This window comes from Aedes aegypti, chromosome 1, assembly GCF_002204515.2.
Source record: "Aedes aegypti strain LVP_AGWG chromosome 1, AaegL5.0 Primary Assembly, whole genome shotgun sequence".
NCBI classification, from domain to species: Eukaryota; Metazoa; Arthropoda; class Insecta; order Diptera; family Culicidae; genus Aedes; species Aedes aegypti.
In genome coordinates, this window is record NC_035107.1 from 67,426,658 (window position 1) to 67,498,746 (window position 72,089).

Consider the following 72,089-nt stretch of genomic DNA (forward strand, 5'->3'; position numbering starts at 1 on the left):
CTGTGGCCCTTTTTTCATGTTTGTCAGGAAAGTTCGAAGGTGCACAACAAAAGGAAACTACCGATTTTCTCGAAGCCTGCCTTGATTGTTGTTGGCAAGCTGGAGTTATCTTGCAGTTCAAAATAACGTTATCTTATATTTCGTGTGTAGTATCGGTGCCTCCCTCCCAGATTTTGGCTATTCTATCAATCTATGAACTTTTTATAGTCAAATTCAGATCAGCACAATTGTTATTGTTATTTCCATTTTAAATTGTTCCAGTCATACCTTTTTGAAAAATTTTGGACCCGTATTTTTTATTTCGTCATTAGGGTGCTCTTTCGTGGAATAGGGTGACCCAAAAATTCAGAAATAATTTTGTTTTTTTATGTGCATTGAAATTAAAAAAAAATCCTTTAATTACATATGATTAATACATATGATTTTTTATAAATGGATCGAAAACAATGTACGAGGTATGAAAATACTTCACATTCTCTCTAAGATTCAAAGCATTAGGTGATGATGACGTTTATTGCTATAATTCAAGAACTAGTCTACGTCATAGAAAAATGGGTAAACATACATGTGTGAAAACTTATTGTCTCAACCAAACCATCTTGGTTTTGCTATGTTTGATTATATCCTCAAAAATTATATAAGATTTTTTTCTCAAAAATAATTTATGGAATGAAAATCAAAATTGAAAATAATTATAAACCTTCGAATTGTTTAGTGGAATACTTGTTACATATATTTCAGCTATTTGAAAAATTACATGAAACAATAAAATTATTTTTTTTTCGAATGTGTTCTATTATTTGGAAATTATCTGATTTGAAAATAAAGAAACTGACAATGCTTCTAATAAGACAATCCATAAATCAGCTGCGATCAGCAGGCTTTTTGGTTTGCCATGAATTTTTAAAGTTGCGCAATCGGTGTGACCGTTAGATTACAAAGGAAAATGTAAAGCTCTGAGGGACGATTCAAATATGACGTCCATTGTTTTTGGGATTTCTAGACCCCCCTCCCTCATCTGTCACCTTTTTTTCAATACCTAATACATGCACTGTCATACTTTACCCCCCCCCCTCCTCTAAATGATGAACGTAATTTTTTAATGACCCCTGACCATACTTGTAAGTTTTGTTTTCCTTTTCGTTTCGATTCCCACGAATCAACGGACTAGCATGGAACACCAAATGGCACAGTTCCTGACAAAAAAAAAAAAGAGTTGAAGCGGGAATTTAGCCCACACTTCTTTGATCCATGCAGCTAGTTACTTTGCAACACTATACGCACGGCAATGAAGTCCAGATTTTGTTGTTGTTGGAATTCGATTAAGTCCAAATTTTAATTTTTAATTGTGATTTTATGGCTTTCTCAGTCTAGGGAAATCAAATCAGTTTTGTTTTGCCCAACGTTTCGGCACTCTGTATTTGGCATATATCAGTCTCAGCCATAATCTAGGCTCCAGAACTTCATATATTGCTTTATAGTTTAGTTGAGTATTTCATAGTACTGCAAAAGTTTAAAGTTTCCCAGTTTAAAACGCATTTCGTAGATCAACAGAATAAACAATATTTTTGCAAGTAATACCAGCATGGGCTGCATACATCAATAGTACGCCATTTAAAAGACTCTGCAGTTCAGAAGCAAATAGTAAGTAAAGGTTTTAAGCTCCAGTTGTCCAACTTCTTAAATACTATAGCAGATATTGAACCAGCATGAATTGTAGAACACCAAAATGGATTAGGGAAGGTGTACCGGTATTCGCCATGTACCAGTTATTCGCCACCCCGGATTATATACCATTTTACGACATATATGGTTACCAATTGTTTAGTGTTCGCTAAATTGCTTTAAGATGATACGGAAACATTCTTGGAAACCGCAAAATAAATAGAAGAAAATAATAGAAAAAAATGATTTTCTTTAAACTTTTTACTCCTTTGTACCTATTTTTCGCCACCTGTTCCTGATTCGCCACCCTCCATAAGAAATCAACGTAAGTGGCGAATTCAGGAACCGAAATTAAAATCGTGGCGAATACTGGTGCAAGAGGTCCAGTATTCGCCACCACCATTTTTAATACAAAAACAAAGTTTCTGATTATTTTTTATATTTTCCCTGCTGAGCATGAATTGAAAGCTTTCGTTTGATGTATTGACAGTAACCAAAGGTCTTTTGATTTATGTATAAACAATATTTTTCCTTAGGGTGGCCAAAACTGGCACACCTACCCTATCTATTCAAAATGGTATTGACAGATTATCAAATCAAGGGGACATTCAAATATTACGTCCATTGTTTTTAAGTCTATTTAAATCCTTCTTATGCTCACTATCACGCTTTTTCCCAAGCCCCTAGTACATGCACTGTCACACTTTCGTACACCCCCACTCCTCTAAATGATTGACGTAATTTTTGAACGTTCCCCAATAATTTTACAGCTTCTTAAACTTTGCTATAGGTGATTTAAGACAATAAATGTGATTCCCAATCTATTTCAAATATGGACTTATAAAAAAAGAGTTTTAAACCAAAGCTATGGTTTTCTGTTACATAGCTTTTGTACGGTACATAATTTTTATTATTCGTATGTAATCACTCATTCATGTTCCAATACAATATTATGCACTATTGTGGATATTAGAACCAGATTCAACCATTTAACTTGATCAAAATACTGAAAATGGAAATTTTTAGTCCACAACGAACATCGACCGGGTAAAGGCCGGCACCAGCACAATTGTGCTGGTCCCGCTATGTCTCTCCAGAAATCTTTGCTGTGCGAATCAATTCACATTTGGTCTTCACCATTTCAAAGAATGACTCTTTCACTCTCGATTAGTATCTGTGCATACCTAGAAAAAACGAATAGTTGAAAAGTTGCGACAGATAAAACTTTTTCAATTCTTACGATGTTTGTTTACATTCTGTTTACCCTGAGCTGGTGTTTCCCAAGCACGATGTAAACAAAAGTTTTTGTGCTTAATTACAAGTATCAATAATCGAAATCAAAAAAGTTTGGTAAAACAATGATTTATTGGCTTAAAGAATCATTCAATGTTATGGGTACCGAACAGCACAATTGTGCTGGTTCGTCCCGAAAGGGATATGTGTAGTCAGTCTAAGCTAGGCTAAGCTAAGCTAAGAAAATAAAATGTATCAATATTCTTTTTTGCATTGCGTTCCCATTGGCACAGATCATACTTCTGAGGTTATTGTTGTCAAGAGCAGTAACGCAGTTATTAACTGAGAGCTTTCTTTGCCATATTTGTCATTTTCTATTCGTATATCGTAAGTTTCGATGATACGTTATGTCCAAGGAAGTAAATGAAATATTCATTAGAGTAAAGTGGGGCAAAAGTTCAAGTGGGGTAAGAGTTTCTTTTTAAGATTTCTAGCTCAATTCAAAACAAATCTTATAAATGTAATTGTGGTTCGAATGTTATTCAAGTAAGAGACTTTTACTCCAAATATCATAAAAATCGATTGAGAATTGTAAAAGTTATGGCTATTTGTTGTTTTTCGACGTGAATATTGTAATTTTTGGTCAAACTTTCGTTGCATGGAACCAATTGAAGATAAAATCGTTTTCAATATTTTATGTAAGGGCGTTTCTAGACCTATCATAAGGTTGCTTTGAAGTGTATTAGATTTTGCATTAATGCTTGTAAACAATTTTTGGCCCATAGTGGGGCAAAAGTTCGAATCAGCGGGGCAAAGTTCGACCCATGTATAAAATCACGGAAAAATTTGCAAATTGCCTAAAATCCACATATTTTCAAATTTAGTTATATTTGTGTGATCGTGTGAAAACTGCCACCAAAATTTTACATTTGAACTTAGTTTTGCGAAAAACTCCTATTTTTGAGTATTTTACAATTAGCCCGGTTTTGGGCAATTTTTTGATGAAAATTTAGTGTGTATTTTTCGGCAAACTTAAGTTTACGGCTGGTGTAAAGTATGCCTGTTATAAAAGGATCGATATTTTGGGTTTTAGCCATTGAACTGTTGCCCCACACTAGATTCGAACTCTTGCCCCACGAGTGAAATAATAAAAATAAAACGCAAAAAAACAATTTTTGATGGGCCACCCTACATAAATTCTCTAAAAAGGTCAATTTTTGAGTTAGAAAAAAGAATTTTTTTTTTATTAAATCTGATTAAAATTTTCCGATCTTCAACTTTGTAGAAGAAACTGTATCAATATTCCTTAAAATAAAAAAAAATTGATGGTTATCTTTATTACAAAGGGGCACCCTAATTTTCGTTCCGACCAAAAAAATTGTTTTTGTAATAGGCACAACTTTGTAGAACATCATTTTTACGTAAAATCGCAATTGAAGGCGGAGTTCCATCATCTATCCTCCTAAAACCCCAATCCGTCCCACTGTGCATTGCTGAAAAAATTGCAAACGACTGAGATGTGCACCATCAAAGTTGCACTTCCGACTTTTGTGGACCCTTGCTTGGTAGTTGGCATAAGTATTCATCTCCTTGGAAGAAGAAAAGTTAACATGTATTAATATAGATTTTCGACACAACCCTGTTTACGGTACTTAATTCATGTATCCCAAAAAAAATCTTATTGGATGTATCATTGTAGAAATTCCAGCCGGATAGGATTTCGGACTGCTTAGCGAATTCAAATCCCATCTCTACCAATTGTCACAACGGTTTTATTATCCATAGAAATTGTCTTACCCTAATCCGATTATCGGAACCGGCGCCATCTCACGTCAACGCTTGCGACTTGCGGAACATCTCGGACTGCCGTGTCTGCCGCAGGAACTCGGAAGGTCGCAGATTACTCGAGTACTCCACCCCGGGAACGATGTCCTCCTCCGGTTTGGGCGGTTTCGGTATCAGCACCGGGTGGATGCTCTCCCGGGACTGCTGCCGGTCCGGTTTGATCCTCGGTAAGGATTTGGTGAGGTAATCCGCGGGAGGTAGTGGAGGTGGGGCCGGTGCTTCACTTTTCTGCGCCAGAAGTCGGGGCCGGGAGACGTAACCGGGTTCGGATTTTACCGTGGCCGATGGATTGGCCGTCCTCCGGATCAAACTTGGCGCCGGGGATTGGCTGTCGGACGGAGTCATGGAGGGTTGCCGGGTGGGGAGGGGTTTCGGTTGCGGAGTGGGCGGTTTCTGCTGACGTTCTTGACTGTATTCTTCGTAGTACTGATGACGGGAGAGAAGGGGCGGATTGTAGCGGATTGGCTGACTGTCTATGGCACGTTCCTGCGGGTAGTCTTCTGGCTCGGGGAGGTACCGTGATTGACGGTAGTCTGATTGTCGTTCGGGGCGATAGCTGTATTGCTGGGATTCTGGCGATTCGCGAGCTTGATATTGGTAGTGCTGCTGTCTTGAATGAATGTAGTTGCGTTCGTGTTGACGCTGAAGTTGCTCTTGTAGGAAGGGATCTTCTCGTTCCTCCACTACGGGAGATTGAGCGCGGTCAACCATGGTTCGCCGGTTGTGTCTGGTTTCGGAAAAATCGTTGTAAGGACTGTGTCTATCACCAGTGCTGTCATCACTTCGCTCATTGTACCGTGTGGCCAGATGGCCATTTCTGGTGCTCAAACGGTTTTCTTCCTGTTCGGGATGTTCGGAGGTCACACTTTCGGCGAAAGTTCGCGCCGTGGCCGTGTGTTGAGTCACTGGGACCATCATTCTGCTAAACGCGAAATACGATGTCATCCTGTTTAGGTCAGAATTGATTTCGGCAAGCGATTTCTTAAAGGTGTTCGGCATGTGCCAAAGAACGATCACTTGCAAGAGCACGCTAAGAACGATCATCGAAATATAGTGCGCCGAAACAACTTCATCGCCATTTTCACCTACTCCGAGTAATGTATTATCCTTCATTGCGAAGTATTGCATCAAAGCGATCCCAATCAGCTCTACAATTGAACCTACCGCCAAAAACGATTCGTTAAAGTTCAATGGCGATAACTCTAAGATATTGATCGCTGGTGTGACCAACGATGCTCCGATGAATGTATAAAACACCAAGAGCGATATTGCCATGATTTTGAATCTACTCTCTATATCCGAATGATAGAATGATATTGCAAGGATCAATCCAACGGTATGCAACAACGAAGAGACCATATAAACTATCTTAGTACTCAACACAATCATCGCCAAACATCCCAGCAAAGCTCCCGCTGTCATGAACCAGAACACAGCATAGCCATACAGTGTACCGAACAAGTTTTCACTCACCAGAAGCATAGCATGGTAAACGAATATCCAGTAGAATGCGATGAACCCCTGCAATTTTGTGAAGATCATGTAAAGCACCCACAGCTTGTGATAGTTCTTTCTACTGCCAACGCCTCTCATAATGATGTGCTCGGTTGATGAAGTCCACTGATTCGCGCCAGTCCCGTTTGCCGGAACGGAGGTCGTCGTAAAATTGTTATACAAATTCCTTCCCTCGCCCTGGCCCATCAGCTTCCCGCTCTCGTGGGCAATGTCCGTATCGAAGTCCAACGGCTTCTTGTAGTCCACAATTCCCTCTCGCTGCAGCATTTCGTTGATCGCCACCAGCAGGATCGTGAATATGGCCGCAGTCATGACGCAAATCGAATAGTCGGTGTGCACCGTTTCGGTAATGGTGATTTCGATTGAAATGTTGTGCAGGAAAATGGTCGACGTGGCCGCAAGTCCCGCCAGGAACCAGAAATAGCACAAACCCATGTACAATGGGCGCCAGCGTCCGGGAGCGCGGATGTGGCACAGGCTGAGACCTGGTATCAGCGTCAAGCCAAGACCGCACGCACCCAAATAGATGGCGGGAACGACATCTGGAAGATAAAGAACAGAAAACAAGAAACGGATAAGTTTGCGTTCATTTGATTATTTCAAAATGTATATAGGGAAGGCGTACCAGTTATCGCCATAGCACCAGTTATGGCTATATTGACAAAAAAATGTAAAAAAATAGCATTACCATCAATTATAACGATTGTACGACATTTTCCAGAAACCCATTCCCCAGAATAACGTTCCCCAGAACGCCATTCCCCAGAATAGGACATTCCCCAGAAAAGAAATTATAGGACATTTTTGGGCTGTTTAAATCCAGGTGGATAATAAATTGTGAACACAAATAACTGGAAATTTAAGTTTTCATAGCTAAAATTTTTGTTTCTTTTTTTTAACGACAAAACTTCCTGTTTGTTGCAGTCTTTTATTAACTAAATGAAGAATCTTTAAATTAATAAATCAATAAATTCCAGTTCATCACAGCGCCACCTATGGTCGGAAATGTTATTAATGTTTCCGTTTGGTTTCATATATTTGGATGACTTTTCTCCTTACAAACTTTAAGCTCGTAAAAACCCCTCCTCAGAGTTGATGGATGCTGCTCCGCATCCATCCTCTAATTGATTAAAGTAGTTTGTAAAAAGGAATTATCAAAAACAAAGGAAATTTTCTAGTGTATTTATGTTTCATTATTCTCCATAATTACGAAGACAATAAACCTAGGGAGAACAGCCAATGTTCAAAAGAAGGGAGAATATGCTATGAAAGCAAAAAAAAAACACAAATTCCTTCAATTTATTTCGTGAATATAAAGAATATTACAGTAATACAAATCACCTAAAATACAATTAGAAAGAACAGCCAATTTTAAAAGAAGGCAGAATAACTATGAATACAAATCAAACAATTTTTGAATAGCTCGGGTAAAGTTTCATCATGAATCATAGTATGGCATATGTATCTTGAACACTTTTGCTACTTTTCCAAGAATGTCGGTTCCCCGAATGTCATTTCCCCCGAACGCCAGTTCCCCAAATACTCCGTTTTCCCGAATAGCTCAATTCCCCAAAAAGTTTTTAGCTCTCATAATTGTCATAACTTTTTATGTTTCAAGGTGATGAACAAACCGGTCATCTGATATGCACCATTCTTTACTTGATTGGTGATTCTTCCGAATTTAACCGATCTTGGCATTTTTGGCAATGATTTTATAATCTATCAAATCTCCTTCTTTGTTTTGCTTATCATTCTTGCTAGTTCAGAACCCAGTCCCTAAAGTCTATTCTTGTACCTGTTTCAACTGCATCGCTTCTCGAGGCAACGGGTCATTCTGGGAAATGGCTTTCGGTGAAATGGGTCATTCTGAGAGCTGGCATTCGGGGAAAAGTAACACAATCATGTTAAACAGCTTTTAATTCTTTGATTCTTATGATTAGAATTCAAATGTATACTCTTATATGCGCTGGTATTAAGTAAGGCATTCCGCATGGATTTCACGTTTTTTTTCCTTTAATTACTATGCGAATAGATATTTCAACAATGTCAGGAATCGTCCGTTGTTTACATAAAGGATTATGTTTATGGGGATGGGGAAAAAGGGTTCGAGAAACCGACAAAAAATCTAACGTGAACAGTCCTTTAGTATAATGTTTTCACTAGTGATTGTTATATTTGAAGCATCGTCTTCATCTTCTTGTAGATTTGAACTTTTAGTTCAATCTTGTGACATGATTTAGCAAGCTAAACATTTCTTTTTTCATAGTATTGAACGAATTATGGTGCATAGGGTAAGTTAGTCATATTGATAAGGATAACCAATTTATAGCAATTGAAATGGTTCTGTAGGTAGGAGTATGACATATTCACTGAAATTTTTACATTTTCATTTTTTTATAGTTTTTTTTAAAGCATTATTAGTTATAACGTGATAGGAGTTTTCTGGATGAATAATGTTCGAATGTTTCATTATCCAGTGCTTTAAGGCTAAGTAGCCAGTCAGTCGTTTTGGCATGCCATAGCTGCTCGTGATTTCAAAGTGATAAATCTATGTCCTCATGGATCATATTGATCCGGAAAAATATCGCTACATGCGCCGACATGCAGAAAGTATACTGTTATTTTTTTCAGATGCATCAGTGCAATGATTTTCTGTAATTCGAAATTATGACATGTTTGAGCAACAATCTTCAACGACACGTAAAAATTTCAATGACGGCCAACTTCGCCTTAACCATCATCTTTTTGCTAAGCTACATGAATTTGATACCGTTTGATTCATATTACCGACACTTAAGGCCTTAGTGAAGTATAACTTAGTAGAGAGCATACAAAATAAATCATTCTGTATGATTTATATGTAAGCGTTATCGAGCTTACCATTAGCTTTCGAATGGTGGGTAAAGAATACACTTCCGCAAGTTGAATAATTTTAAATAAATCGAAATGTGTGGCCTTTTCATGATTCTTATTCCGGACGCTTCCTCACTTTTGCCTCATAATCCGGACACTTTGATTCAAGTTCCGGACAGCTCATAAAAATCATTAATTGAAAAGTCAAACCATCAGTAGAAGTCGTCAAGCCACTAAAGAGACATCTAAGGCAGTTAGACATTATGAGTTTGCATAGATTTTTATGGAATAAGCTTATTGAAACGAGTCTTGAAAGTGAGAACTTTTTAACAGCAAAAATTTAAACATTTCGTGTGAAATGTTTCCCATACAAAGTAGTGTCCGGAATTTGAAGCTGTCCGTAATATGACTCAAAACGGTACTAGTGAAATTTCTCTCCATCAATGCCCCTGCGACAATCCTTCCCACGGCGTGTCTGGTAGAACAATATTATCACAAAAAAAGGCATCGCTAAATCTTTCACCATTCGAAAATATTGGTTTTTAGCTTTCATTTGACGTGTTCCCCAAAAAAATCCACCGAGGGATCCTGAACATTTTTTTTTATTTTAAATTTTAATCATGGTAAAAGGCAGTTGGGTTGTAAAATGGTGAGTCGACAACCAGGAAGGAGCGTCCAACATAGCTCTGGTCCTCGCAAGTCCCTACCTCACGCTTCCTCGGGTCTAACGATGACAAAGACCGCCAGCTAAGGGTTGCGTACTTAGCTGGTAGTGCAACCTGGGCACTGTTGTCCTTCTGACATCAGCTAGAGTGAGGGGGTGCGTCCCGAGCGTCTGTTCACCAGGAGGTGCGGCTCAAACAGCGTCTGTTCTGGTATCCAGCGGCTGAATATGAAATGTTGTATCACGTCAACTAACCTAAGGTGGCAGCCCCATCAACGTGATGTAGGTAGCGCAACCCCGGTAAGGTAGCATACCGAATTTCTCACCTACCACGAAAAATGGAGAAAGAAGAAATAACGAACGATATTTTCGGCAACCGACCTGGCAACGAAATAAGGACTATGAATGGAAACTTGGTACCTGGAATGTCAGGACGTTAAATGAACCCGGACGAGCGAGCCTTTTGGCTCGTGAACTGCAGAAGGTTGGAGTGGGCGTGGCCGCCATTCAAGAAGTGCGGTGGCCTAGATCTGGAGAACGTGAATTCCGGGCGGTTGATCCCATCGCCAACACTACGTTCAAATATAACATCTACCACAGCGGCGGCGATAAGGCAGAACATGGAGTCGGTTTCATAGTGATCGGGAAGCAGATGAAACGCGTTATAAAGTGGAAACCGATTAGCGAACGAATCTGTGTACTGAGGATACGGGGCAAATTCTTCAACTACAGCCTGATCAACATCTATGCACCGACGAACGACAAACCTGATGACGTGAAGGACGCGTTCTATGAAGGCCTTGATAAGGCCTATGGAGAGTGCCCAAAACACGACGTGAAAATCGTTATCGGAGATGCGAACGCGCAGGTCGGAAGAGAGGACTTTTTCCGTCCGATCATCGGTAAGGAGAGTCTTCACTCCGTTACCAATGACAACGGCCTACGACTAGTGACTTTCGCTGCTGCCAGGGGGATGGCCATCTGCAGCACCTACTTTGCACGCAAGGATATTCGGAAGCACACCTGGAGGCATCCAAATGGTGATATTTGCAACCAGATAGACCATATTCTGGTGGATGGCCGACATTTCTCAGATGTCATCGATGTTAGGAGTTTCAGGGGTCCTAACATTGACCCGGATCACTACCTTGTTGTCAGTAAAATTCGAGCGCGGTTATCAACTGTAGCGAATTCAAGACCACAGCGAACAATGCGATTCAATATCCAGCGCTTCTCAGCAGACGGTGTTACAGCTGAATACCACCAAAAGCTGGACGAGCGGATAAGTGAGGTCAATGTGAGCGAAAACCTCAACAATCTATGGGATGCAATCCATGGAGTGGTGAGTGAAACAGCGCGAGAAGTGATAGGTACTGCTCGAAGACGCCCCAGAAGCGGATGGTTCGACGAGGAGTGCCAGAGGGTGATGGATGAGAAGAACGTGGCCAGACGTCGGATGTTAGTGTCTGGTACCAGGCTGAACAGAGAGCGGTACAGGGAAGCAAGATCAGCCGAAAAGCGAATCCATCGCAGGAAGAAAAAAGAGTTTGATGAGAACGTGATAGCCGAGGCGCAAAACTGTATGGAACAGAACGATATGCGACGATTCTATGAAACTGTCAATGGCGTGCGGAGAAAGTCAGCGCCGTCTCCCGTCATGTGCAACGACCGTGAAGGTAATTTGCTGACAGATAAAACGATGGTGGCTGCCAGGTGGAAAAAGCACTTCGAAACGTTACTGAATGGAGGGAACGATAGAGCATCGGAGAACAGAATGAACATCGACAACGACGGTCAAGCTATGGAGCCTCCATCTCTAGATGAGGTTAAGAAGGCGATTAAAGAGCTGAAGAACAACAAGGCTGCTGGGAAGGATGAGCTCCCGGCCGAACTTCTCAAGCACGGTAGTGAGCAGCTGCATAGGATAATTCACCATATACTACTAAGGATATGGGAGGAAGAAGAACTGCCTGCTAGCTGGATGGATGGCCTCATTTGCCCTCTCTTCAAAAAAGGGCATAGATTGGAGTGCGCCAATTACCGAGGAATAACACTCCTCAATTCGGCGTACAAAATAATGTCACGTATTCTGTTCAACAGATTGAGACCGCTTGAAGAGTCCTTCGTCGGCGAATACCAAGCTGGTTTTCGTGAGGGCCGATCGACGTCGGATCAAATGTTTACCCTGCGACAGATCCTCGATAAATTCCGGGAGTACAACTTGCAGACTCATCATCTGTTCATTGATTTCAAGGCGGCGTACGATTCAGTTAAAAGAAACGAGTTGTGGGAAATAATGATGGAACATGGCTTTCCGACGAAGCTGATTAGACTGATTCGTGCAACGTTGGAAGGATCGAAATCAAGTATACGTGTTGCGGATGAGATTTCCAGATTCCTTCGTAACCTTAGACGGATTGAAGCAGGGCGATGCACTTTCAAACCTATTGTTCAACATAGCGTTAGAAGGAGCAATAAGGAGAGCTTGCGTGCATAGGAATGGCACTATTATCACACGTTCGTATATGCTCCTTGGTTTTGCGGACGATATCGACATAATCGGGATTGATCGCCGAGCCGTGGAAGAGGCATACGTGCCTTTTAAAAGGGAGACAACGCGAATTGGGCTCATTATCAATACCACGAAGACAAAGTACAAGGTCGCTGGTAGACATCGTGGGCCCATAGGTGATGTTGGTAGTGAGGTGGTGATAGGTGGTGATATATTTGAAGTAGTTGAAGAATTTGTGTACCTTGGAACTCTAGTGACTTGCGATAATGATGTTACCCGCGAGGTTAAAAGGCGTATTGCAGCTGCGAATCGGGCTTTTTACGGACTTCGTAACCAGCTAAAGTCCCGCAGCTTACAGACGAAGACCAAACTCGCGTTGTACAAGACTCTAATTCTTCCGGTAGCTCTGTACGGCCACGAATCTTGGACGTTGAAAGAGGTCGACCGGAGAGCTTTTGGGGTCTTTGAACGTAAAGTGCTGCGAACAATACTCGGTGGTAAATTGGACAATGGCATCTGGCGGCGTCGCATGAATCACGAGTTATACCAAGTTTATAATGAAATGGATATTGTTAAGCGTATAAAACACGGCAGGTTGCGGTGGGCTGGGCATGTAGCTCGCATGTCGGAGGAACGTCAAGCTAAACAAATATTCAGCAGGGAACCAGGGAGAGGCCGTCGCCTCCGTGGAAGGCCGCGCACCAGATGGCTTTTTGCAGTTGAGGAGGATTTAAGGTCGCTTAACGTTCAGGGCGACTGGAAGCGATTGGCCCAGGACCGGGTCCAATGGAGAAGGCTTCTTCATTCGGCGTAGATTCAACGCAATAGCAAGGAATTGTTGCCCATCAAGTATCAAGTAAGTAAAAGGCAGTTTTTTTTCCTCTCAATCTCGATGGTAACCTAAATTTCAAATGAAAATCGATAAAACAAAGATATAGAAGGTTACGTGTTGTAATGGACAAAACTGTCCTATGTGATTTTGTGGGTTTAATAAGCCATAGGACACTTATTCGTACAGTGAAGGACACAGTTGAGCTCAAATAATTTTCATTCTTTTACCGAGATCCGTATAGTCAAGCGGTCAGCAAATTAATTTTATGTGATATGTTAGCAAAAAATCAAGTTTATTTAAAGCAACACCTTTGGGTGTCGCTGACATCAAACGTCACTTTTACTGAGATGAAAACAAACGACCTTTAATCGAGATTTGCACAGCTGAGATCGGCATTCTGATTTAAGCGTGTATTTGATTCTAGTGTATAGCTGTTTCGTTTCATGGTTAGAATACATGAATTTTCTTTTTCTTCTGTCTGGAATTACACCCCTATTGAGACAAAGCCAGCTTCTTGGCTTAGAGTTCCTCCGTTACTCATTATCAGAGAATTTTCTTCACCAATCGTTCATTAATGTTTTTTTAGTATTGTGCGTTTGAAAAATATTCCCGACCGATGAGATCCAACCAACCATCCTGAAAAATATTACGTAAATCATAACAATTTCAGGTAGCCGTAACAAATCCAAGCTGAAAACGATTGATACGAAATAGAGCTCTTTTAAACTATTCTTACACATCAATAAAACTTGCTGCTGTGTTAATATATCCATTTTCTTCACTATCAATATCATATACAAAGATTCTTGATTTGATACTTTGGTAGTGAAAAAATAAGGGAGAGGATAAATCCTTCAGTCTGTTGAAAACTGTGTTTTTTTTATTTTGTATAATGGTTAACTGCCGTTCTGCGCATATTTGTCCCGCGGTCTATAAGGTTTACATAAAACATTAGACAAATAACTGAAGAAGTGTAGTTAATGTGTTAGTAGATGATTGAACGGGGCAAGTGGAGCATATAAGTGATGCAGTAAATTTACCAACAAAATTTTCAATTCCAAATACTTTTAATATCTAATGGATCAGTCACCTTGTGGTAGCATATAGAGTGCGCCATCTTTTATATCGGTGTGTGAACATTGAATAACTTTGACATTTATTAACCGATTGATTCGGTTTGACATGTTTGAAAACATCAATTCAGCACTTTTTTAACCGTGGATAACTTTACACCGAAACAACATAAAAAAAAGGGATTCTTTGAATTAAAAATAGTCTTGCAGTTGTTTTGACTCAACTTTTATATCCTTGCAAATATCGTAGTCAACAAGCACCATATGGCTTTAAAGCAAAACTGCTCCATTTGAGGAACATAAATCTATTCGAGTTTGGACCAGCATTAGCGCCAAAAAAAAATTGAGTTCATTTTTTTCAACAGTCGATGGAATTCGATATCTTTGCAAGTTTGTTCATAATGTCTGCCCGGAAATTCGTGAGAAAGGTCGTGGCTATTACGGCGCTCTATGTCTCACTGCAAATCAAATGTTTCAGTTTCTGCAACGGAAATTCAATGGAAATTTGATATCAAAAAGTATGGACATATGATTTGATTTTAAAAATCCTATTTTGATCCCTCCTGATTAAAGTGTATGGAGTTAATTGAAAAGCAAAGTGAATGCTAGAAAATTTTGGACTTCTGACGAGTTCAAGATAGACCCTTGTGCCGATATCATCGCAAAACCCCCCAAAACGCTCCAAAAGGTAATGGAAAATGCAGCAAAAAGAGCTCATTTGGCTATCAATAAATAAAGCCACTTGATTAATGTTGTTTTCATGAAATAGCCCAAATAAATTGAAAAGGTTTGAATTAAATTAAAAAAAGTCTCGTATATATACATTGATTGATTGTTTACCAAGTTATTCAATTTTTACATTCCGACGTAAAAAATGACACACCCTGTATTTGTCGAATGAAAAAATATCTTTTGAGATATTGAAACCCTTAGAAGAAAGTCTTGAAAATCTACTGTAAAATTCGGTTACTCTACTCTGCGGAGCAAATGAGACACATGAAATTTAACTTGTAATCTACCTCATAGTACTTATCGTTGCCAATAATCACATAATTGACCATATTTCATGTTGAAAACATATATTATTTGAATATGGTATCAATCTTAAAGGAGTATGAAATGGTAAAACTTTGTTGTTTTTAAGCTGCATATGTTTTTTTAATTACCGCAGCAATTGTGAATATTGTGTTATTGTTGTTAGCGTCAGAAGAGCACTTTCACGGTGGAATTATTTTTTAAGGTATGATTGAACAGGAAATATCTTCCACTATTTTCTTGTTAAATTTTGAATTTCTATGTTAAAAACATCAAAATAATTTCAACACTATTAAAATGTCGGTGGATTGTCATTTACTCCGGGGTGCCTCAATAATGTGTTTATTGAGGATTTTTGAAGTTTTTTTTTCCAAGGCTTGGAGTATAGGGCGTTTATGCATATCTCGTTTCCTTTAGCAGGCTGTTGTAATGTTGACCGATTCTACTTTTTATGAATGTTATAATAAACCAATACGTACAGTAATTTATGGAATTACGTTTGATTGGCAAAGTTACAATCAAATTACTAAGTGCTCAACGAACTCTAAGCTGAGAAGCAGGCCCAGCAGAAGTGTAATGACAAATAGAAGAAGAAGAAATTTAATGTATTCTTACCATAAAAGGAAACAGTGCTCGGATCGAATATGTGTCCAAAAGTCGAAATTACAACATATATAATCGAATAAGTGTCCTATGGTTCATTAAATTCTCAAAACCACATAGGACAGCTTTGTTTTTCACAAAATGAAACCTAATATCTATTTTTGTATATTTATTTTATGAATTTTTACATGAGATTGAACCTTTCATCGAGCTTAAGACCAACGAAACTGTCTTTAACAATGATTACAATTAAAAATAATGTACTCTAAATAACAAAAATTAAAAATAAAAAAAATGTTCAGGATCCCTCGGTGGATTTTTTTGGGGAACACGTCAAATGAAAGCTAAAAACCTATATTTTCGAATGGTGAAAGATTTAGCGATGCCTATTTTTTTGCTATAAACCTTTCCCATATACACGCCGTGTTCCGACTGCACTACCGTTTGACAATTTACGAAAAAAAAAAAATAACAACCATATGGGTTGATCAAATAGCATGGTCATTAATGTTTGTGATTCATCTGAGTTATTCTCTAAGTTTAACAGCAATGTGAATTCGACAAATTTCATCCGTCGCTGTGTAATTCTTGCCGCATAGAGTGTGCGAATCTTTTGTGTGACTTTAGGCCCTAGTGTCACTTTAGGCACTAGTGGATTTTTACGGCCGTTTTGCTAAAAATCATTGCAAAATTTATATTCCGAATATCCCTAAATTCGGGATTTCTGGAATTCCCGGGATTCTGAGATTAAACTAAATTGAGCATGAGCATAGATGACCGTACAGTTGCTACTCCGTGATTGACAAGAGCAATCAAAGCAATTGCACAGAGATTCAATGAACGGAGCTTGGGATTAGCTTACCATTGGGCACGAATCGAGAGCTCAAAATTTAAAAGCCAATAACGACGCCGGCCAGGTCCTTACAGTCATCGGGGAAGGAAAGGAATGTTAGTTAGACAACCATTGTTACTAGAGACCGAAGAATCTTCTCCATCTCCACAGTTGTCATGGGGAGGATATTGGGTTAGTGGGATGAGGGGACCTACCTTTGGTTGGTGATGCAATCCATGATACATTTACACCTAACCGGATTCGCGATATTATTCGATAAACACATTGTGCGCCGAACAAGTGTTCGCTCGCCCTCGCAAGAGTAAGCGACACGGCCAAAGGATCAAAACCACTGAGATATAACCAAATTTTATTTAAACTAGTGTTTTAATGAATTTATGATAATAAAGATTAATATATGCGATGAAGTTCAAAGTAAATACTCTTTTTGACAATATGTTTGTTGAAATTGAAATTTATTTATAAGATTTATCCATAAAAGGATCCATTTCTGATATTTTAAACGAAATTTTATAATATGGATTTTCGACGTTTGCTATATTTTACTAATTTTGATTAACTGAAATAGTGTTGTACAGTGAACTCAATTTAAATGTGGTCAAACCAATGGGAGTATCCGGCACATTTTATTATTGACGGATTTCACGCCAACTCGACACGCGATTGGCATCACCCCTTCAGAATTCAATGAAACTTTCTGGATGTCAAAAGTATGTGAAACTAAGATACTTTGCATACTTTGTTTTTTTCAAAATCGATCTAGACTAACATTTGGAAAGGGTCAAAGTTTTTTTTTACTTTTTTTATAAACCCGTATAACTCAAAAACGGTAAGACCTACAAAAAAGTGTTGTATGGGACCACTGTCGTGAAATTTCCTGACGTTTTAGAGAAAAATATTAAAAAAATAAAAACACATTTTCTACACTGAAAAAAAAAATATTCAAAACTTTAAAGTCGATTTAAAAAAAACGAACAGATTTTGATCATCCTTAAGCAAAAAGTTTCGTAATTAAATTTACTAAAAGTCGCCCATACATTGCAAATTGGGCATATTTTAGAGAAAAAAGTTTTTCTAACATCGAATTTTTTAAGTCCCAAAGTTTTTTTTTTTACTTTTTTTTAAAAACTCGTATAACTCGAAAATGGCAAGACCTACAAAAAAGTGTTGTATGGGGGACTGTCGTGAAATTTCCTGAAATTTGAGAAAAAAATATTGAGAAAATAAAAACACATTTTCTACACTGAAAAAAAAATATTCAAAACTTTAAAGTCGATTTAAAAAAAGAGCCATTTCAGATTTTGATTATCCTTAAGCAAAAAGTTTCGTAAATAAATTTACTAAAAGTCGTCCATACATTGCAAATTGGGCAAATTTTAGGGAAAAAAGTTTTTCTAACTTCGAATTTTTTAAGTTCAAAACTGAAATTTTTTTTCAAAGATTTTGTTTTAAACCGTCAAATATGATCGTGTTTTCAAGTGATAAATGAGTTTGAATCAGAAAATAGATTGTATTTTTTATTGAGAATAGTTAAAAAACGGAATTATACAGTGATTATGTTTTTTAAATGAAGGCAATCAATGGACTTCGCCTCTGCATATGAGGAAATCAACTCCGTCTAACAATCCGACGGATTTTTATGGTTCTAAAGGTATCACAACAGTATTGCAAACATTGAAAAGTTACAACCTTATCCATATCCCATTAAATTCTCTTCAAGAAAAAGTTTTGTGAAAAATAACTTACTAAACGGCGTTAAACGCCAGATGAATAAGAAATAATGAATATGTTTGTATTGTTATCTACCTAAAAAAAGTTGATAAGCTCATAACTCATGATTTCATTTGCAAATAACAGTCTTCTTTTTCACGAAACAAAAAAGACTCCTTAAAACAAGGTTAAATACTGGTAATTAGCGACTTTTCTGAAAATTATAACGCTGCTCAACGATATCACTGGAATAATTCCCAATTCTAAATTTATCATAAAAAACATAATAAAATGGAAAATGTTAGTTTTATTATAATATCAGACCCATGACACAGTAGCAGTTCAGCTATTTATTTCAAAATTGATAAATTTTGTTAAACAAATCAAAAGTTATTTTTAAGTCAGATGGAGCTGCAGCTCATTATAAAAATAGAAAAAAAAAATTGCCAGCTTATGTAATTTCAAGAAAATACATGGATTGGAAGCAGAGTGGCACTTTTTTGCCACATCCCACGGCAAAGGCCCCTGTGACGCTATTGGTGGCACTCTCAAGCGAATGGCAAAAAAAGCAAGTCTTGCAAAATACTATGGAAACACAATCGCAACTCCGCGAGAACTATTCGACTGGGCAGTGAAACAAACTGATACATGTATCACCAAATTAAATTTCTGTTATATATCTAATGAACAATATGTTAAAATGTCAGAGGAATTGGTGGAATTGTTTGATAAGGTTAAAACTGTCCCTGGTACCCAAAAATATCATTGTTTTATGCCTACTAGTGATACACAAATTGCAGCCAAACGGTATACCAATTCAGAGGATGAACCAAAAATATTCAATTTATTCAGTAAAGCCCAAAAATAATGTAAATATTCATGTGCATACAGATATTTGAACAGTTTTGTAAATGAAACCACACAAGAGGGTCCATAATAGGCATTTCCAGGTGGGTCCATAATAGGCACGTCGGCAGTGAGCCGGATTACATGGAAATCGATGGTAGGTCATTTGGCATAAAGTCGTTTGGCATAAAGCCGTTTGGCATAAAGTCGTTTGGCATAATGGTCATTTGGCATAATGAGTCTGAAACCAAGAAATTCTTAAGATGACATTCGTTTTTACGTTTCTATTGAATCTATCTGATGACATCAGGCTTGTTCCGAATTCTGAAAAAAATTACCCTTCTTTCAAATTTTAGTTCTACTCTTGAGTTTCACTATTGGAATACATATTTTCACTGAAGATTTTGATATATTTAACACAAATTTATTCATCTTTCAACGTTCTATTTATTTTCCTCATATGATGTAACCATAACTATAGGTATAAAAACTGTTAATTTAAATTTAACCTTCTTTCATACATAGGCTGTTCTTTGGAGCTATATTTTTAAAATATTTTATTATTTTCACCTGACAAAAAAGCGGCATTGATCTACTCAAGTTATCAACGAAAAGAGAAATCGATTACTGCAGTAACTTCGATGGGTTGTGCTACTTTTCCCTGAATGTCGGTTCCCCGAATGTCGTTTCCCCGAACGCCAGTTCCCCGAATGCCAGTTCCCCTAATATCCCGTTTTCCTGTTAGCACTGTAATTGTAGTAACTTTATACATTTTAGAGTGGTGAACGAACTGGCCATCTGATATGCACCCTTCTTTATTTAATTGGCGGTTCTTTCGAGTTTTACCGTCCTCAGCATGTTTGCCAACATGTGTATAACCGAGAGTGACAGAATACCTCCTTCTTTTGATTGCCTATCGTTCTGGCATTCGGGGGACAAACATTCGGAGAAATTTTGAGAAAAAGTAGCACAATCACTTTGATGATTCTGAACGCAAGTGTTGATGTCTTTTCGTTTTATTATGCCGCAATATTTTTTGGCGCCCAATCTTATATTGAATTAATCATAAATTTTGCCTTCTTTTAAAAATAGGCTGTTCTTTATATTTATTCTGTTTTAAATTTTATATTTTGGTAAACCTTAATGCCAACTACTTTTATATTTAACTGTTTTATCAATTCTTGCAAGACGTGCTGTTCTTCTTCTTTCTGGCGATACGTCCCCAATGGGACAGAACCTGCTACTCAGCTTAGTGTTCTTATGAGCACTTTCACAGTTATTAAGTGAGAGCTTGCTATGGCAATGACCATTTTTTGCATATGTATATCGTGTGGCAGGTACGAAGATACTCTGTGCCCTGTGATGTCGAGAAAATTTCCAACCCGAAAAGATCCTCGACCGGTGGGATTCGAACCCACGACCCTCAGCTTGGTCATGCTGATTAGCTGCGCGTTTACCGCTACGGCTATGTGGGCTCCTAACGTGCTGTTATGATGATAATTACTTTAGAACCTGTCAATATTCAACATATTTTTTTGCAATCGCATGATCTCCTTTCGAGATATGCTGGAAAAAATATTATCCTAATTAAAAAATTATCCCAACTATCGATAATAGACGGTGTTTGCGCTCACACTACAGACGGCATCATCGGTTGCTGTTTCGCACCAACCGAGCGGCGTGCATACGAAAGTTGATTCATTCAACTTTCGTATTGTTCATTTCCCGCCTATCCATCTGCGTTATCATCAGCCCAGCGTGATGCTTCTCTGCTTGGCGGCAACATCCAAGCGCGCCAAACTACACAAAGCAGAACGCGCGTAAATGATATTGTTTTCCGTACTGTGCACCTATAAAAGGTGCACCCGATTTGTATATAGAATGTAGTTTCAATCGTTCCCCACCGAGTAGGCACGCTGCCTCTCGGTGGCAATAAATTAGTTTGAATTTGAAAAGTACTTCGTTGTTTCTTCGTCGCCTGGACTCCATCCCTTCCACAACACAACGTAGGGCCTGGTCAACCCTGGACGAAACAGACGGTTTTTTGATGCACACTTCCAAATTCAAAATATATATTGAATCGTTGAAAAACTTTGCCATAAATATTTTCTTTTAAAAATGTGTTGTTCATTTAAGTTGTGCTGTGAGAAGATTTTTTTTTTTGTGTTAAATCCTTAAACAATTTATACGAAAAATTATCTGCTCTCGTATATAGGCTATTTTTGCAATATGCTGCAGTAATAGATCTTTGGATAAGAGCTTGTAATATTTTGCAAATAAATTTTCCCTTCTTTTATCAAGTAATTTTCATCAAGTTTTATGTCCAAACTGGGACAGAGCTTGATCTGCAGCAAAATATTCTATGAGCGTTCCCTTTATTAATAACTGCGAACTTTAATTGCTAATGTACTTTTTTTAAATGTGTATATCACAACAAGCTCAAAGATACTCTATGTTCTGGGGTATAGTGAAAATTATTATTTTGAAAAGATCTTTCACCAGTAGTTTAGTAATGCTCTCTAATGTCACAACATATTTTGACTTCCATAGTTTGGAGAATCTCTGAACAAACACCAAGCTTGTTAAGAACCTACCAAAAAAGTTTGCTATGAGCTCGTTGATGTTGATCTCGGTAAAAGCTTAAAAAATGCCGATATTCATTCCAAGTCAATCATTATGCCAAACGGCCATTATGCCAAACAACCATTATACCAAACGACTTTATGCCAAACGGGGTACAATCTGGGAATCAAATGGAGGGTCCATAATAGGAAACGTCAAATTTGTAAACATTTCTATTATGGACTCCGGGAGGGTCCATAATAGGCATTCGGACAACAGTTTTCCAAATGCATATTTCGCTGGAAAAATCGAATGATTTTGTATGTTTCATATGCGTACTATGAAGTCAAAACATTGAACTTGTTGTTAGACTCTACAAAACGTATATGCGTCTGAGATATCATTGCGGAAAAGCGTTGAGAATGAATTTCAGCTACTAAGGGGTCCATTACTAGCATTGAAACCCTATATTTTTAACCGGTCCCTCTATCGACGGAACAAATGTCATAAGCGTGAATTTTAAAGTTAAGAACCAAAACAATTACATGCAGCAGATTTATCAGTCCATGATGGATGTATTTACATGATACAGGAAGAGTTTTGAAGAAATATTCTAGATTTTTGAGAAAAAGCACATACCGTAACAAGATCTTGTTCTTCTTTTTCTTGGCATTACGTCTTCACTGGGACAAAGCCTGCATCTCAGCTTAGTGTTCTTATGAGTACTTCCACAGTTATTAACCGAGAACTTTCTTTACCAAAGTTGCCATTTTCGAATGCTTAACTCGTGTGGCAGGTCTGATGATACTCCATGCCCAGGGAATTCAAGGAAATTTCCATTACTTAAAATCTTGCTTTATTTCAATAAATGAGTTCTTTCTGATGACGTGCGTTGGTGTATGGTTCACTTTGGCTATACAAACTTACAATTTTACATGTCCTTCCAGAAAAAAAATGTGATCTAAGATTACAAGGTACTCCTCAAATTATTCGATATTTTTATGATAGAAAGGGTATGATTATTTGATTCCTCTGGTGTAAAAAACTCAATTTAGAAAAAATGGCGCTTGGTGCAGTTTAGCAGAACGCCGCCCATATGTAAATTAAGTTACTCCCGTAGCCTACGAAACAACAAAAAAGTTACAACTACTAAAAGTGTCTGAGGTCAAATTGACCGCAGATCACAGACAAAGACTTAAAGCGGATGCATATAACATTTTGCAATACGAGGCTACAATCACCAAATAAATATGTCAATAATTATTTATGGTTCTATTGCTACACATTCCACCTTGTGTTCATCCAATCTCCACTATATTAGTCATCCGAATAAACAGAAATCACCCTCGCCCTCTTTCGAGATCGCGTCATGACTATCCGATCTATGGCATCGCTTTCGATAAGATAGCACTCGTTCACTTGATTGGCGTTCGAGAGATTAGGTACCTGTGCACAGAATTCAAGTGGCTATTATTCACGGCAGCCAAATTGACGAGCATTTAAAGAAGGGGAACACTCTGTATTTTATAAATAAAAAAAAAGGTAATTGGGACATGAGCAATCGTTTGAACACATTTTACACAACAACAGAATTCGTTCTTGGGTGAAAAGGTCTGTGTTATTCACAAAGATTTTTGACAATCCTAAGGTAACTCAGGTAAATCAGATGAGAGAACCTTGTATAATACTGGTCCAAAAATGCTGTCTTAAGAAACACCAGCTCTTACAGAAGTCTTTCAGACCTGGAGTTCTGATAATTAATCTGAAGTGTGCGATTTGACAAAATACTTTGGATTATTCTAACAATGCACACTGGGCCAGGAGTAGAATTTAGCTAGACAAAAACTCTAGCGCTTTAAGAGTGCATTTTTTTTTTTGGGTTGATGTCAAAGGAGACTTATGTTGAATGTGTTTGTTTTTCAATTTGATGATAAAAGTTAGTTGGAAATATCGCCACATGGGTGGCGCTCCAAATCAAACTTATTTGTTTTGCGTCCTAGAGCTTTCGCGTCTTCGGCAATGTTTTAGAACGTGTAAAAATACGACAAGTTGCCGAAGATACCAATGTTCTAGGACCTCAAATAAGTTATGGTAAATAATGTGTAAATTACTTAAATTTTACGTTTTTTCTACTTTTTACGTCAAAATCGTAAAATGTTTCATCTTCAAAACCATGCGTCGCTTAATTTTGATAACATGCATGAACTGTGTGAAAAAAAAACTTATTTTTACATAAATATTTGAATTTTTGAACAAATTAAAAATATCATTATTTTTAACATAACTTTACTCAAAAAGTTGCAGGTTGTTGCAAAAACTTATCAATGTTCCGAAATACGCTATATTTCATCTACCAAATGTCAAAGTTTGCCGGATGTATATTTAGATATATTTGAGATATCTGACTTAAGTTCGTCAGGAACTTCTTCAACTTTTTAAAAACTTTAATTCTAATTTACAACCACTTTATTCACTACACTATACCTCTACCACCGGTAGTTGTTCAGACGCCTTCAGGAAAAAAGAGAACGAGCCACGCGGTCACTACCTTTTTATAATATAAATCTGCTGACTCGGCGGTTGACACCATCCATGCATGTAAGTATCGCCATCCATCCGGTGTGTCAGTGTATGCGAATGACTACGTTTCGCTAACGGCTCCCCTTCTAGTTAGAAGCCGTCCTCGGCTTCCTCTATTGCTGCGGGATAAGCGGTATGCTTCTCGACTCAGGATGCGCCTCGGTTGAACTGCTATTTTCCTTGGTTCCTTCTCGCATGTTCGGTGCAAAGACTGTTTTGAAAATGAAAAGCTTGAAGACTATGGTTATGATTGTACCCAGTATGAAGACCGGTAACGTTGTTGCTGAAGCCGAAACTATCCACCCAAAGATGTTTAGTTTCCAATGTATATTTTCCGTTGTTAGGTTGAGGTGATCTATGTGGTTCCGATGCTCTAAATGTAGTTCCTGTAAATGTTCCAACGGGATATGGTTTATCACATTGGTCGGATTTACCTTGATTGTGGTAACCGGTGTGAACGGTTGTATTTCCAGGTTAGTACTTGTGTACTCCTCATCGTCCAGGTTTAACGTACAGTTTGAATGCTGAATGAGGTATGATCCACTAAGGAATCGGGTGGTTGAACAGTTGGACCTCAGGGTGATGTTGTCTCCGTGAATAACAATATTGCCATCGTTAACTTTTCGTATAGTTTTATCTCCATAGATTCGTTCCATGGGGCAATCAGCTGTCTCTCCGGAGATTAGTTGTTGCATACATTCTGTGAGTGGTTCTAAATTGGTATTGGAACACACGAAGAGAGCTTTTAACTTAGAACATGGGCTTTGTGAGATGAATGAAGTTTGCCCTTTCAAGTAAAATGGTTTTGGTAAATGAATGCGGTAACCTTCTGCAATTACTGGTTCAACGAAGCTGAGTGTGTACGGTACGTTTTTGATTCTGGGTATTTTCAGTATATATATGAATGTGTCTTTGTTGAACATTACGTAAGCACTGGCGATGTTCAAAATACTGTCAACCGAGTCAAGTCCAAAGCCATTGCCGTTGAGGATTCTTTGTATGGCTTCCAGTTCCCGTTCGTGAATGATGCGACTGTTTGGGATGCTGCTTCTCGCCAATGTAATGGATTCCTCGACAACTTCTAGGTAATACAATAGTTCATCAAGTTCGAATACAAAATTAAGTGAATCAAAGCTTTTAAATGTAACATTTTCTAATTTTTGCTCGTTATCTATCAGAAGATTGAAAGTTCTTGTAAGGTTTCTCATTCTTTTCTCGAATACATTATTAATGTGTATTTGATTATTATTTTCAGTTACTAAAGAATTGATTGTTGAGTTAATGACTTTCAAATCGTCCGCATCAGGACTGCCTGATACGTATTTCCACGCCCTACCGAGTGATTCCCATCTCTTGAATCTGTTTTGAGGTACAATTCTGTTGAACGTTAAGTGTATTTTATTTATCTTTTTTCTAATAACTTGATCGAAAAGTGAATTATTTAAATCAGAATTTTTAGTTACATAGTCAAACAAATCTATAGCATCTTTTATGGCTGTTAAATTTACGGGATGAATTACTCTGATATAACTGTTACTAATCCTGGCCTGTCCGAGAGGTATGATTGCTATGGGATTATTAGTCAGGTCGTAAATGCGGATGTCTGTCCAAGCTGTAGATGTCCAGAATAGGAAACATAGTCTGAAATAAAGTCAGAAAAAGCAACATACCTCGTCAATCCCATTAGAGTTTTAAATTTTTCTTATGAATTTTGATGTCCGTTGTGTCGGTAATTGTTTTGTCATTCTGTTCCTTTACCTCGACCAGTCTATATCTATTGCTATATGGAGATGGTTTGGCTTTAGTTTTGGCAAGAATTTCTTTGTTTTTGATGTCTTGATAGTCTTTGTCCGTTTCTACTATTTTTGAATTATGTCTGGTAGCTATTCTGGCAATATTGTCTTTGGCAGTTTGTATTATTTGTTGTTTCATCATGTTTATGTCCTTCAAGTCTAGTGAAGTCGAATTTCCGAAGATTATTTGTCTTGGTGTGAGATTCGTTGTTGTATGCTTTGCGTCGTTATACAGTGCTGTTATAAGTGAAAGTCCTTGGTACAGAGTTAGGTTATTGATTTTGCTTCGGTTTGCCATAAACATCTCTAGGAGGGTGTTATGGAACCTCTCGATGATGCCATTACTATTGCTGCTACTAGCATAGTGAACGGCAACACCGTTTTCTTCCAAAAAGGTTTTGAAATTTTGGCTCCGAAATGATGTAGCTTGATCACAAGTGATCAATTTTGGTATTCCAAACGTTTTGAAGTATTTAATGAGAGTTTCGATTAACTCTTCGCTTGTTTCGCTACTGATTTTGTAAAGTTGTGAAAAATTTAGAAAATGAATCGATGACTGTTAAGAACTTCTCTCCTTCCTTGACGTATACGTCTATAAAGATATTCTCTAAAGGTTTCTCATATGTTCTTCGCGTGATTGGAATTTTAAATGGATGCCGTTCGTATTTGGCAAATTTACAGTCTTGGCAATTTTTCGCGAAGTTCTTAACAATCGATATCATATCCGGGAAAAAGACTGATTGACGAAGTTCTTCGTAATTAAGCTTCCAACTTCTATGGTTAAAGTTGTGCGTTTTACGAACAAATTCGTCTTGGTCTTTTTTGGTTATTAAATCTGGTAATTTCAGGTTGCAAAATTGAACTTTCATCCCTTTAAAATTGTCATTTATGATTTTGAAGCACAATTTTGCAACCGACGGATGGGCAAAGATTCCGTTTGTCATTCCGGGAGCTAAATATTTTTTTAAAATTTGCAATAGCTGGTCCTCAGTGTATTCTTCCTGGTGAAATATGTGTCTGCTAAAACCTGAAAATACGGAATAAAATATGTGAGGGGATTTTTTCTTGTCTTGGGATATATGCATAATGAGTTGATTTTTGAATTTATTAATGATTTCCGGTCCGTAAATAGGATCGTTTTCGAAAAGCTCATTTTCAAGTACTGTTTGAAGATTCACTTCATCAACCCGTGGTATTCTGGACAATCCATCTGCTACCACGTTTTGTTTTCCTTTTTTATAAATTAACTCGAAATCGAACTGCTCTAGATACAATCGTTGGCGAGTTACTCGACCTGTAGCATCAGTCAGTTTGATTTCTTTGGTTAGCGGTTCATGATCTGTATAAATAGTAAATTTCTTACCATACAGATATGGCCGAAACTTTTTTGCTGCGAAATATATGGCCAAGAGCTCTTTTGCTGTAGCGGAGTACTTTTCCTCCGCTTTCGATAAGGTGCGAGAAAGGTACGCAATCGGTCTTTCGTGTCCGTCTACCAATTGAGTTAAAACGGCTCCAATGGCGTAATTCGACGCGTCCGTTGTTAGAATAAACGGCTTATCGAAATCGGGATAGATTAATAGAAGTTTAGAGCTCATAATTTCCTTTAATTTTGCAAATGCTTCCTCATATTCCGGAGTAGAAACGATAAGTTTGTTTTTCCCCCGAAGCATACTAGTCATTGGTTTTGCAATTTGCGCAAAACCTGGTATAAAACGTCTATAATATGAAATAGTTCCTAAGAACGTTTTAAGTTCTTTTGGTGTTTTCGGGAGAGGCCAATTTTCAACTGCCTCCACCTTTTTTGGGTTAGGTTTAACCCCTTCCGTGGTTACAACGTGTCCAAGGAATTCTACTTCCTTTCGAAGGAATTCCGACTTGTCACATTGTATTTTCAAATTTGCTTCTTTGAGAGTTTTCAAAACTTTCTGAATATCTTTCATATGTTCTTCCAATGAACTAGAGAATATAATGATGTCGTCCATATAGACGAAACATCTTACTCCCAAGTGTTTACGTAACACAGAGTCCATGAGACGCTGGAATGTCGCGGGCGCATTCTTTAACCCGAACGGCATTCTCACGAATTCATATTTTCCATTGTCAACATTAAATGCTGTCTTTGGAATGTCAGCTGGTTCTACCTCTATTTGATGGAATCCACTGGCTAAATCAAGCACAGAAAAATATTGCGCCTTGCCTAAGCGATCTAGTATTTCACTTATCTCGGGTATTGGGTAACGATCCGCAGGCGTGACTTTATTTAATTTCCTATAGTCAACAACTATGCGGTACTTCTTCACACCTGAATTGTCTGCTTTCTTCGGGACGACCCAAATGGGGGAGGTCCAAGCAGAAGACGATTCTCGTATAATACCGGACTCTAACATTGTTTGTATATGGTCACTTACTATTTCTCTCAAATGGTATGGATATTTGTAGGTTCGCTGGTGAATCGGATTGCTGTTGGTAGTTTCAATTTTATGTTTTACTTGATGTGTGAAATCTAATTTTTGTCCTTCTTGATAAAAAATGCTTTTATATGGTTGTAGAGTCTTAGCTAAGAGTTTGACTTCTTCTCTGCTTAGGTGATCCGCTGGGAAGTTCAATCGCGGACACGTTTCATGTTGATTAAGGAAATAGCGTTCATTTTCGAGCGGTTTAATTTCGTTCAGTTTAGCACGCTTGGTACTGAATAAATGCACTGTGGCACGATTATTTTTAGCTGCATATAAACCAGGTTGTAACGTAACACCGGTCGTTAGGTTTAACTCGTTCTCAATGAGAAATGTCCCATCGGAGGTGGTGCATATCTCAGCTAGCTCCTCCGTTTGTTCGTGGAAGTTCCATGAACGTGGATAATATTTTGAAAGTGGATACTGAATGTTTCTTATCAACAGTTGATGATTGCCTGAGTCAATTTTGGCTTTCATTGCTGCTAAGTTTTCGTAGCCAATGAGGCCGTCGAAAAATTCATGAAATTTAAAAACGTGAAAAGGAAGCTTTTCATTGGATACTCTGGGGAAAATATTTATGTGGACCATTTTGTCGATGATAAATTTACCATTTTTGTTCGTTACTATTGCGGGCCGATCCGTTATTTTGGTCCTGTGCACATGTTCCGGACTAATGGTTGATTTATTTGCGCCCGTATCGATTAAGAATTTAAGCACTCCTTTATTTGTCTGGTAATTAATGTAAGGTATAAAATTGTTTACGTTGCTGCCTGCTGACGCTCTTCTTCTAAAAAATTTGAATCATCACTATGCACTTCACTGTTTGTCACATTGTCATCGTTGTCGTCATCATCGTTGTCATCGTCGTATTCATTAGCTACGTCGATCTCGTTAGTATTGTATTCTGCCCGAGGTTTATGCTGTTGCACTTGTTTTTTATAAACAAATTTACTCGCGTTTGGATTTGTTTTGCCGTTATTGTTATTATATGAGCCGCTGCTTTTAGGGTCGTTATGAGGTCTGGACTGTGAATGAAATTTAATAGGCTTCGTTCTAATTTCTGCGTTTTGATTTATGGATACGGCTTCGTATGCTTCTTCCAACGTATTTGGCTTCGATTGTCTTATTATGGAAGCTAAAGGCTCCCCAATGTTATCTAAATATCTAGTTACACTTAAAACATCTATAATTTGTCGAACGGATAGAGGATTCGACAACAAATTTGCTTTAAGTCTTGTGTTGATGTCTTTGCAATCGTTGTAAAACCTGAGGTGGCTTTTGTCACCTCGCCGTAAATTGAATAACGACGACACATTGGTCGCAAAGTCTCGGTGGTCACCATATTGTTCGATCAAAATTTGTTTGATACCATAGATGGTATCGGGATCGCCATTTGCGCATAGAATCGCGCGGGCATCTCCTTGTACTTTATTTTTTATTGCTCTTAAATACATAGAGCTTAGTGAGTCGGGCTGACCATTCGCGCCCTTTATTTTGAACATGTCGTATAGCTCGTCCACTTCGCGTAGCCAGCTCGACAGTTCCTTCTTGTTGCCGGAAAATACCGACAAATTTTTGATTGGATCGGGAATGCAGAATTTGCTGCTATTCCCGATCGTCATCAACGCTTTGAGCTGTTCAATTTCAGCTCGAAGCGCCTCCATTTCCGAAGCCCTGGTTTCAAGCATTGTATAATATGAATTTTAAAAAGTATTGGTTTGAAAAATAGGATTAATTAGTTTCTACTTACAGTCTTGAAGTCTGCATCCGGGTTTTCTCGATCGTGCGGCGGGACTGTTTCCTCTATTTTAACACCTTCACGATCCCACTTCTGACACCACTTAAGTTCGGCAGGAAATTCTTCAACTTTTTAAAAACTTTAATTCTAATTTACAACCACTTTTTTCACTACACTATACCTCTACCACCGGTAGTTGTTCAGACGCCTTCAGGAAAAAAGAGAACGAGCCACGCGGTCACTACCTTTTTATAATATAAATCTGCTGACTCTTCGGTTGACACCATCCATGCATGTAAGTATCGCCATCCATCCGGTGTGTCAGTGTATGCGAATGACTACGTTTCGCTAACGCTGAATTCAAAATATCCACCTCTCTCATATAAATAGAATAGACTTATTTTAATTTTATCATTGTACTACAAGATTGTTGGCACATTGCGTCAGTCAAGTTTTATTAATCGAATACTTTTTGTTAGTCAGATGTTTCAGTATCTAGATATTTTCATATTGTTGTTTGGCTCTTTTGCCAACTCCAGCAACTGTCTAATTAGAACTTCGCTGTGGCCTGCTATAATTCATTTTTTTACATCCTGTTATGGCCGTGTCGAGACAGTTCTCTCTGACATAAATCACAATTCATAAATCACAAGTATCAAAAAAAATGTATTTGATTAACAAATCTTAACTGACGTAATGTGTCAAAAATCTTGAAGTATAATGGTAAAATAAGTCCATTCTATTTATATGAAGAGATGGTTATTTTGAATTTAGATACAGTCGACTCTCCTCATCTCGATGTTCTACATCTCGATATCTCTCCCTATGTCGATGATTTCATAAGTCCCTTGAGTCTGCATACGATTTCACTCTCCATATCTCGATATCCTCCTTATCTCGATATCTCCACATCTCGATGTGTGTCTGTTCATTTTTCGTTCTCAATTTTCTCTCCCTATGTCGATATGACCAATATCGAAGGTTACTAGACCAAAGTTTTGGGATTCAAAACAAATTAGGAGCACGAGATGACGTTTGTTTGTGTATTACTTTCTTGGCAAAGGTGTGTTTTTCAATCAAAAATTTGTTCTTTGTGTCGATCTCTCTTTATCTCGATGGTCCCTTTGATATCGAGATGTGGAGAGGCGACTGTATCTCAAATATATCTAAATATACATCTGACAAACTTTGTCATTTGGTAGATGAAATATAGTGTATTTCGGAACATTGATGAGTTTTTGCAAAAACCTGCAACTTTTTGAGTAAAGTTATGTAGTTATGTTAAAAATTATGATATTTTTACAATAATTTGTTTAAAAATTCAAATATTCAAATAAAAATAGGATTTTTTTTTTCATACAGTACATGCATGTTATCAAAATTAAGCGACGCATGGTTTTTAAAATGAAACAATATACGATTTTGACGTAAAAAGTAGAAAAAACGTAAAATTTAAGTGATTTACACATTTTTTACCATTACTTTGTTATTTAAAGTCGTAGAACTTAAGTATCTTGGACAACTTGTCGTATTTTTACACGTTCTAAAACATTGCCGAAGACGCGAAAGCTCTAGGACGCAAAATAAAAAAGTTTGCATCGCAGCGCCACCTATGCGGCGAAGTTTCCAACTAACTTTTATCATCAAATTGAAGAACAAACAAATTCAAGATAAGTCTCCTTTGACACCAACCCGAAAAATTGCACTCCTAAAGCGCTAGAGGTTTTGTCTGGCTAAATTCTGCTCCTGGCCCAGTGTGCAATGTAGATTGTAAAATTAGGGTTTTGTTTAATTTTGCGATCAAGCTTTCACGCCAAACACTGTCGAATGCTTTTTCTACGTCTAGAAGAGCAAGATCAGTAGAATAGTCTTCAGATTTCTTGAAACGAATCAAATCCTAAGTAGTGTCTGTCTGTTGAATCCCTGTGAAAATAGAGCTATTCTTGCATTACATGCTCACTGGGGCGTCTGATTTAAAAACGGTCTTCGGCAAAGTTGTAAATGATTATAGTATCTCACAGAATCAACATAATTCTAATCCCCAAGAGCACATGGGCAAACACTACGACCGATTGAATGAATTGCTTGCTTTTCCCATAGTAATTCCCATATAAACTTCAAAGGGCTTGTGCAGTCTCAGTTTTCATCCAAATGAGCTCAAATTTTGGGAGGACATTCAGAATTTGATCTAGAATCGAATGAGCGGTGTGGAGCAAAAATATTTTTTTGAACCACTCTAATGCTCATTCTCATAAATTTAGGTCTAGCTATTGCTTCGAAAACTTTTATTATCTTTTTTTTTTTTTTGTACAAACTAGAGATGCTTATCCTTTTCCTACAGCATGAATATATTTCTCCCATTATTCACCCCGAAGATAAAACAAAAACCCCTTACCTTTCAGTAACAAAAACATCAGCCCGGAGGCCAGGAAGAGCAGCGCCCCGGCGAACATCACGTACAGATGCACAAATTGGCACTTCCGGAAGTTGAGCTTCAGGCCGTTGGTAATCGCCACCGAAATGAGCAGCGCAATTATGGTCACGATGAACGGCCAGAACATGGTTTCGTTGTAGATGTGGACATTCGAAGGTAACATTAACAGGTAGCCGAACGTTAAACCGGCTGGAATGTAGCTCCAGCCGGCCGTCAGCAGGGACAGGTGCTGCATGGTGTGACCTCGCGCTACACTGACTGTTCACTGGAGACTTTCTTTTTTAATTAACTTTTCGCTGTTCACTGTCGATCACGAACACCTGTCGTCCCCCAAGCTTCACAACACACACTTTTCTTCGGTTCGATTTGGGTTCACTCGTAGATATCTTCGTTCAATTGCTACGTTTCGCGGGTATCATCGCCCCGTCACTGTCACGATTGCACTGGTCAATGGGAAATAATGCCATAAATCGATATCTCTCCCGGAGGGTACCAATCGAGACTTCGGCTTCTTATCGCACTCAACGTTCGTCCGGTGGTGATGACAAGGAGCTATTGATGGTTGGGTGGCGATTTAGATTTTCGAGCGGCTTAAAATTACTCCACGCAGCCCGACCAGTGTAGCACAATTTAGTTACAAATAACAAAGTTTGTTCCATATAGCAGTTATTAGTGAAACTTATTTGAAACCTCGATCCATGCACTGTTTATCGTGATGATCGACTAGATGGAGCATGTGGTGGAGTTGCAATCATCATTCATAGGCGTATCAAACATAAACTTTTTTAACTCTTTTTAATGTATTCAAACCATCTGAGCAAAATCTCAAAAGAGAATCAAAAAAATAGATTGGACTACCTTGTTCTCTTTAATTCCACCCAAATTGCTTATGTTTGACATATACGCGTATTTCGACTACCACTTGTAGCCTTCTTCAGTGTCAGTTACTCGTATCTACTGAAATAACTATACAATTTCTTCAAAATACTCATCCAGGCATTATTTCAGGGTACTTCTAGAAATGTTTCTAGCAATTCTTCCAGAGTGTCTTGCTAAAATTCCTTTAGGACTTCCTTAAGGTATTACCTAAGAAATGCCTCAAGAAAGCGCTCCCGGTGAAACTCTAGAGGAACTTCCGAGGAGTTGCTGGATGAAATCCAGAGGAATTACTGGTGGAACTCTGAAAGAATTTCTGGAAAAAAAAAATACCTGGAGGAACTCCGGAGGTGTTCCAGGAGGGCTCTGAAGGAGATTCGGAAAAATTCTTGAGACATTCCCAAAGGAACTGTGGGATATTTCTCGGAGGAACTCTGTAGGGTTTCCCGGAGGAAATTTAAGGGAATTTTTGGAGTAACTCCAGAATAATACAGAGTAGAACTCAGGAGGTTTTCCGAGGAATTACAGGAGGAACTCTGAAGAATTCCTGATGAAACTAAAATTCCTGAAGATTTTTTTGAAATGGCGGCAATCCGAAGGATTCCCGATGGAGCTCCAATACCTGGAGGAACTCCGTAGAAATTCCATGAGGAACTCTGAAAGTATTCTTGGAGGACCTCTAAAAGAGTTCCTGGAGGAACTCCGAAGAATCTGCTGGAGGAGCTGCGGAATATTTTTTAGAAAAACTCCAGTGAAATTTCTTAAGGAACTATAGAGGAAATCTCAAAGGAACTCTGGAGAAATTTTTGGAGGTTTTCCAAAATAATTCCTAAATTAATTTCGAGTAGTTTCTGGATGAACTCCGGGGAAATTCCCAGTAGAGCTCCAAAGGAATTCCCAGCAAAAGTTTTGATAAAACTGCTGGAGGAATTTCTAGAGAAACTTCTAGACAAGTCCTCGAGATACTCCGAAAGAATTCCTGGAGAAACTCAGAAGGAATTCCCGAAGAAACTCCGAAGTAAATCTTGGAGAAACTCTGAAGAAATTCTTGCAAGAATTCCTGGAGTAACTCTGAAGGAATTCCCGAAGGAACTCTGGAAGAATTCCCGGTGGAGCTCTGGAGGATTTCCTGGAGGCATTATTGGAGGAACTCTGAAAAAGTTCTTGGAGAAAGGCCCGGAGCAACTCTGAATGAATTCCCGGAGGAACTTTGAAGGAATTCCTGGTAAAACTCTTAAGGAATTCCTGAAGGAAAAATTACCCTAGGAACTCTGGAAGAATTGCTGAAAGAACTGCGAAGAAATTGTTAGCAGAACTCCGAAAAAAAATCCTGGAAAAATGCTAGAAATGCTGGAGAAATTCCTGGACGACCCACGGAAAAATTTCAAAAGAAACTATGAAGGAAATCCAAAGAAATTCCCGGTTTAGCTCTGGAGTAACTTCGGAGGTAGTGCTGAATAAAATCCTAGGATATCTCCAATTCCTTCAACGATTCCACTTAGAATTCTTCTAGGTGTTCACGTTCGTAGAGATAAAAATCGTAGAGATTCGTACGAAAATTCCACCAGGGATTTATTTTTTATTAATATTTCAGAAGCTCTGAAGGAATGCATAGAGAAATTGCGGAGGAATTCCCAGATCAACTCTGGAGTATTTTCCGGAGCAAGTCTGAAGGAATTATCAGAGAAACTCTTGGAGGATCGCCGAAAGAGCAGCGAAGGAATTCCTGGAGGAAACCCGAAGAAATCGCTGGAGGTCCCACGAAAAAAAAAACTGAAGGAAGTATCGGTGAAGCTCCGAATGACTTTTCGGAAGAACTCTGAAAGAATTACTGGATGATATCTGAGAAAAATTCTAAGGAAACTCAGGAGCGATTTTTAGAAGAACTGTAGGAATTCTTAGGTAACTTCTTAAGGAACTCCGGAAAACTTCCTGGAGAAATTATGAAGGAAAATGGAAGGAATTCTCGGTGGAGCCCCAAAGAACTACCGACGAATTGCTGGAGGAACTCCGGAAGAATTTATAGAAATATTACGGAGCAACTCCCGGTGGAACTCTAGAGGAACTACCGAGGAATTGCTGGAGGAACTCTGAAAGAATTTCTGGAAAAAGAGAATTCCTGGAGGAAATCCGGAGCGATTCCAGAAGGGCTCTGAAGGAGATTCAGAAGAATTCTTGAGAAGTTCCCAAAGGAACTCTGGAAGATTTCTTGGAGGAACTCTGTAGGATTTCCCGAATGAAATCTAAGAGTAACTCCAGAAGAATGCAGAGTAGAACTCAGGAGGATTTCCGAGGAATTACAGGAGGTATTATGAAGAATTTCTGGTGAAACTTAAATTGCTTCAGGCACAATGGCGGCAATCTGAAGGAATTCCTGGTGGGGCTCCAATTCCTGGAGGAACTCCGTAGAAATTCCATGAGGAACTCTGAAGGTATTCTTGGAGGACCTCTAAAGGTGCTCCTCGAGAAACTCCGAAAAATCTGCTAGAGTCTCGAGGTGTTTCTGTTCATTTTTCGTTCTCAATTTACTCTCCGTATGTCGATATGACCAATATCGAAGGTTACTAGACCAAAGTTTTGGGATTCAAAACAAATAAGGAGCGCAAAATGACGTTTGTTTGTGTATTACTTTCTTGGCAACGGAGTGTTTTTCAATCTAGTATTCATCAAAAATTTGTTCTTTGTCACGATCTCTCCCTATCTCGATGGTCCCTTCGATATCAAGATGTGGAGAGGGGACTGTATAGAGAATAGCTCAATGGAACTTAAGAGAAATTTTTGGAGGATCTTCAAAAGAATTCCTGGAGGAACTTTGAGGAATTTCTGGAGGAACTCCGAAAGAATTCCTGGAGGATCCATGGAGGAAATCCGAAGGAGCTCCAAAGGGATTTCCGGCAAAAAAATTAAAAAAAATCCTGGAGGAATTTCTAGAGGGACTCCTAAAGAAGTCATGGAGAAACTTCGAATGAATTCCTGAAGAAACTCAGAAAGACTTCCTGAAGAAACTCCGAAGCAAATTCTGGATGAACTGTGAAGGAATTCTTGCAGGAATGCCTGAAGTAACTCTGAAGGAATTCCCGAAGGAACTCTGGAAGGATTCCTGGCGGAGCTCTGGAGGATTTCCTGGAGACATTATTGGAAGAACTCTGAAAAAATTCTAAGAGAAATGCCCGGAGCAACTCTGAATGAATTCCTGGAGGAACTTTGAAGGAATTCCTGGTGAAACTCTTAAGGACTTCCTGAATTAACTCTGGAGAAATTGCTAAAGAAACTCTGGAAGAATTGCTGAAGGAACTGCGAAGGAATTCTTGGGGTAAATCCGAAAAAAAAATCCTGAAGGAATGCTGGAGAAATGCTGGGGAAATTTTAGGACGACCTACGGAAAAAATCCAAAAGAAACTATGAAGGAAATCTAGAGCAATTCCCGGTGGAGCTCTGGAGGAACTTCGGAGAAAGTACTGAATAAAATTCTGAAGATTTGCTTAAGGAACACCGGTGAAATTGCTGGTGGAACTCGAGAAGAATTACCGTTGAAGCCCCGAAGGACTTCCCGGCGGAACTCTGAACAGACAAATTCCTGATGGAACTCTGTATGAAATCCTGGAGAAGCTCCAAAGCAATTCCTGGAGAAACTTCGGAGCGATTCCTGGAGGAGCTCCGGAAGCGTTTCTGGAAATACATCGGATGCGTTTCTGAAGGAACTCTAGAGGCGTTTCTTGAGGAGATCCGGGGTAAGTGCTTGAAGAACTCCGGGGTAAATGCTTGAGGTACTCCGGAGAAAATCCTGAAGAACTCCGGACGATCCTGTAGGTATTTTTTAAGGAACGCCGGAAAAAATCCTGGGGAAACTATGAAGGAAATTGGAAGAAATTCCCGGTGGAGCTCCAAAAAACTACCGAGGAATTGCAGGAGCAACTCCGCAAGAATTTATAGAAACATTTCGGACCAATTCCGGGTGGAACTCTAGAGGAACTTCCCGGCGGAGATCTAGGGGACTTATCGGAGTAACTCCAGAAGATTACAGAGTAGAACTCAGGAGGATTTCCGAGGAATTACAGAAGGAACTCTGAAGAATTCCTGGAGAAAGTAAAATTCCTGAAGGAACTATGGTGGCAATCCGAAGGAATTTCTGGTGAAGCTCCAATTCCTGGAGGAACTGAATAGAAATCCCATGAAAAACTCTGAAGATATTCTTGGAGAACCGCTAAAGGGATTCCTGGATGAACTCCGAAGGATCTGTTGGAGGATCTGCGGAATATTTTCTAGAGAAATTTCTGAAGGAACTATAGAGGAAACCTCAAAGAAACTTTGGAAGGATCTCCAAAAGAATTCCTGGAGGAACTTCGAGGAATTTCTGGAAAAACTTTGAACAATTTCTTTAGTAACTCCGACAGAATTCCTGGAGGGTCCTTGGAGAAACTCCATGAGAATCACCGGCAAAAAATCTTGAAAAAAAAAATCCTGGAGGAATTTCTAGAGCATCTCCTAAAAAATTCCTGGAGAAACTCAGAAGAAATTCTCGAAGAAACACCAAAGCAAATCCTGGAGGAACTATGCAGAAATTCTTGCAGGAATTTCTGGCGGAGCTCTTTCTGATTTCTGAAAAAGTTCTTGGATAAATGCCCGGAGCAACTCTGAATGAATTTCCGGAGGAACTCTGAAAGAATTCCTGGTTAAACTCTTAAGGAATACCTGAAGGAACTCTGGAGAAATTGCTGTAGGAACTCTGGAAAAATTGCTGAGAAACTGCGAAGGGGGCAAATCAGAAATAAAATCCTGGATGAATGCTAGAGAAATTCTTGGAAGAACTACGGAAAAATTCCAAATGGAACTATGAAGGAAATCCAAAGAAATTTCCGGTGGAGCTTCGAAGAAACTTCGAAGGAAATACTGAATAAAATCCTGAAGATTTGTTGAAAGAATAGTGGATCAGTTGCTGGAGGAATTTGGGAGGAATTACCGGTGAAGCTCCGAAGGAATTACCGGAGGAACTCTGGATAAAGTCCTAGAGAAACCCCAAAGGAATTCCTGGAGGAACTCCGGAGCGATTCCTAGAGGAACTCTGGAGCCATTCCTGGAGGAACTTCGGAGGCGTTCCTGCAAAAACGTTTCTGGAGGAACTCAAGAGGCGTTTCTGGAAGAACTCCAGAGGCGTTTCTGGAGGAACTCTAGGGTAAGTGCTTGAGGAACTTCGGAGAAAATCCTGAAGAAAGTATGGAGAAAATTCGAAGGAATTCCCGATGGAGCTCTGGTGAACTTTCCAGGAATTATTTGGTCTTGAAGATGTAATGTATATCAGAGGAACTCCAGAATAATTTTTGAAAGAACTCTGGGAGAATTCCCGGTGGAAATCCGGAGGAAGTTCCGAGGAATTACTGGATGAAATCCAGAAATATTTGCCGGAGAACTAATGTTTTGAAGTTATTTAAAATAAATCCTGAAGGAGCTCCGGAGGAATTACACGAGATACTCTGGAAAAAATTCCGGACGAAAACTAGGGGAATTTCCGGAGAAATGCTTGAGAAATTTCTCTTTTAGAGGGACTCTGAAGAATTCCTAGCGAAATTCCGAAAAATATCCAGGAGGAACTATGCAGGAAATCCGAAAGAATTCCCGGTGGATCTCCAAAAAAATCCCAGACTAAATCTGAATCAACTCCCGGAGAAAATCCGAAGAAATTCCATGAAGAAATCTAAAGAAACTCCGTTAGGCACTCTGAAAAACTTATTGAAGAACCTCCAAGAGAATTCCGGCACGAAATCCGAAGGAATTGCTAGAGGAACTGCTGAATATTTTTTTAAAGAAACTCGGATGAAATTTATGAAGGAGGAAAATCCCGAAGGAACTCTGGAGGGAATCCTGACGAATCTCCAAAGAAATTCTTGGAAGAGCTCCAAAGAATTTCTGGAGGAACTTTGAAAGAATTCCTGGAGAATCCATGAAGGAAGTCCGAAGGAATTTTAGTCGTAACTACGATAGAATTTCTGATGAACTCTGAAAGAATTCCCGGTAGAGCTCAGAAAGAATTTGCAGCAAAAAATCTGAAAGAACTCTAAAGGAATTCCTGAAGAAACTTTGAAGAAATTCATGGAGGAATGCCCGAAGCAAATCTGAAGAAATTGCCGGAGGAATTCTTGTAAAAATTTTCAGAGGAATTTCTGAAGGAAATTCCTGGAGAAATTCCTTGTGGCAACCTTGAAGGATTCCCTGCAGCAAATCATCAGAAGAGTTTCTGAAGGAAATTTTTGGATGAATTCCTGGATGAAAATTCCAGAGAAATTGCTATTAACAATCAACAAAAAAAATCCGGAGGAGTACTTAGGGGATATCCCCGGAGGAATCCTTTAAATCCTTCCGATGAATTCCTGGTGTTAATCCCCTGAGAAATTCCTGGAGGAAATCGTCGAATGAATTCTCTTAAAAAATCCTTAGAGAAATTTCCTAATGAAATCCCCGGAACGATTTCTGGACGAAATCCCCGGAGGAATTCTTGGAAAAAATTCTCACAGGAATTGCTATTGGAAATATCCTGAGGCGTTTCTGGAGAAAACTCCCAGAGGAATTCTTGTGACATCCCACAAGAATCCCAGGAATCCCAGGAAAAAATACTCGGAAGAATTCCTGGAGAAAATCTCCGAAAAAATTCCTGGTGCAAATCCCCAGAGAAATTCCTGGAGGAAAACTTTTGATAAATTATCTAAGATAATCTCCGAAGGAATTCCTGAAGAAAATCCACAGAGGAATTTTTTATTAGAGGAAAACCCTGGAAGAGTTCTTGGAGCAAATCTTAGGAAGGATTCCTGGAAGAAATCCCCGGAGGGATTCCTGGAAGAAATCCCCGGAGGAATTCTTGCAATAAATCCCAGAAGGAATTCTTGAAAGAAATTACCGGAGGAATTCGTGGAGGAAATACTGTAAAACACAGGAACTTCGGTTGAATGCATGAAAGAGCTCATGGAGATTTTTGTAGGAAGACTTCGTTAAGAAATCTTCGGAAGTATTTCCGTAGAAATTCGTGGGGAAATTGTTGGACGAATTCATGCAAGAATTCCTAATAAATTCCCCGGAAAAATAATCTCTAACCTCCTTTTTCTTGAAGTTTTCCTTCAATTTATACTACATGAGCCCCTTCAGTACACTGTATTAAAAATTCCCTAAATCCTCTCTTCCTCATTAGAGCATTCAGAATCCAAGAATTTTCAGTAGGAATTTTTGGAGAAACTACTGGAGTAATGCTGGAGTAAACCTTGAGATATTTTTGGAGAAAGTTAAATCAGAATTCCTGAAGACGCCTTGGAAGGAAGTTCTGAAAAGTGCTTGGAGGAACAAAGAGTACAAGTTCAAGATAAGTTATTGAAAAAAATTTAGAAGTCAGGGAGGTGACCTCGGATTAAATTTCTGAAGGATTTTTTATGAGTATCTGGAGAAATTACTGAATGCGTTTTGGAGGAATCCTTTATTAGAATCTTGTTTTTATGAAACAACAAGATAAACAAGATTAATTTAAAAAATGAGTCAAAATTTGAACCTTGACATTTTTGATGATGTGTGACGTTCACTTAGTCCACAAAAATCCCACTGGGGTTTACCTTTTTAACACTGGGGGTCGTTCCTATCTGACAATTCTCAAGGTACACGGAAAACAAAATGCTCCCAAAATTAGAGTTAAAACCAAGAGTTGCCTGAGTAACAAAATCTGTTACAATTCTATTGCAATACGCTGGTCGGGAGGCGACCTAGTTGACGCGGGGACGACACGGTGAGCTAGCCGATGAAGAATTCCAATGGCAAAAGAGCGAGCCTACATGAACCAGAACGGGCCTTATCTGATTCCTATCGAATGATGATTAATTAATTACGAAATAGGATTTGCGGTTGGCTTTAGAGTGCGTGCGTGTATTATGAAAACAAAAAGTAGCGTTTTTAATGTAGATTAGGGAGAAAAGGGCTTCGTGATATCTGACTTCTTGCCCTTCGCAATTAAATTTCATAGTAAGCCCAGTTCAAATGTATGAAACTATACAACACGTATAACAGGCGTAAAGCAAACAGCTGCAACGACGCTCCAGATTGATTATTCTGAAGTCATCAACTAATCGATCAAAAATGTGTGCTTTGGTCGAACACAATTCACACTCTATGGCAAACATGCTGTGGAGCTTCCTAATCCATGTATAGTGAAATGTCAAACATAGAGTAGGGTGGGACATGATAACGTTTCTGGTTTTCAAAATCAGTCTACGTCTGATTGATTACGTCGCCTTCAAGAACATGGTCATTCGTGACATCGATCTTCAATACGGCCTTCCATATGGTACAGACCAAGTGGTGCTAGTTCAAGAACCTTACATCAATAGATGAAACTTCTATCTAGGTAAACTTGTGGACTCAGCTTTTGCTACTTTCAGCAAACATGAAATGGCAATCTCGCATGGCATGCATCGTGCATGATTGCTACACTCATTTCTGAATCAATTACCAGAAATGTAAGTGTTGTTATCAGAGCCGTAGCTTGCGGTTGGCCAGGTTGGCCCCGCCTAGGGTGCCAGCCTTTAGGGGGCGCCAAATTGTATGGAGCAAATGATATAATTTGTTTGAGATATATGTAAAAAGGCGCCTCGTTAGTCACAATTTGCGAGAAGCTTGAAAACTTTTCTCAAAGTTGACCCCTCTTTTGATTTTCCGGTTCCAAGGCTAATCATTAAAATTTTTGTTTTATATCGGAGATTCTTCATTTTTTTAAATAGCTTAATTTTATGAGTATATAATAACTAGAAAACTCCAATTAAGACATCATTATTGAATAGAGTGAATTAAATTCATACAACGTTCAAAAAATGTTTTTTTTAAGGCACTCCGTGCTCGTGGCCAGTACCGTGCCGGAATCAGTTCATCTGTATCATTTACATCTGCTTTCAGTCTCTTCTACTCTTTTTACTCTTATGAAGCAAAATGCGTAACCTCAAGGCTACGGACCCCCCTAGTTCAAAAAATGTTGTCGATAAAAAGTATAGGGTCTCACAGCGAATAATAAGGCTGATTCTCACAAACTTCTTAGCATGAATTTTATGTCTGAGAAAATTTTTAACAAATATTTGGCAGCTTTAGAGGCAAATACAATTTTAGATATGATTATTACATAAATTCCACGGAAAACTTGGGTAATATTTTCACAAAATGCCGTGTAGGATTCTCACCGTATCCGTAGCAGAATTTCGCAGAATTCTAGCCATCTCTGCATCCAGGGCATTAGCCTGCGAAAGATTTTCAAACATTCTTCGAGGAATTTCTTACAAAATTCTGAGCGGGTTCAAGGTTCTTCTAGAACAGGCCTGCCAAACGTACGACTCGTGGGTGACCCACGAAGAATACCAACTTAAAGTTGCAAATTACCAAGACGTGTGTTATTTTAACTTTTTAATCAATTTTAGGATAATGTTTGACATTAATGAATGTCTACACTGCTTTTTTTCTAAATTTACCTGAGGCGGCTGTCTCTCCACACCATCGGATAAGGAGAGATCGAGACAAAGAACAAATTTTGGATGAATACTAGATTGTAAACCACACCGTTGCCAAGAAAATAATACACAAACAGACGTCATTTTGCGCTCCTAATTTGTTTTGAATCATAAAACATTGGTCTAGTAACCTTCGATATTGGTCATATCAACATACGGAGAGAAAATTGAGAACGAAAAAATCAACAGAAACACATCGAGATATGGAGATATCGAGATAAGGAGGTTATCGAGATATGAAGAGTGAAAATGTATGCAGACTGAAGGGACTTATGAAATCATCGACATAGGGAGAGATATCGAGATGTAGAGCATCGAGATGTGGAGAGTCGACTGTTTTATCATAGATTTGAAAACAATAATCCTAATTAAAATACGCGAATATCTAAAAAGTTTGATTTGAAATGCATAATAATAAAAGATTGATTGTTCTTTTATTGAAGATTACACAATACATTTCTTCCTCAAAACATGCTTTATAAAGAATTTTGATCGAGTTTGCACAAAAGTTGTTGCGAAAAAGCCAAACTGGTCAAACACAATCCCATTGAATAAAACAGAACAATGGACAGGATTTAAAAAAAAAAATCACAAATTCTTAGGAACGAATCGTGGGTATGATTCACAAGGTACTTGGAAAGAGTTCTCACAATGTTGGGATCAACTTTCACAGAATTTTTAGCAGGATTTCTCAGAATTTTCACCAGAATTACTATTTAATTAGGGACACTATTCTCACAAGGACTGGGATGGTTACAGAATCCAATGCGTAATTTTGACAGAATGTTTCTAAGTATTCTTTGAAATTCCAGGCAACATTCTCACACTTTCCCTGTGAGAATTTTTCTATGGGGGAATTTTAGGCAAAATAGAATTCCGCACTGGGTTATTTCTTTAACATGGTGATTTCTAGTTTTCTAACTGTAATTTTCTTTAAAAAAAACACTGTTATTTTTTCCTTTACCTGAAAATGGTAAAACCGCCAGGGTATCGTTGCTGCGAATTAAATTACAATTCTTACGTTCTTGGTGAAGTGTAACTTATCAAGAACCATATAAAATAAATCATTCTTTGTGATTTCTCAGCGTTATCGATCATTCAAACCATTAGACTTTCAAATGATGGGTGGAGACTTTGATTTTACAAAATGAATAATTTGCCTCCGGGCATTTTGATTCAACTTCCGGACTTCTCATGGAAATTAGAATATGACATGTTAAACCCACAAATTAAATCGCCCAACCACTAGAGAGACGTTTAAGGCAGTTGCCACAACTGCACGGGTAGAAATCAGAATCCAAAAACAAGATTATGGCTCATGATAGCATGATTCCAGCGTGTTTTCGTCTTATGAAAATACACCATGATTTGGACTCATGATATCCAGATTGCCGTAACGCAACACACGCGTTAGGTTTTTGTAGCTGATTGCTCGGAATCATGATTCAAATGCCAAAAATGCTGAGTCGCGCATCAGCTTATGATCGACAAAATAAAAAAAAGTTAAAAATAGCATACATTGAGATTCGAGCCAAGAACCATCCGATTGTAAGCCACGTACTCTACCACTCAACCGCTTCATCATCTTGAATAACGTGTGATCGATACGAATGAGATGAAGCAACGCACGCCGCTTAATATTTTCACACTGGATGTTACGCTTATAAGGAATCATGATTATGACTCCAGGAACCATGATTTGTGATCCTGATATTATGACCTACCCAATTTATGAATTTCATGATTTGTAAATCATGGTGTGGGGATCAGATTTTTATCCGTGTGGGTTGTGCAATAAAAATTTTCATAGAAATCCATGGAAGATGCTAATTAAAACCAGCAATGTAAGTAGGAATTTGAACAGCAAATATTGAACATTTCTTGTGAATGTTCCTTATACAAAGTAGAGTATAGATTGGACTCAGAAAAAATGCAAAAAATTATTTTGGGTGTAACTTTTTATCGCGTGGGAGAATATAAATGGAATTTTGGGTAATACTAGTTTAGAGTGTTATGTTTATGTGTGCAAAATCGCGATCTGTCAAGTAGTTTTCAAGATTGCATTCGAAACAAGAAGAGCAACGCCAGCAAATCTTGGGCGCGGTGGTCGATAATCCTGGTCTGTCGCACATATGGATCGGCAAAAGGTTTGGATCCACCATTCCACCGTGCAGCGGGCAGGGTTAGGGGTTTTAAAGGTTTTAAAGGTCGAGAAGGCGCCAAACCGGACTGACAAGCAAAACACGGTGGCCAAATTGCGTGCGCGGAAGCTGTATCGTGAGAGGCTGGTCAAGCCAGACTGTCTCGTCATGGACAATACATCAAGGCGGACACCAAACAAATTTCCGGCTTCGAGTTTTTTGTCGGTACGTCCCGCATAGAGATTACGGAAAAGTTCCGGAAGAGAAAGATGGACAAATTCGCAAAGAAGAACCTGTTGTGGCAGGCGATCTGCGAGTGCGGACGGTACAGCAAGCCATTCGTCACAACCAGCACCATAAACGGGCAGATTTATCGAGAGGAATGCTTGCAGAAGCGTTTACTTAAGTCACTTGATTCGTGTCGAGTATTGTCACCTCGCTATAGGAGACCGACAACTCTCACCTCACCCCTCTCGTAGAATAAGCTCAAGTAAGTACTCATGGCTACAAACATGAGTTGGAAAGCGCCGGTCGGTATTCTGACGAGATTTAATTCATCTATTTAGATTCGAAGATAACATAAATTCGATTAAAACAACGAAACGAATCCAATAACAATAAAAATAATATGTGGAAATGTGATTTTCAAACTATGCTCAGTGGCCGTTATGTCAAATGGCCATCATTCTAAATGACTATTATACCAAATGGTGTTATGCCAAGCGGAATAGAGCCCTTTGTTTGGTTACTCGCGAGTAAATGTTCGCGAACTTTTTACTATTTCTTTTTGAATGTTCTCCCGAGCAGGCGGATGCGAGCTTACTGGGTGGTTTTACAGAATGATTACACAGCGTAACAAAAATGACATATTTGCGTGTCTCAAGGATCAAATTAAGTGTCTCTAGTAGACTTGGGGTTGCTGAATCTGATGCCGTTCTCAAAAATGTTCCAAAACGTCACAATTTTTAACTACAGGTCACTAAAGTTGCATAAAACAATTTTTATTGATGTTTACATAAAAATTAAACAATGATTTATCAAAAAAAAAAATTGGGATCTAATCCACCAAGCATGCAAAATAGGACTTTAACTTTCATTTCAGATATAATTTGGTTGAAATTGCACGATAAAATTCAGATTAAATCGATTTTTTCAACATGCTTGCAGTCTTCATACAAAATTCTTCGTTTCTCTTATATGGCAAAATACAATACTTTTCTAAACCAACAAAAAACAACTTTTGAGCATCGGAAATATTATGATCTTTATTTATAAGTATTGTTATACACATGAAGTTTGAGTTATGGTGCAAATTAGGCAAATAAATTGCCATACAAGCTGGCAAACTTGCATGCAAGTTGACTGAAATAATCAAATTTAGCATTTTCAACAGCCAATATCTCAAAAACTAGACGTGCTATGATATTTCTGAAAATGACAATGGATTCAGCAATCCTTAATTAAGTTAATAGTGGTATTTTGGTGCTTGAGACAAAACCGTGTTCCGCAGTGTTATTTATTCATTTTATACCCCTTCTAGCACGTATTCAACCGAATCGCACCTTCCGGATTTTTACTAGCGCTGCCTTTCCTGTACGTTTAAGCTAAGTAATGCGCTGTAAAGATCATCAGTTGTGTCTCTGACGTTAGGTTAAACGTACTCATAGTTTTTGTTTTTGCGTTGTACAAGGTTACTTGAAGCATAACGATTCTTTTCGAAAGCCTTTCCATCTGCAATAATTTTCCATCGAAATTCTTAAAAATTGTCGTGGAAATACAAGTAACAAGTAATTAATTATAAATTACTGGTAAGATTTCTTTGAGAAGACAATAAAAATATTTCTAATACATTTTAGGGATGAATTGTCTAATAAACTTGAGGCAATCTTGACGATGTTTCAAATGAATTGATGATAAAATTTATGTTAATATGACCAAAGATGCATTGACTGGATTTGATAAGCAAATCAATTAATTAAATGTTAGTGAAATGTTTGTTTTCAATTAAATAAAAGTGACCGTCACTGAACTATTTATGTTTATTCATTTCAAGGTTTCTAATACATTTAACAAATATTTGAACAGAAATTTTCAGTTTATCTTCTTCTTCTTGGCATTAATGTCCTCACTGGGACAGAGCCTGCTTCTCAGCTTAGTGTACTTATGAGCACTTCCACAGTTATTAACTGAGAGCTTTCTTTGCCAAAGTTGCCATTTTCGTATTCGTATATCGAGTGGCAGGTACGATTATACTCTATGCCCAGGGAAATCAAGAAAATTTCCATTACGAAAAGATCTTGGACGGACCGGGAATCGAACCCATACACCTTCAGCATGGCTTTGCTTTGCAGCCGTGGACTCTAATCACTCGGCTAAGGAAGGCCCCAATGCAATTTACTAGCCACATTTTGTTCTCTCAATTTTTGAAGAATTTTTAAGCAGTCCCTTCAATAAGCAAGATTTTTTTTTAAATACGTTTGTCTTGAATCATATAATAATTTTAAAATGTTTGTCACGGTAGCTCAAATCTCTTATAGAAAAGAATTGGAAGTTTTTTCTTCCAGACGATATACCCAAAATAATAACATACCCAAAAAGATCAAAAGACGATTTCTAAGAAAATTTTGCTTTGATATCTTTCAGAAGCTTAAATTAAATAGAAAATCATTTCAGTAATCAATCAACCCTTTCCTAAAATGTTATGAAGAGTTCTGCGTGGGTTTTAGAGGAATCGTTTCAAATGAGCAATCCTTATAACACTTTTAAAAATTTAAACGGTTATTACCCAAGTAACCACAAGCATCTCAAGTAACCACGAAGCTATATATATGCATACTTTATGTTTGCTCCATAGTGTGCTATCAGATTTTGTTTTAAAGTGACATAACCTTTAAGAGCTTTATAAAGCAAAATTAAAGTGGGAAAGGGCCCCACAACAACCAAATTAATGCAATACTTGGTAAAGCAGTTTTAATGCACAAGCCCTATTAAAGCATTTATGTTTGTATATTTAGGGTTCATGATGTATATTAGCTTAAAATAATGTATGTTTAGGGCTTGCGTTAAAAATAAACAAAACAATGAATCCATTGACTACCTTTCAATGGTTTTCTTTACCAGCCTAATGATTTATTTTTTTGTTGGAATCAGGATTCGAACCCACAACTAGGATGATGGTGTGCTGGATGCCTGGCACGTTGGTGTCCTGTGCTAAAGCTGCTGATGTAATAAGGTAGGATAAAAGTTTCTTATAAACAAAGTCACTGTGTGTGTTAACATTACTATTCGCCCAGTTATTGCGAATAGAAATAATTCTCTTCGGCGATTGATTTTCCTTCCTCACCAAATAAAACATCAAAAGAAAGAATTTTATCACCATTCTTTCTCGTAGAGGAAATAACAGAACTTAACTCACAAAACAAAGTCCTAGCGCATTAAAAATATTTCAGGGGAGAGAAATTGATCGACATTTCTTCTCGCTCCTTATGAGTAAAAGAGTCTCATAGATAAAATACAACAATTTTGATTGAATACATACAGTGCTGTTCTGAATAATAGCAGCGCATGTCGATTTTCATACAAAATGCTCAACTTTGACATGCTGTAGTTTTGTTCCCTTTCAAGCAATCGAGCTGAAATTTTCTCCAGAGAACTACAAATATGATCAATTTTGTAACTACAAAATTGCAGTTTTTTCTGAGTCCCTGCCGAAAAGTGAGACACTAGGTGAAATTTTTTGAAAAAATAGCAGTTTTTCATTTTAAAATTTTTCTTCTACAAATATTTTAAACATTTTCGGTTTAGGTGTAGGTTTGATAAGTAGGAGGAGATTGTTCCAATGCTAAGTGATATACAATTTAAAACTATAATGTCAAGCCGAAATTCAAATTTTTAAAACTGCTATTTTTTCGAACAATTTCACCTAGTATCTCACTTTCCGGCAGGGGCTTAGAAAATTTTGAAATTTTGTGTTTACAAAATTGGGCATATTTGTAGTTCTGTGGAGAAAATTTCAACTCGATTGCTTGAAAGGGAACAAAACTGCAGCATGTCAAAGTTGGGCATTTTGTATGAAAATCGACTATTATTCAGAACAGCACTGTATATACATAGATCATGAAATGGGGGTTCGAGATAAAAGAAAGTCGTTTCATTATTCTTCCATATCCCACAAAACGTAATGAGCGACTGCGAACGTGCTCGATCTTCTTACTTATTTATTACAGATTCGAGTGCGTTTAATGAGGTTATGTAATCTTGTATGACAGCATAACTGTATATTCACTCTAAACGCTTAGCATAATGCTATATTAAAATAATGCTACAAAGCATTTACAATGTTAATCAAATGCATCATTGCTTGACAGTTATTGAATAAATGCATGATAACATTATTAATGCAAAAAGTGTTGACTTTCGACCTAATTAATGCAATGATATAATGCTTGTGGTTACTTGGGATTGGGAAATCGTTTAAGTTATTCTTTTAACATATTATATTTATGTCAAAAAATTATCTAAAACTGTGATTTACGAGGCACTTTTACAAAATATGTATATGCAGAATATTTACCAAGTACGACACACATCTTGGCGCCCCCTGAAGGCTGGCGCCCTACGCAGGCCAGGTTGGCAGGCCAACCGCACGCTACGGCACTGGGTATAATGGCTATTATTGTCTACTCTAAGTCATTGTCTGATCAGATACATTAACATGGATTAAAATCTGAGAAAATTGAGAATATCTCTCATGTATCGCTCTCTGTAACAGTCATGATCCGCCACTCAACATGAGAGTCTGTTTATCGTCTACTGCTACAGCTCTTTTTATATCGGGATGATAACAGTGCATGATAAAACCCATCTGTATCAACTTTAAACCGAGGAACTACTATTTCTATTGACGAATAAAAAGTGGGTCATGTTTCTGAAAATTTGGAAATTGAATTAGCTTATTCTGGCTTGCTGTCGGCTAAATTATGAAAATATTTAAAGATTCAAAAAAAACATTTTACCTACATTTTCATGACAATTAAAGTCTGGCAAACGCCAATATTCAAAATTTAATGTCACTCTTATTCGTCAGTAGTATGTTCGGGGATTGTTTATCATGCCAGAATCGAGAAAATGAGTTTTATCATCGCTCTCTCTTTGGGCCTCTCCTGCACTACTGTTATTTGTCAAGCTTGTTACAATTTGCGAAATGCACATTAATATACATTCTGCTCGTAAGGTTTACAAGTTGTGCTGAACGATCTACTACTATAAGACTTTAGCTCGCAGAATCGTAATTACAGAATCGATTCAATGGGCACTTAAGAACAGGGTGTCCTACTATCCGGGAAATCCGGGAAAATCGTGAAAATCCGGGAATTACAAATGACCCGGAAAAATACGGGAAATACCCGGGAATTTGGAGAACAACCCAGGGAAATATGTATTTCAAACATAAACTTCCGGTTTATTTAAATTTCAAGTACTAAAGGGTAAAACTAGAATTTTTCCCAGGGGGTGCACCACCGTCTGTAATTCGTACTTCGTATTATTATTATTTTTCGGTGAGGTGATAGAGAGATAGTTAAGGTTCTTGGCGAGATGCTTGTTAGTTTTCCATTTGAAATCATTGCAAATTTATATGAGATCTTTGCTGGAATCCTAACGGAAATCGAACCGACAATTGACCAGTATTGAAAAATTCTTTCTGAGAGATTACTGAACTGGTTATTAATAGATTGCTGATAAGATTTTCAGTGAATTCTAGAAAATGTCCTTATCTGATTTTGCTTGAAACACTCAGAAGTCTCGTAGTGGTCAGAAAGAAGCTAAACAAAAAAACATTACTTGGGAGATCTTCTGAAATCCTGGACAGATTGATTAAGAGTTCCGTTTGGCGGATTTCTGGGGTTGTGATTGATACTGATTCTTGATGAAGCCCTATCTGGATTACAAGTTTGACTAGTCCTTGATCTACAAAAAATGTTCTTATGAGCCCTCTGACGAGATTTTTTATAGATTTCTGCAGATTGACAGTGAATTCTTCCAATAATCTAAAATAAATTTCATGGCTAGTTCTTTGATGAATAAATAAATAACGAGGTGTTTTAGGTATTCTTGGTAAGATTTTTGTTAAGTTTTTGACAGGATTGATATATTGATTAAATCTTTTGAAGATTACTTGGAAGATGAAATCTTAGATTTATGTCAAAAGTTTTAGCCAGCTTCATAGGAGAACAATAACATGTATTTGGAAATAATGTTTCTTTTAAAAGATCTTTCCAACATGATATTCATCAGATCAACAATTTCTCCATGAACCAGGCATAAGCCATGTCTAACTCATAATGCTTAAAGCATTCTCAGAAGGTATAATAGGTTGGCTTTAGAACATTGCCCTTTTGTGGAAGTTTAGATACACAAAGCAGACATTTATTTATATTATTCCAAAATTTCTTTGAACTTCCTACGAATTCCAGGGGGTAACGGTCTTTTAGATATTTCTACAAATCAGCATTGTTTTTTTTTCATAAGGGGCTATCTGCTTTCATCGATTTCTCTTCACCGTTGCTCTCTTTGCGTTATTGCAGAAAACTGATTCTGTTTTCGTAGGATGAAGAATCACTATATCTTGCTTCATTAATAAGAAATATTGCAGATTTGTCAAATTTACCGAAGTTAATAGCGGAAGAGAAGATCGATGAAGAGAAATCGCTCATGTCAGTTAGGCTCTGTGTGAGTAACTGGGCAGAAATGTTTTAAATCTTCTTGTTCAAAATTCTTTCGAATTTTTTTTTATGTATTAAAAATAATTCATAAATAAGTTAGGTCAAGTCCTCGAAATTTGTCAATATCGTTCGAAAAAAATAAAATAAAAATATCAATACGCAGAAGCCTTTTGCAATTTGTTCTAAAGAATCGCATTGGAAAAGCATTGGACAGCCGGGAAAAATCCAGGAATTGGAAAACTGATTTTAAATGAACACCCTGTACGAATAATTTTGCTCTTTTGAAATCTCCAAGAGCAGATGGGATTTATGGGATTGGAAGCTAGGAAAACTAAAGCTTGAATAGCTGTTCATCAGCAACTTGATAAGCTTCAGATCTGAAACATGGTAAATTTCCCAATAGAAGCTTGAGAAGTTTCTCATCAGAAGCTGAGAAGCTTCTCATTAGAAGCTCAGACAGCTTCTTATCAGAGCTTAAACATTTGCTCATCAAGAGCTAGGAAAGCTTCTAATCAAAAACTTGGAAGACTTACCATCAGAAACTTGGGGAAACCAGAAGCTGAGAAAGGTGCTCATCAGAAACTGACAAAACTTCTCATCAGAAGCTGAAAAAGCTACTCATCAGTAGCTTGGTAACCCGACTAGAGGCTTGTAACACAAATATATTAAAATTTTATCAGAATATGATATGCATATCATATTATGATATAATTTTGTTAGGCTCCGTTATTCATAGAACATAATAAAACAGAAATATAACATAATGTTTTTTATTTCCCTATAAGATATTTTTTTGTTCATTTTTAACAACTTTATAACAAAATAAATAGATAGTTATGCATTTCAATAATTTACAATATTATCGTATATCGAATAGTATTATAATTTTGATACTTTGTATCAAACATTATAACTTGGTTTGATAGGAACAACCCCAGTGTTAAAACTAAAACCCCTGTGGTGTTTTTGTCGACTAAGCGAACGTCAAACATGATCTCAAGTGTCAAGGTTCATTTATGGATCCAATTTTAAAATTAATGTTTAAACATGATACAGCCGTTATTTGAGCGAGAAAAATTGCTGAAGTAGTTGAAATAACATGCTCTTTCGTGTTGTTGAATAAAAACAAGATTTTATCAAACATTTTAGGACCCAATTTTGTTATGTACCCTTAGCCGGGAAGCTTTTCATGAGAAGCATGAGAGGTACCAGCAGTAAGGAAGCTTCTCTCCAGACGCTTGGATAGCTTATCAACAGAAGCACACTTCTCATCGAAAGAATGAAAGGAGGACTTGCTTCTTATGGAATAGAGTAGAGTTTAAGACCAGTAAATGTAATCTCTTTTTGCAGATCCTGCCATATATTTTTTATCACAGGATCGTTAGCGCGTAGAAATTGCCACCTCCTCATGTTTTAATACGGATCAAGAGTTTAGAATCATCGTCTGTAATCACGGATTCGAATCTTATATCATATTTTGGTATTGCAATGACCCTCGCTTCAACAATGGAATTCGTTAAAGTTTCAAGAGCCAGTTTTGTTTGCAAGAAATGTTAACATCAAGATTACTATCGACATATGTTTCATATGTATTCCAGTCAGCTCGAAAATAATTGAAAGTGGAGCTGAAAAAATTGGGAATCGCTTCATGAGATATTCGAAATGTAACAGAAAAATGATCAAAATCAGCATGAGTAACGAGTTGGCTACAAAACGAACTAGAGCCGATTAAAAACAAATTAATTGCGGCAGGTTTTCTTGAAAAGGAATAACAAGTAGTGCTTTCAGGGTTTTGAATTGAGAAATATCTTAAAGAGCACTTATCAAATAAAATTCTCCTGTTGGAATTGCTTTGCGAATTATTCCATGAGCAATATTTTGTCTTAAAGTCACCAATGACAATTTTATTTTACTAATTGCGAGTTAATTTCCGCCAGTCAGTTTGAAGCAAATTAACTTGCTGCCCAGTGCATTGAAAAACCAAATAGGCAGCTATGACAGTATACTTACCAAGCAACAGAAACACCTAAAGTTTCAAAAACTTTGGTTTCAAATGACGAAAACATTTCATACTCCTATGAATGATGATTGCAACTCCCCCACATGCCCTATCAAGTCGATCATGACGATAAACAAAAAAGTTAGGATCTCTTTTGAGTTTAGATTCAGGATTCAAATACGTTTCAGTTAGAACTGTTATACACTGAAACAAGCGCTAAAGTAATGAGAACCACGAACAAGTTTTTAAATTTACTATTCCAATCACGATTGAGCTATCAAGAGTGCTTTTTATTTGCGTTTTGGCCTCTCGATCCAACCACATCGACAGCCGAGCGGTAAGCGTTCGCGCTTCACAATCGCTAGATCCTCGGTTCGATTCTGGCTTGCTGCAAGTTTTCAATCATGATATAGTAATTTTTACTATCGAAATGGTACCATGGTAAAATTGAATACACAAAATATTTGAAATAAATGCAAATTTAGTCTGCGCAAATCAAGTGGCGTTGTGCTTTCAATTTAACCCTCTAACATAGTATTTTCAACTGCAACGCTTTTCTCAGTGTATGCACGTTATTGTTGGGATTGTAGTGTCGCACCCGTAGGTAGAATATATGGGAATTGTCGGTTATAGTATTTAGAGGTATGCTTAGTGGAAATGTTTGTATTGTAGATACCTGGTTGAAATAAAAGGAACAGCAGTTGCTAGTTGAGTGATCAGTCAGTAACTGTCTGCAGAGAATGGACTAGTTTGTTTTCTTTGTGCTTAGAACAAGCTATCCTGGAATTGGAATTGTCTTTGTGTCTTTCCAATAGTTATTAGCTGTTAGTAAACTAACAGCCTATCTTCTTTACCATTCAAAGAACGAGCATTGCAATTCAAAATAGTTGACAAATTATTTGGATCCATTAGAGAAGCGTAATCCAATAACAATTTTATTAGTAAATTTCACACCAACTTGAACTGCTTCAGCCATCAATGATTTGATTCAATTGTCTAGTTAAAATATTAAAACCAAGGGGAGACATGGTACTAATAGTAGGTACATTTTCGGTTGATTTTGTGGATTTTCCATTGATGAAAAGACGGAATGGAAGTGACCTGTGGCGGCATAAGCATGGGTATTTCCATTTGATTTGAAACACATCGAAGGAAAAACTGAAATTACTTGAACAACAATGGCATAGGAATTTCCTTGGGCATTTCCATCCTAATTCAAAATATATAAAAAATTACCCGATGGAAGAAAATTAGCTTGTGAACGAGCATAAGTATAATTTACTTGATGGGTATGATTATTAAGCAAGCGATCGTTAACTAAAAAAATAGAATTGTTGGAGATTCTGCCGGGGGAATTCCGGCTACAAAAATATTGCCGTTCTTCTGCCTGCTACGAACCTCGACGAATCGTTTGCGGTATAGCCATTCTTAAAAGTTAGACTTATAGTTGCCCCCGCAATTTGCGCATACAAACTTCTTGGTATCTTTTTTCGCAGGACAGACGTCCTTAGCGCGAGAAGAACCTCCGTCAATCATGCATTTAGCATCCATGCGGCAATGTTCGATACCATGACTTCACTGTTGGCACTGACGGTACTGAGTGGAGTGAAAATATTCCCATGTCGCACGGACTTCAAACATAAGCCTAGCTTTTTGTGAAGCTTTAATATTATTGAGATCACTTTTATTAAAGTGATCTAAATATAATGGTGACTTATAGTCACTTGAGAGACCTTTCAAGACGACCTTGAACAAACGTTCAATTTTATCGTCATAAGTAAAAAAAATACTTCTTTTTTTTAAGATGTTTGAGAAAAAGTTCGCTATCTTTAAGAGTTTCCAGCAAAACACGACAGCCTTCTTTCTTTGTGATTTGGAAGGAAACCTTCCCCTAATGGAGATCTTCTTCTTCTTGGCATTAACGTCCCCACAGGGACAGAGCCTGCATCTCAGGTTAGTGTTCTTATGAGCACTTCCACAGTTATTAACTGAGAGCTTTCTATGCCAAAGTTGCCATTTTCGCATTCGTATATCGTGTGGCAGGTACGATGATACTCTATGCCCAGGGAAGTCAAGGAAATTTCCATTACGAAAAGATCCTGGACCGACCGGGAATTGAACCCAGACACCTTCAGCATGGCTTTGCTTTGTAGCCGCGGACTCTAACCACTCGGCTAAGGAAGGCCCCAATGGAGATCTCCTGCCTAAATCCTCCCAATTCGGAACAACTGACTATGGTTGGCGACACTCTTTGTTTCCTCACTTCAATCAAAGAGCCTGGGCTACAGGATGTTCAGATATACAGAAAATTTGACTGAAGCATTGAGATTATTGCTCTTTTCCATGCAACTATCAGCAGTATGCGTTTCACCCTTTTGCTACGTTGTGCAACAGTTTTAAAGCCATAACCAGCAGAAATAACTTGTATACGAACAGCACGAGAATTCGATACGCACTGTTTGAACCATTATGATTTGATTCTTTCTTCCAGAAATGAGTTTCCATAATAACTAGTTCAATTATATTCCTTAAAATGTACAACACTGGTCCGCCCCGTGAAAATTCAGTCCACTCTTCTTTTTGGGCTTTAGTGCGTGATAAAGCACTCAAATATGTGTTCAACCACTTCGTTCGTTTATCCTTGAATCTTCCTAACGCCAACTCATCTAATGACTCCTTGTTGCACCAGATCATAGTTCTCTGATTCACTTTCACTCTACCACCCAAAAGCACCCACTTTCTGTAGCTTTCAACACTATCGGGAACAGGCCGATGAGCCCCCTTCCTAGAGGCACCTATCCATTGTCGTGGCTTCCGATTAACTGACGTGCCGCGTAAAAGTTGACCAAGGAATCGAATTCCCGACCCGTTATTTTTCCTCGTACACTGAGGATGATAATAGCTAGCGAAAGACAGACTACATGGCCAAACCTCACCCATATTTCACCCGACTCCAATGTCTGCTCCACGTTCGATGATGTTCCTTATCGGAAACAACCTGCGTGAGCGATATTGCCTTATCGAGTGACATCGGTGAAAAGAAAAAAAAACACTCACTCAACAAGTACTTACTACACACGGCGCAGTGTTAAGGCACAGATTAACAGACGTAACGCTGCTGAAGTTTCCGATAATTTCAAATTTGATTTGTTTCGAACCTCACCACCAGAGGTGCGCGCATCGTTTTCCTTCGTGTCTGACGTTTGACACTAGCGCCATCTGCAGGTATTGTTATGCGAAACAGTACCTGACGATGCTGTGAACTGGTCATTCCAAGTTTTGCGTCTGTTTGTCTGTGAGTCTGAGAGGTTAGGCTGAAACGAACGCCATCGCCTTCCATTAGGCGAAACTCTTTATGCATCGAATGTCTGTTACAGACAAAAGTCGAGGAAACATCTGTCCCCACCAGAAAATGGATCAATTTCCGTTTGTCTCCGAAATGAAACAAAAGCCCCTTGCGCAGGCAAACAGATGTAACACTGATTGAATTTTCATCGATAACTTATTTAACGATCATTTCAATTTTACTAAGTTACAAACTTCACAACCTGGGGCGCGCGCATCGTTTTTCTTTTAATTTGACGTTTCACACTAGCGCTAACTGGTGGTCACCTTGCTCAAAACAGTATTGAATTTCAAAAAATGTTACGTCGCTTTGTCTGTTCCCCATCTGTGGAAGCTGCTGAAATGTATCGACAAAACCTATGACACCACATGATTTTGAACGATTTTCCGACGACTGTCGTTGAAAGGGTCAAAGTATCGATTTCCCATTATGTACCTAACAACTTACAGAAACGAACCCCATTGTTATCACCATCAGTGAAAAGAAAACACTGCAACCGTCGTTGACGCCTCCACCAGTTTCGTTGGCGATATCATTATTGGGTTGAGTAATACAGATAAATCTCGACATTGGTAAACATCACTTTTACGTCGCGATCATGGGCATAGTAAAATCACAGACAAACAGACGTTGCACAGACGAAATTTCCAAAAACCGCTCATTTGACGATCATTTCAAATTCTCTAAGTTCCGATCCTCACGACCAGAGGCGCGCGCATCGTTTTTCTTCGTGTTTGACGATTCTTACTAGCGCCTTCTGCAGATGATAATCGTTGTAACTGAGTGATAGATATCCGAGTTTTTATTTCTAAGTGTTACGTATGTTTGTCTATGGTAGTATGGACCACTCGAAGCGGCTTAAGGTTTATTAAATAAACGAAGCCTAGCAGCGTGATTGAGTCAAACGTTCCTATCTATCAATCTCAGATTAGAGTACACTTTAGAAACTAGCCGCGGCACTATCAGGGTTGTTTAATTTCATAAACTTAGCAGTTTTAATGATACAAACTGCTCTGCACGTGTTACGACGCTGATAATGGATATATGGCAGCCATTTTCATGTTTGCAAGGCTGTTCACGATGGTAAACAGTGGTTATGGATGTGTACAAAGTAGGTAATGTGTCATATGCCTCAATAAGACAATAAAACCACAGCTCCCAAAACATGACAGCAATAATTGAATTTTCAATCCTAAGTCTTGCCTAGATTGCAATGATTTTTGCCCAAAATTATTTATTATTTAATTTGACATTTGTTTAGCACCAGTGAGGTAACTGTGTGGGCTTCGTAGCCGTGCGGTTAATGTCACCAAGGCATTTAACCGCATCGTGCTAAGAAGTGTGGGTTCGATTCCCGCCTCAGCTTAGCTTAGCTTAGCTTAGCTTAGACTGACTACACATATCAATGGTTGCTATTCCGTGATTGACCGAAGTCAGTGAAAATGCACAAAGAATCAACTAGAAGTTCAGCTGGGATTGGCCATAATCTTCTTCAGTGTGCATAATTCAGTGCCTCTATTTATACAAGGTCAATAACGGCGCCGGCCACGTCCTTGCAGTCAGGTGGGATTGAGGGAAGGAATGTTAGTGTGTAACCTTTGCTATTTGGAGACCGTGTTTGCCTCTGCATCTCCACAAAGGTTACTGGGAGGGATGTTTGTTAATGGGGAGGATCGTTGGGTCAAAGGATTCACTTTGATAAGCGATTAGACCATGATAAACAATGATTTGTGAGATATATACATGCTTATACGTAAATATAATTGTTCATATAATTTCTATGTAGAGGAAAATTATGCCGACACTTGAGGTGACGAACCATTCAAAGTTTGTTGAACAAATACCTAAATGTAACATTCCTACAGCTGTCAGTACGAAAGCGTGTGTTATTATATTTTACTCATTTGAAAAGAAACAAAAGACTCAATTGGTTGGGACATCATAGAACACTCTTATTCTTATGCCGACACTTACAGTGGCGAACCATCCAAAGTTTGTTGAATAAAGTGAACCTTTCGCAAGTCTACACTTGTAGTGTCGAACCATTCAAAGTTTTTTAATTACAAAAATAAAGGTATATAAGGGGTGTTCTGAAACAAAAAGTTAAACATAAATAAATCATGAATCAGAGTTTGTGTCGACACTCACAGTGACGAACCATCCATAGTTTGTTGAAACATCATATTTACATCCCACCATTGTAACGATTAAATGTGCAGTCATACATATTTTATAGATTAGAAATAGTAGCATGAAACGAGCTCACCAATTGATCCGTTATCCTTGACTGAGCAGCCACAATCCACTTTCAGCTTCACTCGTTTGCTCGGCTAGCACTCAGAAAAAAAAAATAGGCGCGCGACCCGAAAAAAAAACACGGACGACAGCTCGGGCTTTCTTGACGCACTGCCCAGGAGCAAGCGTCAAGGTCGTCGAAAGATCAAAAAGAACGAACCGATCGCGGCACTTTTTAACTTACTCCAACCGAACTCCCCGATCACGCCACTTTTTCACTTATGAGATCGACGCGCGACATGTTTGATCCTGCCCTCGTCGCTCGCTCCGGCAAAAGCAAGCGTCAAGGTCGAAAGATCAAACAGAACTCTCTGTGGGTTCGACTCCCGCCTCAGACCGACAAACTTTTCGTGAGGAACGTTTTTCGACTGTGCCACTGGGCGTTGCATTCTAGTCCGTTGTCTAGTGTGGTGCTTCCTTCAAAGGGCTAATAGCCCACTAGAAGCATTAACGTGTAGTGTCTTAACTTCAGATTCGTTTTCACTTGCTGCAAAAATGGAATTTGTTAAACTGTCCAGATCATTGCCAATATAAGGTTTTATTTGCAAAGAAATGCTAACATCAAGATTACCATCGATGTCTGTTCCATATGTATTCCAGTCGGCTCGTTAAGTATTTAAAATGGAACTGATAGGATTGAGAATCGTTTCATGGTATATTTGAAATGTAACACTGTTAAATTCTACAGATATATGCTGGTATCTCAAGATCCTGATCATTTAGGAGGACGATTTTTTCGGCAAGTTAGTTAAGGTTGAAAATTACTATCGATTAAACATTTTGTAATCCAAGATGACGGCCTTGAAAAGAAGATGACGACTTCCGGTCCATGAAAATCATTGTATCTCAAGATCATGATCATTTAAAAGCAAAAAGACTGTTTTCTACAAGTTTGTCCAGACTGAAAATTGTTTTCAATTGAACATTTTAGAATCCAAGATGGCGGCCTAGAAAACAAGATGGTGACTTCCGGTTCATGAAATTCAATGTAGCTCAAGTTCCTGATCAGGCGTTGCAGAATTCGCTCTCTTTTGAGAATGAAGCACGATCAAAGCAAGCAAAGAAAAACATCCCATCTGTTGCGGTCCACGATCGTCCTTGTATCGCAAGGTGTAACAAGTCTGATAAATGGAAGCAGCGAGCGAGAGCCCCAACGAGAGAGCGATGATAAAATCCATTTTTCTCGCTTGTTTACCGTTGGGGATAGGTGTTTTTCTTTACTGGCACGATAAACAATCCACGAACTTCCAATAACAACAGTGTCCCCCAGGCTTGGAGCGATACGTGAGAGATTCTCTCATTTTTCTCAGGATTCAATCCCTGTTCCTGATCATTTAGAAGCATGGTCAGTAGCGTAGCTAGGGGGGTGCGGTGGGTGCGGTCCGCACCGGGCCCCGAGCTCATAGGGGCCCCCAAATCGAAGTAAGAATTAAATTGGATATTTTGAATTGAATATGATGATTTTTTTTTATAATTTCTCGTTAACAAATAGATACAATTACAGTTTCAAGGTGACCATGCTTGGTAATGTGTAGGGGCCCCATGATCAATGGTATTAGTCATAATAATATCTGGAACTGATTTGAAGGTATGTTGCAGACCAGGGTTGTTAACGTTAATCAACGATATACGCCGTTAACGTTGATTGTGCTTTGGATCAACGTCAACGTCGTTGCGTTAATTTTCATGGTTATTAGCGTCAACGTTAAGGCTAAGTAGCCCGTCATTCGTTTTGGCAACAATGATGACTTTTCAGCTTGCATTTCAAAGTGATATAATTCAGTCTTAATAGTTTATATTGACTTAAAAAAGTATCACTGTACGCGCTAACATGCATAAAGTATGCTGATACTTTTTCAGCTGTGTCAGTGCAAAACCAACTGATTTTCTTTGATTCGAAATCGTGAGATGAATTAGAAACAATCATCAACGACGCGTACAAATTTCAATGACGGCCTACTTCGCCTTAACGTGTTTGCGTTGAATCATCGTCAACGATCACCGCTAACCCATGCGTTGATTTTATGTTTCGAAAAGATTCTCGGAGAATGTTTCGAAACATCAATAAACAACACGTTTCTATGCTGATACCCCGTATCCATGGAAAAATGATTGAAAAAATCTAAGTTCACTGTGCAGACACCCAACAATCAGTCGTTTGAACGTCAGTTTGTGATTGCTTGAGAGAACTTTTACAAATGGCAAAGATTTTCCTAGCAATATTGTATCCGTCCTATGACCTCTCGCCGTTCCAGCAACCCACAGCAATGGGCTGAAACCGTTACCAGACAGCGGCTTCCTTTGCCTCCAGCCCAGCACACGGCGTCCTTTTTTTACTCATCCGACAACCAAATGTTTTTGAGTAACCCTCCCAGGATGACCCGACTTCTAATTTCCATATACAATAGACAGTTTCACAAAAATCAAAATTTCTGGGATTCAACCAGTCACCCCCTAGTCCTAGTTGATCGGTAGTCGAGAAGCTTAACCTAGGGGCTATATCACATATGTAATTACTTGGCATCAAATGCGAGTGTTGTTTGAAACACGACTGCGTTGATGACATTTGATAGCTGTTTTCTTCAATCATCATCCATCATTGAAAAAGCAAAGCTACTATGTTCAATTTTGTAACATGTCAGCAATTGGGTCCTAAAATGTTTAATGAAATCTTGTTTTTATTCAATAACACGATAGAGCACCTTACTGCAACTACTTTAGCAATTTTTTCCGCTCAAATAACGGCTATATCATGTTTAAACTTTAATTTAAAAATTGGGTCCATAAATGAACCTTAACACTTAAGATCATGTTTGACGTTCGCTTAGTCGACAAAAACACCACAGGGGTTTTAGTTTGACCACTGGGGTTGTTCCTAACTGACATATCGGAAGGGACACGGAAAACAAAATACACCCAAAATTTGAGTTTAAGCCAAGGGGTGTGACAAAATTTAAAAAAATGTTTTTTGGGCTCAAACCAACGGAAAACATTAGAAAATTGAGTAAACATGTGTTATTGGTCTAAACTTAAGCGTTTGGCACTAAAATAGGGACTTAGGACCCTATTGCGCCATTTGGCAGCAGCTCTAAATGCAGGGGAATGAGGACCCAGGCAACCACCAAGCATTTAAATAGGCTGTAAAGCTGGCCACTCTCAGCATTTGAGCTGCTTGCTGCCTTAGTCAAGCAGTTTGATTGCATCAGGTATCAGAAGGCCGGCTCCAAAGGCACGTTCCCCACCAGTTGGGAGATTTGTGCCTCAAAGACACTTGGTCAATAGGGTCCTAAAGCCCTGTCCCAATTTTAGTGCCAAACGCTTAAGTTTAGGCCACAAACACATGTTTACTCATTTTTTTTATGTTTTCCGTTGGTTTGAGCCCAAAAAACATTTTTTATGTTTCTTTAGATTTTGTCACACCCCTTGGCTTAAACTCAAATTTTGGGTGTATTTTGTTTTCCGTGTCCCTTCCGAAATGTCAGATAGGAACCACCCCAGTGTTGAAACTAAAACCCCTGTGGTGTTTTTGCCCACTAAGCGAACGTCAAACATGATCAAAAGTGTCAAGGTTTATTTATGCACCCAATTTTTAAATTAAAGTTTAAACATGATATAGCCGTTATTTGAGCGGGAAAAATTGCTAAAGTAGTTGCAGTAACATGCTCTTTCGTGTTGTTAAATAAAAACAAGATTTCATTAAAAGTTTTAGGACCCAATTACAAGCATTTCAACTGCACGAGCTGTTTTCGGTACGGAACACTTGGAATGCTTTTTTGTTGCTGTGTTAATTCTTCGTAAGAGAAGTACAGATAATATGTTACTGATTTGATAGTATTTTTGTCCTTCTCATACCCATAGAATGGAACTATCAGCGGCTACGACGATGAAAGAGATATTGAATCGCACTCGCACCAATGAAAAATCACGCAAGGAACTGTCAACAAGTGTGTTCATTCTGTTTTTCTCGCATAAAACCTAAGACAACATCAGTTACTTCGAACTCCCGAATTGTTGCCATTGAGATTAACTTAATTGGAAAACTAGCCAGCACAAACCTCTCTATTTTGCTTTTCATACAAGGGAATGCGTTAGTTCCACAAGAACAAATTTGTTTTACCAGCTGATCTCAAACGATCCTCATGTTGTATTATTCTGCACCTTAATAATATGCTCGTATATGATTAGCTGTTTCGGGAACCTAGGCGAACCGCACACACCTTAAATAGGGTAAAAATCTTCACGCAGCATACAACGTCTCTAGCTTATCCTGTAGCGCGGAAAACCATCATCCACACGCTGTTATCAATCTTCCAGGTCATCAGTTCAAGTCACAATACGGATGCCAAAAGCAAAAATATACTCCACCACAAAAAAAAAAACATCTCAATCAAGCAGTGTCATGGGAGAGAAAAGGAGGGTAAACATATTTTTGTTTTGTTTTGCTCTTACCTTAGGCGTTACATTTTTTGACAGTCAAAAGCAACGTTCCTGAAGGTCTAGCATTAAAACAGCACGTTATTTCGCCAAAACCTGCTCTGAAGGAGCACTAAAGGCAGCTATACGTTGAATGAGCATTAATTTCGTTGCCGTTCAGACGCATATAATGCAGTATGAATGCTGGTCCTAGTGCTTAGTGGTTACTTGGGGAATGTCGTATTTCCGACGATTTTTTACAATTTATCTGTAATTCGGATACAAAAATGATGTACTACAATAATGTTCAAAAATAACAAAGGAATGATACTACGGTTGAGCTTTCATGATTGGGCATGAGGTTAAGAATCTTGTAGAACAAAAACTTTAGATAAATGTATGTTTTACAGGTACTTTAATGAGCAGAAATCAATTTTATGAGGTCAAAACCATCTCTAATCGGCATACAGTGTTCTCAAAAGTTGTAAAGTACTAAAAATACGTTCAACTAGTGGTATTTATTTTGATTTTCCTTTTTCCAAATTCTCGTTAGAATTATTGGATTGTAAAAAATAGCCAAAAACACAAATTCGACTTGAGGCACCTCCTAATCTTCTCCAAATTGGATGAAAATTTGTCTGGTACTTTGTTTAAGTATTGCAACTAGGACTAGGGGGTGACTGGTTGAATCCCAGAAATTTTGATTTTTGTGAAACTGTCTAATATACAAGTTGCCATAATACCCTAACATACCATACCAGACAAAAGTTTTCATTGCAATCGAAAGTGGCAATGGTCGTAGAGCAGATTTTCCCACTTCCGATATTGTGGAGCTCTAATATAAACAGCATTTTCCACCAAATCCGACTAAGAGAAAGTCAGTTCACATTCCATAAAACCTGCAATGAGATCAAGCTTTTTTTTCTTCTTCTACATAATGGTTCCTGAACATGCCATGTTTCAGTGTCTGAGTTGAACAATCGAATATGACAACCAGTTTTTTTTTATTTTAGATATTATAATTTTCAAATCGTTATCGTTACAAAAAACGAAGTCGTTAACGTTGAATCAACGCTGTACGTTAACGTTATCGTTAAATTGTTTTTCAACGCAATCAACGCAAGCTTCGTTAACCATAACAGTTTAACGTCAACGGATTAACGAAACGGCGTTCATCGTTGATTAACGTTAAAAACCCTGATGCAGATCATATTCTTGACCTTCTAATACCCAACCCCGCCTTTGAATGGGGTACACTTTAGAATTTTTTGTATATTTTCGTAGCTCGGAAATCAAAATTATTTTATTTTTGACTTAAAGCTTGACTCATAACACGCATATAAGGAAAGTGTTTATGACTTTTGAAACTTTTTTTTCAATTTTTTTTTTTTTTTTTTTGGCAAATGTATGTATGACAATTTTTATGTAACCTACAAATGCCTAATAACTTGTAATACAAACAAAAACGTACCTTTTATATTTTTCAACAATCAACTTATCACAGAAGAAGAGCCTGGTGGTACTAAAATAATTTCAAACCTGTTTTTCTGTTAATTACATGGAAAATAAAATATATTCCTGAAAAAAAAATATTTTCAAAAGTACCTTAAAAACTTGAATTTAAATTATTGCCAAAAATCAGTGACCTGAAGAAACTTCAAGAAAAAATGAAAAATAATAGGAATTTTCAAAAATAAAAATTAAAAAATCATCAATGTTCATAAATTTGCGAATAAAAATTAATCATTATTCAAAACGTGCTTAGAACGATTTAGATAACGAAAAATGATATTTAGCTAGAAAACAAAAATTTGGGTATTTGAGCATTAAACAATGCGTTAAACAGGCTTAGTCTTTATTTTTAACGGAAGGTCTCGAATGTCTCTATTTTATGCAAAATGGTAATAAAGTTACTTATTTTTTATTCTGCTTGCAGTGAATCCTGCTTGAAGTTACTTTTTTTTGCATTCAGACACTTTCAATCATTTTTTTTTACAGATTATTCAGGGATTAAGGAATACTTCTAGTGATCTATTCAGGTATACTTCTGGGATCTCCTTCAGAAATTTCTCTATTAATTTCAACATCAAGTCTCCCAAAGAGCTTCCAGGTCTGTCGCAGAGAATGATTATAAGAATTTCTTCTTAATTTGCCCCTGAAAATCCATGCGCATTACAACGCTTTTCTTACCTATTCCGATTTTCCCAGTTTTGACTATAGGAGATATCCAAAGTTTCCTACAGGAGCCTTAAGAAAAAAAATCTACAGTTCTTGAAGACATCCATTTATCCAGGAAGATTCAAGAGAATTTCTACGCCACTTTCTCCAGTTATCCTTTCAGAATTTTTTATTTAGATTCTATTAAGAATTCATCCACATTCACCCTAGGAATAGCTGCTAAAATGCCTGCAGGGATTATACGAGGAACTATATTCAATGCTCTTCCAGGTATTCCTCTTCAAATTTGACCTGGGGTTTTTCATGAAGCTCCTTCAGAAATTCATCTAAAGATTTCTTCAACATTCCATGCGAAATTATTCTTGCAGTACTTCCAATCAATTTCTCGTACATTTTTTCAATAAAAATCATGAATTCTTTAAAAGCTTATCTGAGGTTCCTTATCAGCTAATACTACAGTAAATATTCTAGTAATTCCAATCATGTAAGCAATTTATCTACGAAATCCATCTAGACTTCCTCAAGAGCTTAAGAATGCTTCAAGTGTAACTTTCAAATTTAATCAAGTTTCAACAGATGTTTGAGATTTCTTTCTAAAAATCTTTAGGGATTTTTAAAGAATTTCACCAATAATTTCTGAAAAAATCTTTTCTGGAGATATTCCCAGCAAAATTCTTTGAAGACATCTTTGGTAAATTTCTCTCGGAACTTCTAGAATAATTATGGAAGGAATCTCAGGAGTAATTCCTGAAGGAAATTTTCGAAACTCTTAAAAATATTGTATTAAAAAATTTCCGCGAGTTCGGGCATAGATTTTCCAGCTTTTCTTTATGAATTTCCCCAACGGTGGAAAATTTTGTGGAAAACTTTTTCCAGTTCATATTTTTTTTTGGATTTCTGAGGAAATTTGCTTAAATTTTCACATAAAAACTTTGTTTCTACAATGTTTCGTTCTTGAGTTATGATTTTTCAAAGAAAAGTCTTATATGGCACATCTGGACATTTTCATAAAATTGGCCATAACTCAAAAACGAAAAAAAGTGCATTTCAAAAATTTCCGTGATTAAAGCTTATAAAATTACCTTCTCGAAAATATTTTTTTGAAACTTTGTTTCTACGATGCTTCGTTCGTGAGTTATGATTTTTCAAAGTAAGTAGTGTCAAGGGAAAACAAAAAAATTCCACCTGAGTTTTCCGGAAAAATAGGCGACCCTGAATTTTTCTCATTTTTTTTTATTCATATATCCATGAGCCCTGCCTGTGGAAAAAGTTTCATGAAAATCTGAGACCCTTCGGCCCAAACCCGTACGGTAATAAAAAAAAATCCCCGAGAAACTCCCTGGAGAAAATACTAGTTGAAATCGTGAAATTCTTGTAAACGGAAATCTCGGATGTAGTTCTAAGAAAACGATAGTAAAATTATTGGATACATTCCTGGAGTACTTTTGATTTCATTGAAAAATTTCTTAAAGAATCCTTGAAGGAATTCATGGAATATCTGAGGTAACTTCTATGGTTATCCTTAGAAAAATTTACTTTGAATTTTTGAAGGTATCTTAAACGCAATCCTTAGGAAGTTCGTGAAAATCACAAAATTAACACCTGAAGAATTTCACTGGAAGTCCTCTCTATATTTGTCAGTAAGCTAATTTATTTCTGAACAAGAAGCAAAGAACAACTGTAGGCTTATTAATTGACATGTGTGTCATTTAACCACTACAACAACATATCAACATAAGTTTCACCAGTTTGACCCATAACGCGGGTAGATCACCTTTTCGTGGTGTGTTATGGGGTAAAGATCTACCAGTGAACCCTAGTCCTGACTGCTTCAAACGAAGAGTTTGTTAGTCCTTGTTACATTTTATACCTTGTTGAAAGTGACAAGTCTCTGTTTTCCCAGTTGCCGAGAATGATCTTGAGACAAGGAAAAAATAAATGAGTCGAATACAATAATTTGTTTTTTAATCTTTTATTTATTTAGTTCCCTAGTTTGAAGAAGTAAGAATTAGGATTCTGATGCATGGACTATATCGGTGTAATTTCTTGGCTTTATCAAGGGATCCGATTTTGACTGATAAAGAGTTTCGCCTATGGAGAGTGTTCCCACCACATTCTTCAAAGGGTATACATAGCGGAACCTTTCACTTAGAATCCTTTCCTGCGATCAAGTTAGGAATTACATCTGTAAGAAAAACGAATACTTTATCACTTCTCAATAGTGATAAGGTAACACGACATGCACTGATGCACTAAACAAAGGACACGGAATATACTATAATAGATCAAATATTGGTCGCAGTGGTTTATGTTCCGAACAGAAAAAAAAGTTTCACCAGTTTAGTCATAATTTTACAAATGCTATGTTATCGTTTATTTCAACAGTCGATTTCACATAGGCGCCTTACACTTAGACAGCGTTCATCTTCATTTTGAGGGCGGCTTAAATATTAACGTCCCATAAAAAATATAAAATTTCCATAAAAAATGCAAAATTTGCCAGTAAAGAAACAAGGGTAAAATCAACAGAAAAGTTAAAAATTTACATAAAAAATTAAGAAGTGCATAGAAAAAACAAAATTTTCCATAAATATTAGGAACACTTATGTCACTGCTTTGGTTATGTCCAACTACATTGATGGTAGAAGCTTATGCTCTAATGCCCCACCAGCCAGGGAACTGGTGTTTACAAACTAAGCATCATTTGTGGCAACACTTTATGATGGAACTTTGCCGAGCGCGCTAAGTGTTGTTAGACCACTGACGTAGTTGCATGAAGTGGGTGATGAGGTACAAAAGTAGCGTTACACTGTAAGATGAAAGTACCCTTTAAAGGGTAAAAAAGTACCCTCTTTGAGAGAAACTAGTTTAACTCATAAAAAGAGTACAGCCCGAGTACTCTTTAAAGGGTAAACGGCTTGTACGTCAAACCAGCGAGTAAATTTTACCCTTTATTTCAAAAAGATTTTTACAGAAAAAGGGTAAAATTTACTCTTGTTCATAAATCATATTTCTAATATTTCCAATATTGTTTATTTTGCGTTATCTTTATAAAAACACACATTTGAATAAGTTCACATACAAAAAACGTTTTATTTTGACAACACGAAACAATTATTTTTGCATAAATAATATGTGAAGATCAGATATATGAGGTGATTTGAGATGATCCCGTTGGATCTTGTCGTTGGCAAAATTCTCATCCTGATATCTAGAAATGACAAAAAAATCGATTAAGATGATAGTATGATTTTCAACATATTACATCAATTACCTTTGTTGAATTCAACACTGTTTGTTGAATAACACACTATTTACCGTCTAAAACACAAGTTCAATAATTATGTCTGCCCCAACTTTTCTGGCACTAACCGCGCAGTAGTCACTTTTTTCACTCTTTAATGGGTAAAGACTTGGAATTTAGAAATGGGCAATATTCACCCATTATGCAAAACTGACAAGTACCCATTATTTTGACAGCTCATATATCCTCAAAAAATGGGCATTTTTTATGCTTTAAAGGGTAATGAAGAGTTACAGTGTACAGCATGCTTAACCATATTTGTAGTACTGAGACAACCTATTAGAAGATGAACCTATTAGAAGATACAAGCAGTGACATACACGCTAACTCTGAAGTACCCATTAATGAGTACTTTCGTACCCATTAATGAGTACTTTCGTACCCATTTCCCACTAAAGTGGCTTAACTCATTAAATGAGTAAGGTCGACTTACCCATTAAAGAGTATCAGACACGAACTTCAAAACATGGGTATTTTTTACTCCTGGTTAATTTTGAGAAAATGGGTAAAAATGCCTCATGTTTTTGCTGATTTTGCTCTGGATTCAGGTTAGGAATTGAGACATTGGAAAATCGAGTTAAAAAACAAATCTCAGTACAATATAAAATAATTGCGTATTTATTATGTCATTTCATTATCACTAACAATTTGTTTTAGTTTTTCTTTATTTTTTGAATCTGTACGATGCTCCGATGCTCCCGATACTCTTTCTCGGTTTTCCAACTTTGCACACTGGATATCGGCTCCGCAAACTGTTGTGCCGCAACAATATCCGGGTTCTGTTGAATAAATGAAGAAAACAATAGTCCTCTAAGAAAACAAAAATCACCTCAGAATCTACTTACCTTCAAAAATATCTTGAATATGATTTCCATCTTGCTTTTACAATAGTACCGGCATCAAAAATGAATTTCAATATCACCACAGAAAACATGAATGCAAAAGCAATTTCAAAATGGAGATTCTACTCGTCAAACCATCCCGCGTATTATTTACCCATAATTGTAAAATAAATAGAAACTTCAGCATGGGGAATAAGTACCCTTTTTGTGACATTTAAAATATACCCTTTTTCTGACAACTCAGTACTGGCCATAAAAACGGGTATTCGGTACCCATTTAATGGGTACTTCAGAGTTAGCGTGTAAGTGTTCCTAATATTGGAAGATTAGATATCCCATGTTCCATGTTTCATTTCAACTTTGCCGAAATAATTAAAATTGTAGCGCCTAACGATGGGGTGTATTAAAAAACATTTTTTTGTGATTTTTCGAAACCTCGCCTCTCCTCCATGTATGATTTTTTGTATGAAACATTATTTTTTTCTATATGGCAAGAAATATTTTTTTAAACCCGGCCAATCTCCCGCTCTCCCCTCCCCTAAATTCTTACGTAATTAATTATCGAACTCTAAAATGCAATCACTACATCTACATACGACGACTAATTAGCTCCAATTGTGAAAACAATGCTTCAGTTTGACTGAAAATTTATGAAATCCATTACACACATTATTACTCATTATTGGAAAATTACGTTATTTTTATGGAAAGTTTTACTTAAATATTGGAATTTTCTACAACATTTTCACGTATTGATTGTCATTTTGAATTGCTCAGTTGGGTTTGTTTATTGCAACTTTGCATTTACTGCAATTGCTCTTTTTGATTTTTTGAATGGAAATTTTTAATTTATTGTGGGCGAATTATTATTTACACTGCGGAACACGTTTTTGTCTCCAGCATTAAAATACCTCTATTTACTCAATTAAGGGTTGCTGAATCCATTGCTGTTTACAGAAATATCATAGCACGTCTAGTTTTTGAGATATTGGTTGTTGAAAATGAAAAAAATGACTATTTCAGCCAACTTGCATGCAAGTTTGCCAGCTTATAAGGCAATTTATTTGCATAATTTGCCACAGAATTCAACCTTTATAAGTATAACAATACTTATCATCAAAGTTTATAATATTTTTGGTGCGGAAAATTTATTTTTAAAGATTTAGAAAAGTATTGTATTTTGCCATATAAGAGAAACGAAGAATTTTGTATGGAAACTGCAAGCATGTTGAAAAAAATCAGTTTAATCTAAAATTGATCGTGAAATTTCAACCAAAATATATCTAAAACGAAAGTTTAAGTCCTCTTTTGCATGCTTGGTGGATTAGATCACAAAAAAGTTTGATAAAATATGCTTCAAATTTTAGGTAAACATCAATAAAACCAATGTTTTATACAACTTTGGCGACCTGTAGCTGAAAATTGTGACGTGCTGGGAAATTTCTGTGAACGGCATCAGATTCAGCAACCCCAAATCTACTAGATACACATAATTTGATCCTTGAGACACGGAAAAATGTCATTTTTGTTGCACTGTGTTATTTATTGCAAATTTTGGCTTTTTTTGGAAAATTTTAAATTATTTCTTGCTTTTTGTGAAGAAAATAGGGACATTTTGAGGTTTTTAAATGTAAAATTCGATATTTTTTA

At 37.6% G+C, this 72,089-nt stretch overlaps 2 protein-coding genes across 12 annotated transcripts; both read right to left on the bottom strand.

Moving 5' to 3' along the window:
- Positions 1 to 4,650: 4,650 nt before the first annotated feature.
- On the bottom strand, positions 4,651 to 57,873 carry LOC110674569. 6 transcript variants are annotated; one of them, XM_021838708.1, is made up of 3 exons: positions 57,855 to 57,873; positions 32,764 to 33,245; positions 4,651 to 6,800 (listed from the first exon to the last, which is right to left on the bottom strand). In XM_021838708.1, the coding sequence occupies exons 2-3, from the start codon at positions 33,035 to 33,037 to the stop codon at positions 4,726 to 4,728; spliced, it is 2,349 nt and encodes a 782-aa protein (XP_021694400.1). In that variant the 5' UTR covers positions 33,038 to 33,245; positions 57,855 to 57,873; the 3' UTR covers positions 4,651 to 4,725. The 6 variants fall into 6 exon arrangements, with proteins under 6 accessions (XP_021694400.1, XP_021694390.1, XP_021694391.1 ...); XM_021838698.1 differs by lacking the exon at positions 57,855 to 57,873 and adding an exon at positions 56,799 to 56,978; XM_021838699.1 differs by lacking the exon at positions 57,855 to 57,873 and adding an exon at positions 56,799 to 56,978 and having other exon boundaries at positions 32,764 to 33,354.
- LOC110674619 lies at positions 24,223 to 30,732 on the bottom strand. 6 transcript variants are annotated; one of them, XM_021838714.1, is made up of 3 exons: positions 30,381 to 30,732; positions 24,816 to 26,022; positions 24,223 to 24,592 (listed from the first exon to the last, which is right to left on the bottom strand). In XM_021838714.1, exons 1-3 carry the CDS (start codon positions 30,395 to 30,397, stop codon positions 24,443 to 24,445), a joined length of 1,374 nt encoding a protein of 457 aa, XP_021694406.1. In that variant the 5' UTR covers positions 30,398 to 30,732; the 3' UTR covers positions 24,223 to 24,442. The 6 variants fall into 6 exon arrangements, with proteins under 6 accessions (XP_021694406.1, XP_021694408.1, XP_021694405.1 ...); XM_021838716.1 differs by having other exon boundaries at positions 24,223 to 24,611; positions 30,381 to 30,731; XM_021838713.1 differs by having other exon boundaries at positions 24,223 to 26,022; positions 30,381 to 30,731.
- Positions 57,874 to 72,089: the final 14,216 nt, after the last annotated feature.

What these genes read in the sequence shown, in the direction of transcription:
- LOC110674569 (XM_021838708.1), bottom strand. Translation starts at nt 33,037, where the DNA reads ATGCAGCACCTGTCCCTGCTGACGGCCGGCTGGAGCTACATTCCAGCC. An exon ending in GATGTTTTTGTTACTGAAAG is followed by an intron (nt 6,801 to 32,763) that starts GTAAGGGGTTTT and finishes TTTATCTTCCAG; the next exon opens with ATGTCGTTCCCGCCATCTAT.